We start from the raw sequence: 72,089 nt of genomic DNA, 5'->3' as shown, positions 1-72,089 counted from the left end.
GTAGTTTGGTCATTCTTCAGTCTGGTTTGATGCACATCCACAGGTGGATGGAAAGAAAATTGTTAAATTCCCCCATCAACACACACACCACTTTTGTGTTCTGCTGGCAGGGAGCACAGGGAGCCTACCCTGCTGGCAAAAAACAATGATTCATTTTGCAGCCTTTTAGCCTGCAGCACTAATCGTTCAGGAAAAACCCAACAGGTTGGTTGTACCCAAGTTGATTGATGGATCAACTCATGTACAGCCAGGGTGTCCATACATGGATTGAAATTCAGCCAGTCCTTGCTGAGCTGGCTGAATTTTGATCCATGTATGGTCAGCTTAAACAAGAGAATGGTTCACTATTCTTCTTACGGATATTTTGGAAATTAAACAGTACAGGCTAAACCTTATAAACCTTAAAGTTTTATGAATCTAATCACATGTCATTAGAGAAAACTTTTTCTAGTCAAGTTTCAAGAGGCGAAAAACAAATTCTTTTCATAAAACTGTTTTTTTTATTGCTCACCGCAGAAAGCATTACCTTTTTCTAATGATTCTCTAATGAAAGCTGTAAAAACTCTTTATAGCTTTCAACTAATAAAACTTAATCAATTTGCAGATCAGCGGAGAATACATTTTCTCACCTCTTTCTTCTCTCCTACTCACGAGCTTCACATTAAGGCTACTTAGACAGCTGCAATATTGTAGACAAAGGTTTGCTATAAATAATACATTTGCAATTCTTCAATTAAAGAATATCACATGTACCCACAAATTTTCACACTTTTACCCAATAATGTACCTGATATTACATGAAAAATTCCAAAAGATAATACCATTATAAATTTCGTAGCAATGATACCCTTCAAAATCTCTTGGACACTCTTAGCCTGTATAGGTTTAAGTAGTTCCATAGGTGCCCATAGCAGTGGCGATCCGTCAATAGGGGGGGGGCGCACGGAAGCCGCCCCCCCAAGCTAGTCTTAAAAAAAAAATAAAAAATAAAAAAATGGTCACTTTAAGAGTGTCCAGGTGCTGGACACACAGCTGCCTATGGGAAGCTTTCCCAGCTTGCAATCAGCTGATTGCAACTGAGAAGCTGATTCGTCTGTGTTTAGGGAGTGTTCAGGGCGCAAGCGGTATGCCCTGAACACTCCCACCCTACAATGATTTGTCTCTTTAGCCTCCTGTGCTGTTTTGATTGGTGAGAATCAGAGGGCGGCAGGCGGTGCTTTTTTCAGCACCCCTTCCGGTTTCCGGGCCTCCGCTCATTGTGCTGTGGACTATGCGATGCGTGGTTAATTACGGAAGGCTTGAGCGGCGCGGAGGCGCCTCTGTGATTCCGGGTGGCTAACAGTAAGGCATACTTAAGTGCTGGCGCTGCGGACTCAGTCTGCACTCAGTCTCACTCTCTTAGACACTGACAGCTGCCCCTCTGCTCCGCACATACTTCCTTGCGCTTCTCTGCTCAGTCTCAGTCATTCTCTCCACTCTACCTGTCCTGACCGATCTGTACTGCACTGACAGCTCCTCACCCCAGGGGCACTTACTGCATGCAGCACTGCCTCTACCTGGAGCCCCACCATGTCCTGCCACCAGATTAACCAGCAGCATTACCTCCTCCAAGGACACCCCCCCAAGCCAGCACTGTCCTAGCCGCAGGGCACCCGATGACCCCAGAAGCAGCATAGCTAGAGGACTGTTAATGTGGATGGCACCCTGCTAGCCGCACCCACCGCTATTTTCAGCTGCTGTTTACTATGAGTTGGCACTGACAGCAGATCAGAAGGATGGCATCACATGGGAAACCAAGGAGAGAGAGAACTGCAGACTATGAGAGTCAAATTAAAGGTAAATGGGAGGTCTGGGAAAGGCTGTTTATACTCTGTACAGGGGGGCAGAGGAGGTGTTGTTCATTGAAGCATTGTGATTTGTGATCCTCTGTCACTATGCAGTACTAAGTCAGTTGATATCCATCACAGGACTGGAATGCGTTGTACTAGTATATAGGGCTGTCCTGACACTGCAGGGCTCTGTGCATAGTACTCTGCCTGCACTGTCATTTGTTGCATCTCCATGGCAGACTTCACATCACTGGGCTCTACTGCTTCATACAAACAGTCCAATGGCAAGGAGACAATGGGGAGGTTTTTACGAAAGGCAAATCCACTTTGCACTACAAGTGCACTGCAAGTGCACTTGGAAGTGCAGTCACTGTAAAAACGAGGGAGACATGCAAGGACAATAAAAAATAGCATTTTAGCTTGCACATGATTGGATGATAAAATCAGCAGAGCTTCCACTCATTTCAGATCTACCCCTCAGATTTACAGTGACTGCACATTTATAATGGTATTATCTTGCAGTGCACTTGTAGTGCAAAATGGATTTGCCTTTTGTAAATAACCCCCGTAGTGTTTCATTTATATCATGCATCTCTTTGTAATACCTTCAGCTTTTACACAGCAGACTGTCCTTGAGTATAATACTCACCAGCAATAGACTGGATCACATAGAGCTGTTTAGTTATTAGTGCAGAAAGCCAATATATTGCACCCTAATGGCTCTATACAAACAACAATGTCCAAATTACTATTTTTGCTTACATGGAGTAAATAACTCACTATTTGTGCATTGTAACACATATAGCAATTAAGCTATTAACAATACATTGCACCCTAATAGCTAATTAGGTAACTGCATTATAATGACACGCTCCAAATTACTTTCTTTATATAAAGTATATTACTCACTGCTTGTGCATTGTATGACATATAGCAACTTAGTTGTTAGTGCAGACAGCCAGGGTTAAATAGTGGAGATCTATCTATCTATCTATCTATCTATCTATCTATCTATCTATCTATCTATCTATCTATCTATCTATCTATCTATCTAGATATATATAGAGATATATATAGATATATATCTCTATATATACGATCTTCAAATTATCATTATTACATATGTAGCACCCTCTACCTAAAGGTAGGTGCTAGAGTAGGATTTTTCTAAGCACAGGGCTCAGATGCAGGTAAATTTAACCAGGCCTGTGCCTTAAGCTGGGCCTGGTTCTTGTGATTTGAGACTGGGAGTGTGGGGGGGTGGCCACCTGTACTCTGGCTCAGAGATTCCTCCTCTGCTTTCAGATGGATGGTTCTGGAAAAAAGATTGGACTTGAGACCTGAGTGGCAAGCAGCTCATGTGAGGAGCCCTGACCAATTATCTTTCGGTATTGGTAGGGGGCAGGCCTCCCATATAAGCTGGGGTCACATGCTTCCAAGGGGGAGTTCAGAAAAGTAGGAACAGACAATGGAGTACTGAGTTGCTGTTCCGGGCATCCCCATGTGGGGATGCGCCGAGCGTGGAGGAGGAATGGAGGAACAGCTAGGAGGGAGCTAAAGATAAAGATCTTCATCCTTAAAGAAGTATCAAGCTGCTGTGACCGGGTACAACCAATTACCTTCAGAAGTCACATAATTAGTGAAATGATGTCCACCTGTGTGCAATCTAAGTGTCACATGATCTGTCATTACATATACACACCTTTTTGAAAGGCCCCAGAGGCTGCAAGAGGCACCACTAACCAAACACTGCCATAAGGACCAAGGGACTCTCCAAACAAGTAAGGGACAATGTTGTTGAGAAGTACAAGTCAGGGTTAGGTTATAAATATCCAAAATCTTTGATGATCCCTAGGAGCACCATCAAATCTATCATAATCAAATGGAAAGAACATGGCACAACAGCAAACCTGCCAAGAGACGGCCACACACCAAAACTCACGGACCGGGCAAGGAGGGCATTAATCAGAGAGGCAGCACTGAGACCTAAGGTAACCCTGGAGGAGTTGCAGAGTTCCACAGCAGAGACTGTAGTATCTGTACACAGGATGACATTAAGCCGTACGCTCCATAGAGTTGGGCTTTAGGGCAGAGTGGCCAGAAGAAAGCTATTACTTTCAGCAAAAAACAAAATGGCACGTTTTGAGTTTGCAAAAAGGCATGTGGGAAACTCCCAAAATGTATGGAGGAAAGTGCTCTTGTCTGATGAGACTAAAATTGAACTTTTTGGCCATCAAAGAAAACGCTATGTCTGGCGCAAACCAAACACATCACATCACCCAAAGAACACCATCCCCACAGTGAAACATGGTGGTGGCAGCATCATGCTGTAGGGATGTTTTTCAGCAGTCAGGAATGGGCAACTGGTCAGAGTTGAGGGAAAGATGGATGGTGCTAAGTACAGGGATTTTCTTGAGCAAAACCTGTACCACTCTGTGTGTGATTTGAGACTAGGATGGAGGTTCACCTTCCAGCAGGACCATGACCCCAAACACACTGCTAAAGCAACACTTGAGTGGTTTAAGGGGAAACATGTAAATGTGTTGGAATGTCCTAGTCAAAGCCCAGACCTCAATACAATAGAAAATCTGTGGTCAGACTTAAAGATTGCTGTTCACAAGCGCAAACCATCCAACTTGAAGCAGCTGGAGCAGTTTTGCAAGGAGGAATGGGTAAAAATCCCAGTGGTAACATGTGGCAAGCTCATAGAGACTTATCCAAAGTGACTTGGAGCTGTGATAGCCGCAAAAGGTGGCTCTACAAAGTATTGACCTTAGGGGGGTGAATAGTTATGCACATTGATTTTTTTCTGTTATTTTGTCCTATTTGTTGTTTCCTTCACAATAAAAATAAAAAAAATCTTCAAAGTTGTGGGCATTTTCTGCATTTTCTGTAAAATTAAATGATGCAAATCCTCAAACATGTTAATTCCAGGTTGTGAGGCAACAAAACACGAAAAATGCCAAGGGGGGTGAATACTTATGCAAGGTACTGTACCAAGTCATCTCCAGTTTGGTTAGCACAATGGTAGTGCCTTCCAAAGACTGTGTGGCTGTATGATTCTCTGGGCCATCAGGGAGAAGCAGTGTGCGCTTCTGGCTCTTTGATTCGCATGGACAATCCCATCATGGTCAACGAGGAGGAATTATTCAGAGTGATTCTTCTTTGTTCAAACAGAAGTGAAGAAATAGAATGTTTTGCAGTAAGGATCTGTACAAGGAAAATAGAAGTAATAGTCTGCAGAAGAGTTGTTCAAATGGAAGAGACTGAAGTGCAAGCAGTGTATTTAGTTTTTTTGAAAGACCATGGCCACTGAATAACTACATATAATGTGCAATGTGTTAAGTGCTATGGGCATCTCATGTCACCCCTTTTCCAAGTTCAAGTAATATCCCACAATAAATATGACAAAACCATGAAATTGACTGTTCTTTGAGTTAATTGATCGTGAGGAGGATGGCAGCAGGGTGATTGGCGGATTGCTAAGTAACCAAATCAGCAGCGCTTACGAGGGTACCACGACACATACAATATATTACTTTGTACTTGTGCATTGTATCACATACAGCAGTTAAGTTATTAGCAAAGAAAAACGAATATTATACACCATAATGGCTAAATAGCACCTGCAATAAAAATGCAGTTTCCAAATTTCTTCCCTCTGGTACATACAGTACAATAGTCATATTTCAGTTATAAGTAAAAAGAGTTAGTATATTGTATTCTTAGGGCTTGTGCACACGGGTGTAATAAAATACTGTAATCTATTCAGTATCTTTCTTTCAAAACGATCCTGCATAAAAAAACACATGTAAGGCTTGCGCGTATTGTGAATGCGTGTAAAATCGTGTGCTTTCCCGATATGCGGAAAAATGCGTTGACCTTTGTAAGACACCTGGTAGTACCATAAATTGTTAATGGCACCCCATGCATCTGCTAACCTGCGTGTTTTTGCGCATGCCAAACCTCATGGTTCCACAGCATCCTGTGATTTGGTGCAATGTGTTTTTGGAGAAGGGTTGAGGACTTCTTTTTCATGTTTCTTGAACAAAGGTCAGCCAATTAAAATGAATAGGCTGCCCTAAACACAACGTGTGGGAGCACACAGGAATTGTGCACACATATCCATAGAGGGAGCACGGACGCCACCCAGTAAGTGCCAGACCGCCCCGGGGGGGGGGAGCCCAGGTGCAAGAGAGTTTCACAAGGTCACACCCAAATATTTACACTCACAACCTGCACCACTGACAATAAACCTACTAGTGGTTGGCAAGGGGGATCATAAATATTCCTAACCTAGCATCATTGCATACTTGTACTCTAATACTTAATGATCTAATGCTAATGTGCTAATGCTCCAGTTCCAGCAACAGGCAAAGGCAAACACTGGGTTTAGGGATAATGAAATAAACACAGAACTGGGCTGCACAGTGGCTTAGTGGTTAGCACTTCTGCCTGGCAGCACTAAGGCCATCAATTTAAATTCCAACTATGACACTACCTGCATGGATTTTTCATGTTCTCTTGGTTCCCTGCCATGCTCTAAAGGCATGTTCATAGGTTGATATGCCCTAGTATGTGTATATGTGAATCTGAGATCAAGCACTTAAATTGCAAGCCCCCCTGAAATCAAGGCATAGGTGTGCACAGCCTATTGCCTTAGGATGTGCACCCCAAAGCTCAAACGCACACGTGTGTGTGTATATATATGGCCCTGGCACAAGGATCCCCCTGCCGTCACAGTGAAGGTAAAGTGCCTAAGCACTTCTCTGATGGCAGAGCTGGTAAAAGGGTAAAAGGGGGATCTTTCCCATCTCCCCGCTGCTACACAGAGCGATAATGCTATTGTGCACTAGGTGATTAGGGTGTGTCCAGGCACACCCGGCACACCCTGTGCGCACGCCTATGAATCAAGGACTTATATATATACGGTATATAATATATATACAGTGGATATAAAAAGTCTACACACCACTGTTAAAATATCAGGTTTCTGTGATGTAAAAGAATTAGACAAAGATAAATCATTTCAGAAATACTGAAATTCTGAAATCCTTTAGTTGGAGGGAAGTAAAAATAAAAAACTAAAATAATATGGTTGTATAAGTGTGCACACCCTTAAAAGAATAGTTTGTTGAAGCACCTTTTTATTTTTTTACAGCACTCAGTCTTTTTGGGTATGAGTCTATCAGCATGGTATACCTTTATTTGGCAATATTTGCCAACTCTTCTTTGCAAAAACACTCCAAATTTGTCAGATTGCGAGGGCATCTCCTGTGCACAGCCCTCTTCAGATCACCCCACAGATTTTTAATCGGATTCAGGTCTGGGCTCTGGCTGGGCCATTCCAAAACTTTAAACTTCTTCTGGTGAAGCCATTCCTTTGTTGATTTGGATGTATGCTTTGGGTCATCGTCATGCTGAAAGATGAAGTTCCTCTTCATGCTCAGCTTTCTAGCAGAAGCCTAAAGGTTTTGTGCCAATATTGACTTGTATATGGAACTGTTCATAATTCCCTCTACCTTGACTAAGGCCACTGTTCCAGCTGAAGAAAAACAGCTCCAAAGCATGATGCTATCACCACCATGCTTTACTGTGGGTATGGTGTTCTTTTGGTGATGTGTAGTGTTGTTTTTGCCCCAAACATATCTTTTGGAATTATGGTCACAGAGTTCAACCTTGGTTTCATCAGACCATAACACATTTTGCCACATGCTTTTGGGAGACTTCAGATGTGTTTTTGAATGTTTTTCTTCGTAAGCAAAGGCTTCCGTCTTGCCACTTGCCACATAGCCCAGACATATGAAGAATTTGGGAGATTGTTGTCCCACACAGCCGGTACTTGCCAGATATTCCTGCAGCTCCTTTAATGTTGCTATAGGCCTCGTGGCAGCCTCTCTGACCAGTTTTCTTCTCGTCTTTTCATCAATTTTGGAGGGACATCCAGTTCTTAGTAATGTCACTATAGTATCATATTTTCTCCACTTGACTGTCTTCACTGTGTTCCATGGTATATCTAATGCCATGGAAATTCTTTTGTACCCTTCTCCTGACTGATACCTTTTAGCAATGAGATCCCTCTGTTGCTTTGGAAGCTCTCTGCAGACCATGGCTTTTGCTGTAGGATGCGACTAAGAAAATGACAGGAAAGACCTATTAGAACAGCTGCACTTTATTTGGGCTTAATCAGAGGCACTTTAAATGCTGGCAGGTGTGTACTGACTCCTATTTAACATGAGTTTGAATGTGATTGCTTAATTCTGAACACAGCTACATCCCCAGTTATAAGAGGGTGTGCACACTTATGCAACCACATAATTTTAGTTTATTTTTACCCCCCCCCCAAAAAAAAAAGATTTCAGTTTGTTTTTCAATTGAGTTGTACAGTTTATAGGTCACATTAAAGGTGGGAAAACTTCTGAAATGATTTATCTTTGCCTCATTTTTTTTACATCACAGAAACCTGACATTTTAACAGGAGTGTGTAGACTTTTTTTTCTCTACTGTGTATATATATATATATATTACTGTTTTAGGCAGGTGTGAATTTAATTTTTTATCGCTTAACAAAATGAAAAGTAAATTACCAGAAGAGAAATCCAAATTAAATCAATATTTGGTGTGACCACCCTTTGTCTTCAAAACAGCATCAATTCTTCAATTCTCCTAGGTACACTTGCACACAGTTTTTGAAGGAACTCAGCAGGTAGGTTGTTTTCAAACTTGTATTTGCAGTTGAGTCGCTTAGCCTTGTTTTCATGTTCTATGCATGAAAATATAGGAACTGGGGTACAGAAAAATGGCAGCAGGTGCTCTGGACAAATGAGTTATTTGAATTATTTGGATGTAGCAGGAAGCAGTTTGTTCACGAAGGGCTGAGGAGCGGTACAATAGTGAGTGTCTGCAGGCAACAGTGAAGCATGGCGGAGGTTCTGTGCAAGTCTGGGGCTGCATTTCTGCAAATGGAGTTGGAGATTTGGAAAAATGCAATGGTGTCCTCAATGCTGAGAAATACACGCAGATACTTATCCATGAAGCCATACCACCAGGGAGGCGTGTAATGGGCCCCAAATTTATTCTGCAGCAGGACACCATCCCTAAACATACAGCCAATGTCATTAAGAACTATCTTCAGTGTAAAGGAGAACAAGGAGTCCTAAAAGTGAAGGTTTTGCCCCCAGAGAGCCCTGATCGCAACATCATTGATTCTGTCTGGGATAACATGATGAGACAGAAGGATTTGAGACAGCCTACATCCACAGAAGATCTGTGGTTACTTCTCCAAGATTTTTGGAACAACCTACCTGCCGAGTTCCTTCAAAAACTGTGTGCAAGTGTTGCAAGAATTGTTTTGAAGGCAAAGGGTGGTCACACCAAATATTGATTCAATTTGGATTTTTTTTCTGTTCATTTACGTCCCATTTTGTTAATTCATAAATATAAACTATTAACACTTCTGTTTATGAAAGCATTATTAATTTACAGCATTTTTATCATATGCCTAAAACTTTTGCACAGTATTGTATACAGTATAAATCTGGCACCAAGCCATCAGTAGCAGATCGCTGCCTCTGCCAGCTTGCCTACTTCCCATAATGCATACATCTCTTCCTCTGGTAAGTGACACCCATGCAACCAGCCAACCACATGATGTAAAAGTAAATGTGATTCATCAGACCAGGTCACCATCTTCCATTGCTCTGTGGTCCAGTTCTGATGCTCACGTACCCATAGTAGTAACTTCTGCCTGTGGTCAAAGGCTCAGCATGGGCACTCTGACTGGACTACGCAACCCCATACACAACAAACTGTGATGCACTGTGTTTTCTGCCACCTTTTTTAACTTAACTTAACTTTTTTAGCATTTTGAGCTACAGTAGCTTTTTTTATTGGATCAGACTACATGGGCCAGCCTTTACTTCCCATGTGCATCAATAAGCCTTAGCCACCCACGACCCTATTGCTAGTTCACCAGTTTTCCTTCCTTGGACCCATTGTGGTAGATGTTGACGACTGCAGGCCAAGAACATCCCACAAGAGCTGCAGTTTTGGAACTGCTCTGACCCAGTCATCTAGCCATTACAATTTGACCCTCGTCAAAGTTGCTCAAGTCCTTATTTTTCTGCTTTCAACACATTAACGTCACAGACAGCATGTTCACTTGCTGCCTAATATATCCTACCCACTTTCAGATGCCATTGTAATGAGATAATACATTTTATTCACTTTACCGGGCAATTGTCATAATGTCATGGCTGATTGGTTTATGTATGTAAAGCGCTGTGTAAATTGTTGCCACTATATAGGGTAGTCTAAGCTTAGGCTGATTACAGTCAAGCAACTCTGGCTGGCAAACTGGCTGTTTATACATTGACAAGTGATCATATAACTTTCTTTTAGCAGTAATTTACTGTATAAAGTTGCATATACATAGCCTAGAATTCACTTTGGCTGTGGGAGACTTGATCTGCTGTAGGTTTGTCATCTTTAGTGATTGATATATTCGACAGATATGGGTGGCTCAGGTGAGTGTCAACAGCCCAAAATGTTTACAGCCCAATGAAAGCAACTGTACGAGAATAAAATATTGGTGCTTACCAATGTGTCTAATTACTCACTATATACTAACAATCAAATGTGTCTGAGTTTTAATCCTGCATGAAGTCCAAACAACCCAAATGTAAAATGTATCCCCATTAAAAGCTATGGTGGGGCTATTACTAAAACATACATTCTGGACATTTTCAAGGCTAATAGGCAAGGTATTGGGTAGGTAAAAATAAATAGAAAAAGGTTTTTTGCCTAAGTTCTCAGATGTGGTGGCTGCATTAGCTTTCTTTTTTCAGACCTTAATCCCTTTATTTTCACCTGGTAAACCTGCAAATAAAACACCTCCTTCCCTTGGTGGCTACACTCATTCCTTTATGTCACCTGGTCTGGGCATCAACCATGTCTCCCTTTGTTCATCTCCATTACATTGAGGGTAGGGGTAATGGGAATAGTAATTTACACAAGAAAGATAACATTGTTTTTGCTTCTGTTTCAGTTCCCAGGGAGTCACAAGAACACTGCATTTCTGGCAAGTTCAACAGGTATTTTCCGCACGTGTTAAAATACTTTTCGACTGAAAAAATAAAATGAATGCCAACACATACAGTATAATTACCACTAAGCTGCAATCTAAATTTAGTTTGTTCTTGAGTTTAGTTATCCTTTAATATGAAAATATTTGTGAATTTTCAGAACTCTAAAACGTTCCTAGGACATTGGGCATGTTACAGCCAAAACTGATTCCAAAACAATCCTATAAATACAAAATCAATACAATGGACTTATAATATACACCATGCTATTGTTATAACATTTACTAATAAAACATTTGAAATTCTACTGCAGAACATTTTCAAAGTTCTTTAGTACATCAAGTCAAATATGTATTATTAACAAGAGTGGGGGCTACTGTTTTGGAATAAGTGTTCTTGCTCAGATTGTTTTCATTTTGTTCACCTCAAATGAAATTAGCATAGAAAGGAACATAATGATCTTAAAAGCTTTTACAAATGTCACAGTCCATTAAAATTATCCCCAGGATATTTGTAACACCATGGAAGTGTACTTTCACTTGTCTACTTTATTATCTTTTCATACCAGTCTATTCAACATTAAACTTTAGTTTTCTGCACTGTTAAAAAACACAATAAACTATTTCCAAAGTTCAAAAGATAATTCAATTTCCTCACATTTCAAGTGCACTGTTCACCAGCTCTGGTTTTGTTTTTGCATTCAAGAAGGTAAAAAGAAACATCCCCAAACAGAGCTTCTTGCATAAGTGAATACTTATCGTTCTGTTGCCTGCGCCACCAGAACAGTGCTCTGTTCAAGAGAATTACACTGAAGTTCACTTGAAAACCAACACTTCCAGGTGTGTCAATCTCCTTGGTCCCGTGAAACCTTCAGTGGTTCCTCTTGCCAGATTCCATATTACTACTGTGTTGGACTGAGCAAAGAAATGGCAACGTACCTGCTCTATGTGTGGTGAGTCGCATTGCCATTCATTGTGAATAGCACCACAATGCATTGTACAGTAGAGCCCAGACACAACAGCATACCACAATGAATCTACTGTGCATTGTTGTGCGCTCAGTTTTTTAAAAAAAGGTCATGTACTTTTTCATCTGTTGTGGTGGCTTGGCAGCCCATTCTGAGTTAAAACATGTCCATTATTGCATCTCAATGGAACACTTAAGTGCCCTTGAGCCCTGCAAGATAATTTTCCACAACTTGATTATCCTAGCTTGAAGTTGAAATCATTTAAAGAAAGTGAACATATTTCAGTGTGGTTGTTTTGCGCATACGTATGGTTTTAAATGTGTGAACTGACCACAACAAAATGCACATTTGTTGTGGCTGGCTTCCCTGCCCCACTCCTTAACAGCCAGCGTTTACTATGCCCTGATCGGGCAAAACTTTGCCCAATCAGGACGCAGAATGCACTGTGCAGCGCCCAGTGCATTGCAGGGTGTTCAGCTGGGCGAACACCCGCCAAACACCCTGCAAATTTAGGTGCTCCCCGAACAGGGAGAACAGTCAATATTCAGCCCGAAGTCAGGCTGAACTGTTCGCCCAACACTACTGGCTGGGCAGAATGATTTTTTTTTGGGCAAAACCCACCTCACAATCAGTTTCCCACCTGAAAATCTTTGCATGCTGAGTTGCTGACCCATGGCTGATCTGTATTTACATTCAAAAAATATGTCGGGCACACATGCGCAGGTAAGTGCAGGTGCAAAGAAACATCAGCGTTTACAATAGTATGGTTGCATGCAGCTATTCACTTGTGTGGCATGCTGTACATAGCATGTGCTGCTACGGATGGATGCAGAAAAACACCAGGAAATTTACACTAGGCATGTAAAATGCCTACATATATCCATATGAATAAACTTTTAGACAGTGGTAGAGTATTAGTCTGCCAAACTATAAATTTATATATAATATGCAGTTATAAATATATGGTACAGCCAGTCAGTAAAAATATAAAGTAATAAAACATTACTGAACAATACTTCAGAGTTTTAAGCTTACTTCTTAAAATCTTGATTATTGGGAGGTACAGATATGAATATTCACTATAAGGCACTACAGAACATGGCAGCTCTATACAAATAAATATAACCTTTTCCTCCCACAGTTCTGTTATTATTACATTTTCTGGATGAATTCAGTAGCAAACAACTAGGCAAGACCCTCTGATACTGCCATACTTAAATTCAAAATTCTAACCACAACATACAAAGCCATTCACAACTCTGCCCCAAGCTACATCACTAATCTTGTCTCCAAATATCACCCAAATCGACCTCTCCGCTCTTCTCAAGACCTCCTGCTTTCAAGCTCTCTCATCTCTTCCTCCCATGCTCGTCTCCAGGATTTCTCCAGAGCCTCTCCCATCCTCTGGAACTTGCTACCTCCATCTATCCGGCTATCCCCTACTCTTGCTACCTTCAGGCAATCCCTGAAAACTCATCTCTTCAGGAAAGCCTATCATGTCTCCAACTAATCTCCTACCACTTCCACCAGCTCATTCCCCACAGTTACAACCTTTTGTACCACTTGCCCCACCCTATTAGATTGTAAGCTCTTCTGAGGGCCCTCTTAATCCTATTGTATTGTATTGTATTATAACTGTATTGTCTCCCTTTTATATTGTAAAGCGCTGCGTAAACTGTTGGCGCTATATAAATCCTGAATAATAATAAAAAAAAAATAATAATACTGCTACATTGAGCTTGAAATAATTCACAGACAATAGAGTAGTTCTCCCATAACCAAGTGAAGAGGAGGCCCATGCCCTTAAAAGAAAACTTATCCAGAGAAAAATACATAGACTACAATTGTTGAACTTCTTGTTTTTTTCTCTTAATTCTCTGAGCTACTGAACTTGAACAACCCTACAATAGATGAAGTCAATGCTTCCTATTTGCAAACTTATTCTGATTTCATAACTCAGAAAGTATTGAAGCCAGAGGTTTAGTATGACAGCCAGACAGCTGTAATTTTAGAAAAAGATTAGAGTTGGCAGCCAATCTCATGACAAGTTTCCATGGAAAAATATGGTTGTCTGAAGAAATCACTACAACTCCTGCATGTCTTCTAAATATAGAAAAAACAAGAAATGCTGCTCTAAAAACGAACTTCTAAAACCCTTTGCAATGTTTGCTTTGTCTTAGAAACCATGCTTTCCATATGCTGCACTCATGATGGGAAAATAACCTGATACAGCTGTATGCAGTTTGGAAAAAATGGCTCTACCAAAAAGCTATATTTACACTTTACACCAGTGGTGCTGGGTGTCCATCTGGCCAGAGGAACTGAAAACAATGAGTTACATGACTCCACTCACTGTGTCAAAATATGTGATGGAACAAGACATGTGAATACCTTCTGTTTTAGGAAGGCGTTACTGTACTACACACTATCTTAGAAGTATGCTGAACATTGCTGAGCAGGCAGTAAATAGGTAGTAAATCCACCTAAATTTCACATTAACTGGAGCAGCCTTCGATAGTCTCGTGCAAAAGTAATTGAGAAGAACACAGTTACCTGCAATATTTACTTTGAATAGGATTTCTTTCCCCCACTTCATAAATTTTATATACATTGATTTATGTATGTAAACGTATACAAAAATCATCAATATCCTATGTTCTTTTCTTGTTTATTTTAGACAGATAATTTTGGACAGAGTGGGGGAGATTAAGAACCCATGTTGGGATTCGGTGCTATCTGGGGCACTGCCAGAAAGATTCTCCCACACTTCCCTTCCTGCTCACAATGTTTTACCAAATGGGAATAATGGGAACAACAACCCAGATAGAAATAAAAAATAGCACCAGACCATCTACGTGGTCTGAGATTTTTTATTGCTGTCTGTGTGTCTGCTGCATATTTGTCCTCACTTTCTGTCTGGTTAAACCATAGCAGGCAGAACAAAAAATGAGAGGAGTTCTAATACTTCCCCACTTTATCCAAAACTACAAAAAGTTTTTGGATTCACATACACTCTAAATGGATAAGAAGCAGTATATGTGTGTGATGAACACATCCCTATACAGTATCTCACAAAAGTGAGTACACCCCACACATTTTTGTAAATATTTTATTCTATCTTTTCATGTGACAACACTGAAGAAATTACACTTTGCTACAATGTAAAGTAGTGAGTGTACAGCTTGTATAACAGTGTAAATTTGCTGCCCCCTCAAAATAACTCAACACACAGCCATTAAGGTCTAAACCACTTGCAACAAAAGAGAGTAAACCTCTAAGTGAAAATGTCCAAATTGGACCCAAAGTGTCAGTATTTTGTGTGGCCACCATTATTTTCCAGCACTGCCTTAACCTACTTGAGCATTCCCCAGAGCTTCACAGGTTGCCACTGGAGTCCTCCTTCACTCCTCCATGACAACATCTTGGAGCTGGTGGATGTTAGAGACCTTGCGCTCCTCCTCCTTTCCCTTTGAGGATGTCCCATAGATGCTCAATAGGGTTTAGGTCTGGAGACATGCTTGGTCAGTCCAACACCTTTATCCTCAGCTTCTTTAGCAAAGCAGTGGTCATCTTGGAGGTGTGTTTGGGGTTGTTATCATGCTGGAATACTACCCTGCGGCCCAGTCTCTGAAGGGAGGGGATCATGCTCTGCTTCAGTATGTCACAGTACATGTTGGTATTCATGGTTCCGTCAATGAACTGTAGCTCCCCAGTTCCAGCAGCACTCATGCAGCCCCAGACCATGACGCTCCCCACACTCCCAAGGCAAGACACACTTGTCTTTGTACTCTTAACCTGGTTGCTGCCACACACGCTTGACACCATCTATTTATCACAAACTCCCTGAACCTACTTGCAATTACTGAGACCTGGCTTCAAGAATCTGACTTTCCTCCTCCTACTGCCCTCTCCTATGGTGGCCTCCTGTGGACTCACTCTCCCAGGCCTAGTGGATGTAAATGAGGTGGTGTTGGAATCCTCCTATCCCCTCAAAGCACTTTTCAGGTTCTTCATCCACCCCCTCTCTATCCCTCTCCTCATTTGAAGCTCACTGTATTTGTCTATTTTCTCCAGTTTCATTGAGAATTGCTGATGTAGCGCCCCTGGGTTTTAGTTAGGGAGCTCCTCACCAAATTCCTTGTCAGGAGTAGCTACTGTAGTTAATTACTAGGGATCCATTGACTTCTCCCTAAGTTTGGCCTGGTTGTATTTTCCTCTAGGCTGGAGATTGGGTATATCCTGGGGGCATCAGGCTGCCAGGCTATGTGAGGGCCTATCCAGACGTAAGAGGGCAGTGCAGGGTTGGGACTGCGGCTTGCAGTCCAACCAAAACTGTCAGCCGGAGAACCAGTCATGGTCGGAGGTAGAAGGGAAGCTGTCACCACTAAGGTACCAATTGCCCTTACCAGGGACCACAGTGGGTAACTTAAGCAAGTACCGGAGCAGTATTCTCACCGAACGGGCACGGTGGAGAATTGGGAAACTTTAGGCAGTGATCAAGTCAGGGACCCAACCAGCGGAGGTGACGCTTGCAAAGCAGCCTTTTGTGCCAAGCTAGGGACCGAGCCGGTCAGCAGGGGTGAAGCTTGAAGGTATCCGAAGTGCCAAGTTAGGGACCCAGCAAGGAAGCCTGGTTGATGCTTGAGGGAGATACCACCGAAAAAGCCTTGAGGAGCTCAAGGGATTCAGTGAATCAGAGGGTCCAGTGAGAGACCAGGAGCTCAAGGGGCTGAAGAACTACAAGGAGAAGTTGTAGTACAGCTGAGAGAACCGTTACTTTGAGTTAGGAACTGTTTAAGTACTGTTGCCATAGGAGACAGCAATCCTGCACATGCAGAAGTGGCAACTTGCTGGGGCACTCCCGTTAAAGTGGCAACGGCTGTCCTCCCGTTGAAGTCTCGGAGTCTGCCATTTGAAATTGCAAAAACTTAAGGGTGTCCTGGCACTAACCCTCTTTCCCGTGCAAAATATAAAAAGGACTGTCAAAGAAATAAAACCTCTTTTACATCCAAGAAGTTTCTGGCGCCCAATGACTTTTACCACCTTTGCACCCACTATGCCTCACAACCCACCACATATTGAAGGATGCCATATATATATAACTTTGCCATCTTAACCCTTGTCCTGCCCCAACCTGGCCACTTCTGTCTACAACAGTTCACTGTTATCCACCCAGGATACCTTGGCCCCCCTCACTACACACAGAATCAGGCCCCGACCGCTACAACCCTGGCAGACAGACAATACCAGAAGCCTCAAAAAATGTAGCCAGGCTCTTGAGCGTCTGTGGCGTAAGACTAAGTCACAGCAAGATTTTAGCCAATATAAATCTGCCTTCCAAAAATACCACCCCTGCCTCCACACTGCCAAACAGTCCTACTTTATCACTCTCATTACCACCCTCTCACTCAGTCCCTGTCAACTCTTTTCTACCTTTACTGCTTTACTTCATACTCCATTACCTCCACCCACTAACTTACTCACTGCCCAGAAGATTGCTAATCACTTCAAAAATAAGATTGAGACAATTCGTCTAGAGATCTCCACTCTACAGATATCTCCCTCACTTTACACTCCTTATCCTCCTGCACAATCTATACTTCCCTCTTTTAACCCAGCTACTATAGAGAAAGTCAATAAACTTTTTTCTAACGCCCACCTAACCTCCTGCCCCCTGGACCCTGTTCCTTCTCAAATACTACGGTCACCCTCTGGCTCTATCCTACACTGTTTAACTCATATCTTCAACCTCTCCCTCTCTACTGGCATCTTCCCCAACCCTCTAAAACATGCGTTAGTCACTCTTATACCAAAAAAGGCCTCACTGGACCCCACAAATATTAACAACCAAAGACCACTCTCAAAGCCATCCACAACCTGGCCCCCAGCTACATCACTAACCTAGTCTCAAAATAGCAACCTAATCCTTCTCTTCGCTCCTCCCAAGACCTCCTGCTCTCAAACTCCCTTGTCACCTCATGCCATGCTCACCTTCAGGACTTATCCGGAGTCTCTCCCATCCTCTGGAATGCTCTACCCCAATCTGTCCAATTTTCTCCTACTTTATCCACTTTCAGACGATCCCTGAAAACTCATCTCTTCAGAGAAGCCTATCTGGCCCTCACCTAACAACTATATTCTCAATCAGCACATCACCCACAGTTATTACCTCTTGTATTTCTTGACCTTCCCTCTTAGATTGTGAGCTCTAAGGAGCAGGGCCTTCTGATTCCTACTGTATTAAAGTGTATTGTATTTGTACTCTCTACCCCAAGTTGTAAATCGCTACGTAAACTGTTGGCACTATATAAATCCTGTATAATAATAATAATATAATAATTACTCCCCTTTGCCTTCAAACTCCTTGAATGTTTATCAAAGAATTTGGAATTTAACATGTATTCTCACAGGGTGACACTGTGGATACACTAGTAATAATATGCCAACCTCTCGGTATTAATGGAAAGAGATATTTGGAAATTGCAAAAATGGACTTTATAGGCACACGCATAGAATAAAAAATATTTGAAATTTTAATTGGATAAGGTTAAAATCGTGGTTTACAAACAAATAAAAGAAAACAACATTATAATATAATATGACCCCAGCGACTCAAATAACACCTTCAAATTATATATTTGAATCCAAATCGGTCAAATAGAAATAGCCAGTAGCAGCACCCAAAAGGAGTAAGGTGCATGGAGTGGTTGAGTCACAATATGAGGTCACAAAGAGAGTTCGCTCTACATGTTACGCTCACATTTGCACTTCTTCAGGTGCTTGCAGATCTAATAAACATGTAAAAGAACATCCAATGAATATATCACAGTATCCAATACATAAAAACAAAAGCAGTATAAACAATGAGATGGTCATTTAAATAAAGTCTAGCAGAAAAAAGGCCCAAGTCCAGTGACAACTAGGGGGCAGGAGACACAACCTTCCCATGGGGGCACAACCATATATACAAAAAAGTGGGGTCTAATATAAAGAAATTGAGCTAGAGAATGGGCAAATAACAAATCAGATGTCATATACTGTATTCCACAGAAATAAATACTTACATGGTCAGAAGATTTCAAGGTATCATATCATAGGGACCTTGTATGAATGTGAATCAGACAAAAAGTCCCCGATATTAAAATGGTAAAAGTCTGTAAATGAAGAAGAGGGGGAAAGAAATATAGTACCAGGAACTGTATATATATATATATATATATATATATATATATATATATATATATATATGCCAAATAAGGCCGGAATAACAATATGTATAAACCGAACGCGGTCGGGCATAACATAACAACAAAGTCCATAGTTAGCCATGAACCATGAACATACACAGAAGCTAATATATAAAAATTATAACAAGAAAGAAGAAGGGCTTACCAATGGCTAAAACAGGCCTATATCCGACACTAGTTTGTAACCGTGGTATCCAGGAAATATGCTATAGAGCACGCACTTTTGGTAGAAGGTAGTCTATCACAGCAATCTAAACCGACAATTGTCACTGTGAGTAAAGCCAGTGGGCAAAACTGTCCAGTAGTTGAGAAAGGATCTATGGCTCAGAAGGCCAATGCCTAATAATAAAACAAAAAGAGGGGGAAGAGAAGCAGGAAAGCAATTGATTATGGCTAAAAGAATGGATATCAACAAAGTTGAAAAGATACTGAGTAGCCATTGATAATCTGCAAGTCTTACCTTAAATGAACACTATAAATAAAAAAAAATGAAGAGGCAGAGCCATGCGTGCTGTCCTGGATGGAGAGTGTGGCCTAACTAAGCAGCCTGAAGGTAGCCCTATATGACTGTGTCCCAGCCGGAAATACATCACCTCAGACCGGAAGTGACGATGACCGGACTGGCCACGGGCTGCCGCGCATGCACCACAACACACCACAATTATGGCGGTAAGTGGCCAATGAAGCAGCAGCAAGGGCAAAGCGGGAGGGAAGCGAAGGCCCTCCCATGGCCCTGGACCGGAACCACGTCACTCCAACGGTTTGGGTTCGGGTCACTCCCAAACCACTGCACATGTGCCAGAAGATACCGATGACGTGGCAGCAAGTGGCCAATAATGCAGCGACAAGGGCGGGCCAGGAGGATGGCCAACAACCAACCAACAGCCCCACCAATCGCCGCACACCCGGTCAACGAAAAACGACAGGGTGAGCGGCGCTGTGTGGCCACATAGGAGAAGGCAAGGAGTCTCAAAAGTTCCCCCCAGGGTCACGAGGACGGGCACAAACCAGCCAGACAAAAGAAGAATGACCATGACATACAGAACATAATAAAAAAGTTGCTAAAGATGTAACAAGGACATCTCACATAAACATGTATAGATGAAAAAAATAGCATAAATCCATAATCCTAAACAGCAATTTAAAGCTTAGCGAACTTCACCTGCTATGGATATCACATCACACTCAAATACACCTAACCTGAAAGCTACACCCAATTTTTCTCCTGCAACACAGCTACAAATGTTTAAAAAGCAGAGTACCCTTGACCCTCACATTAATCAAACCAATACACAAATCCTAAATTTTCCTGCACTTGGGACTCACCTGTCCCAAATGTAGAATTAGATGTACTTAACCTCACCCCCTACTAATTCACAAGGCAAGAACTAGATGTGCTTAAATATGGTTTAAGCTTTTGCCCCTCTCAAAAGATAGACAGATATGAAGTAATCAAAGATGTCCACATGTTCATTAGAAATCTTACATATAAGTTTATGTTCGATAATGACCGTACACGGTCCAAATCAGAATGAGAGTATTCAAAGAGTATCAAACATTTTAAGATGGAAGACTTTAGAGCACTCCGAGACCTTATATTATTATTGGATGAAAACGAGGATACTGATATTTCCAACACGTCTGTAGGTGTGGATGTCTCCAACATTTCAGCAGGGGTTACACCATCACTACCCTCAATAAGTTTAAACCAAAATCAAAAAACTTTCCAGATCTTACTACTAATCCCCAAGCTTAGGCATTCCTACGTAATGTGGTTAGTGACATCAAACCTTTTGATGCCACTCCTAGAGAGAGCAATCTAACACAGACAAAGCAACAGACTATTTTAAAATTATCAAATCATCCTGATTTAGTAGTAAAGGCTGCGGATAAAGTTCCAAGATGAAGAAATATTTTTTTCCTTTGTCAAGCTTGAATACGTACCTGTTTTGTACAAGCTTCTCAGATGGAGACACCCCTATAGTATACACTGGAGCACCAGTGTGGGTCCCCTAATAAAAAGGGTGTTCTGGTGTCCCACACTAGTGCTCCAGTGTCCAGATGTGTAAACAGCTGCTGAGTGTCCTCTCCTTACATAGAATCGAGTTTGCATTACATTCTAGTTACAAACCCATCTAGACTCCAAAATTATTTTAAGAGAAGTAGGCCCGAAAAAAAATTCAAATGCATATGGCCAAAACAATGGGGTTTTCTATGCCGAACGAACAATGTTTCATACGAACGAACAATGTGCCCATGAACATGAAAGTTGCCATTTTAAACTGTACAACAGTAAAGAAAAGCACATGGAGCAGCACGAACGTAATAAAAATAAAGAATAGGAACACAGGACAACTACTTACTTTTTTGCAGCACTCTCCTGATCCTTCTGTACTGCTTGTGCTCCCTTAATTTGAGGTCCGACGACTGCTTCCTGAGCTGATCCTTGGATCGTCGTACCCCGAAATTCTTCTGCAGACTTTTGACTACTTTTGCCATGATCTTGGCCTTTCTGACATTGGGGTTGGGGTAAGGTCCATACTTTCCGTCATAGTCGGCACTCTTCAAGATGTCGACCATCTCCAACATCTCCCCAAAGGACATATTTGAAGCCTTAAATCGTCTCTTCCGGGATCGGGACGTTTCTGGCTCCGGGCTTTCCTCCTCCTCCTTGCTGCAATTAGCACGCACCTGCTGTGTCTCTTCCTGTGTCTGTGTCACCTGCTGTGCTCTTCCCCCCCTGCGCCGAACGAGAAGGGGTGGGGAATAGACTAGAAAGAACGTCAGGGGCGGGCGGAGTTTCACGCATGCGCAGTGTATATAAAGCGTAACACGTGTGCGTAGTACGTACGATCTGTGAGCGGAGGAAGGAGTATCAGAGGCGCCAATCATGATAACAAAGGTAAGATCTAAACTTGGGCCTATACTGCTTCTAGATTGAGGCCTATATTATAACAAGATTAGGAGAGTTTCACCTGACATTAGGGTTTGTCTTGTGTTGTGTCTTGCAGATAAAATGGATGGCTTCAATGACCACAACTTCCTCCCCCTGTTCATGTGGCAGGTCAAACACCTCCAATACAATAATAAACAAAAGAGGCAGGCAGCGCTGGAGAAACTGCTGGAGTTGGTGAAGCCGGTTGTCCCCATAGCAACCATCCCCTATTTAAAAGCCAAAATTGGTGGCCTGAGGAGCACTTATCTTAGTGAGTGCAAGAGGGTCACGGATTCCCAGAGATCTGGAGCTGCAGCAGATGACGTTTATGTCCCCAGGCTGTGGTACTATGAGAGACTGTGGTGTCTGTCAGACCAGACTGGAATCAGGGAATCCCTCTCAACCCTTCCTTCCACTCTTCCTCCCACCCTATCTTCCACCCCAGCTGAGGCTTCCGATGTCCAACCTGGGACTTCCAGCCAGGAAGAAGTGGAGGAGCCCAGCTGGAGCCAGGTATAGCATTGTTCTACAGATTTCTGGTCAATAAATAAATGATGTTTACTAGATGTTATTATTGATCACTAATTGCTGATCTAATAAAGTGTTTTACATATCAATAGACAGTAGTGGGCAAAAATAATTGGGACAAAAATGAAAAATGCTGGGCTCAGAATGCTATATTTGTTAACATTCAATTTGCAACAGTCATGAGATGAAAATTGTGTGTGATTGATGAATAAAAAACTAAAACTATGTCCCTTTTTCATACACAGGAAGACCTCAGCCAGGAGGAGGCTGTGGAATGTTGCACACAGGAGGAGGCTGTGGAATGTGGCAGCCAGGAGGAGGCGGGGGTTAGTGGCAGCCAGGAGGAGGCGGGTTAAGTGGCAGCCAGGAAAAGGCCGATCCCAGTAGGAGCCTGACAGAATCGCAGGTTCCTCCCCTCCGCCTCCCAACCAAAAGACCCAGGAAGGAGAGTAACGTGCAGGATTTAGCACTCAGGCTGATTCAGGAGGCTTCTGAGTCCCTCAGAGCCTTCCCCACTCCTGCAGAGGCCTTTGCCTGCATGGCTGCCACAAAACTGCATGGCATGCAGGAGGGTCAACGCCTTATGTGTGAGGATCTTCTTTACAAAACACTAGCTAAGGGGGTGAGGGGCGAAAACACAAACAAAACCCACCTGTGTGAGTTGGACCATCCTCCTCCTCCTCCTGCCAAAACTCCACCACCAGAGCCACAGCGTGGAAGGAAGCATGGAAGGAAGACCAGAGAGTGATGACCTGGGTTCAGTCTGGTCTGACAAAAGATGCAGCCTCTTGTATGACCACAGCCTGGGGACATGCATGTCATCTGCTGCTGTTCAGGATCTCTTGGACTTCTGGACCAGACTGCATTCCCTTAGATATGGACTCCTCAGGCCACCAATTTTGCAGTAAAATAATTGATGTGTGCTCTGGGGGCCAAAGGCTTCCCCAATTTCTGCTGTTTCTCCAGCGTTGCCTCCCTCTTTGTTTGGTTCTGATCCCTTAATTAAGGATTTTGTGTTTCAATTATAATTGCCTATGTGTGTTTTCCATCAAAAAGGACAGTTTGTGAGGAGGCAGGTACATTTCAAAAATACAATGTGAAATTAACAAGAGACACCAACACCAAGCAACCTCCTTGAGATTAAAAAAATACAAGATAATAATGGTGTGGTGGTAACTTGACACACAAAACACACCCAAAAATATTCAGGATGTAAAATCAAAACTAAAAAATTAAAAACATGATCAGGCTTGAAAACAATACAAACCAAAATACAAACAATACAAACCAAAACAAAACAAACATATATCTTTTTTGTCAGATGTGACAAATCAAAATATATTGATGAAATCACGATAAATAATAAAGAAAGAAGTTTGTGAGAAGTCTGTGTGAATATCAGCAGCAAAACTACTTAATTCTTCTAGCATTATAAAGAAGAAGAGAGTGCGCTGTATTAAACAAGTTTAAACATTGCAGCCTGACGAAAGTGCTATATCCATTCCAAACGCTACTTTTACCAGACCGAGCTGTTCCGTCTCGGAATTGCTTCTGAGCGTGCGTGGCACTTTGTGCGTCGGAATTGTCCACACACGGTCAGAATTGACGCAATCAGATTTTGTTGTCGGAAAATTTTATAGCCTGCTCTCAAACTTTGTGTGTTGGAAAATCCAATGGAAAATGTCCGATGAAGCTCACACATGGTCGGAATTTCCGACAACACGCTCCAATCGCACATTTTCCGTTGGAAAATCCGACCATGTGTACAGGGCATTAGAGTCTGTCTTTTCATAAATTTGTGATTGATGCCAGGAAGAAAAAATGGTTTTGAAATTGGCCAGATTGGGAATATGGATAAAGTCCCGCTAATGTTTGATGTGCCATCTAATAGGACTGTTGATCTGAAAGGTGCCAAAACCATAACTGTGAAAACCGCAGGACATGAGAAAACACATTACAGGTTGTGTTCTCCTGCTGTGCAGATGGCACCAAATCGCCGCCCATGCTAATTTTCAAAAGGAAAACATTTCCAAAAGAAGTGATTCCACGAGGAGTTGTTGTGCATGTTCATGACAAAGGATGGATGGACGAAAATGGAATGAGAGTATGGGTTGAAAAAGTGTGATCCAAAGTGAAGTGGACTCAAACGGTATTTCTATATACCTGACAAGACCAGCTAGGTATAATCATGGCAATTACCACACTCACAAGACCCTCTCAGTACTGAGGAGATAGCTTCTTGATTAACCCCAAAGAGATGACTGCAAAGTCTAAATGTTAAAAGCTATCTGATTTCATTCTGGGCGGGATACAACTTATATACGTTATTATTAGCCAATCATTATATGGAACAAAGGGGGTGGTCAATACAGGAGTGTACATTTCATAGCATTACATATCATTAATAATCAAATGCCCAACTCCTTAAACATTGCTGACATAGCAACTATAGTAACCATGCCATCTGCTTCCATGACTCATAGTCATGCCTTTGGTGTTCCCCTTTACACAGGAAAATGTCCCAGACAGCTCTTCAACCACATAAGCTTTATGTAGAAAGGTACAGAACAAAGATGCTGCTGTAAGCTATATTTTCTTATATGTGTGCTTTATAGAAACCGTTACAGTCTGTCACAGTCTGAAAATACAGTGTTAATGGTCCTTAATGCCATTGTTGACTGCTGTTCACTTTACATGGTTGAAATACTATTCTGTCATATTTTATTAAATATTTTAGTACACCATTTGGTTCAGAATATTTTTTCTCTCGTTTTCTTCCTCTAAAACCTTGGTGCGTCTTATGGTCAGGTGCGTCTTATGGTCCGAAAAATACGGTATGTACGATTACCTCAATTTTTAGGTCTCCCAGGGTGGCAACATTTTATGCGCTACCCAAAGTGCATAAGAATCCCTTGTCGCCCCCTGGTAGACTGATAATTTCAGGTATCAGATCCCTTACAGAGAATGCTAGCAAATTAGTGGATTCAGTGCTTATACCACATGTTATATTGTTACCATCTGATACAAAAGATACATTGGATCTTCTCACACAAATTGAAGGAATGGTCATTCCTCCCGATGCCCTGCTCGTGACTTTGGATGTGGAGGCATTGTACTCCAGCATCCCGCAAGAGCAGGGTGTCAGGACAATCTGTACCTTCCTTTTTGAAGAGGATCACCACCGTTGGAAATGTAATTTATTTTGAAACTTCTTTGGTTTATACTCACTGACAATTGGTTCAGCTTCAAGGACTCCCAATACCTCCAGATACAGGGCGTGGCTATGGGCACTTGTTGTGCACTGGCCTATGCCAACCTGTATCTGGGGGGGTGGGAGCGTAATCTCTTTGTCAGCGATTCTTTATCTAACTTTACCAACCATATCCTATGCTGGATGCCTTATATTGACGATGTGTTCATCATCTGGACCAGCACTAGGGACTTATTGGATGACTTCATTAGATTGCTGAACCAAAACCAATTCAACTTGAAATTCACGTATAGCTGTGACAGACAGAAAACTACCTTCCTGAACCTCACTATTTTCAAAGATAAGGACAATTATCTAGCAACTGATCTATTTCACAAAACAACTGCAGGAAATATATGCTTTCACATGCAGCAAGTGCACAGCCACCAGCGTTGATACGAAGTATACCATACGCCCAATATATCAGACTGCGGCAAAATTGTACACATCTAGCAGATTTTCAAAAACAGGCCAAACTTTTACAGGTACGCTTACTATCTAGAGGATATAGCAAATCCCTACTACGACAGGCCTACAATAAGGCAGTACGGCAAGCACGTAGTAAATTGCTTTTTAAAACAAAAATTCCCATTTCAAATCCCACAGTTATATTCATTATGAGATTTTCATCTCACCATGTTGAAATCAGAAACATTATGGCTATGGTTCGGGAATGACCCAACCATCGTCATTTCGTGTTGGAGTGGGGCCATGGGAGGGCCTTCACTTACCTCCTGCTCTGCCCTTGCTGCCGCTTCAATGGCCGCTTACCGCCGCAACTTCGGCGTGTTGTGGCACATGCGCGCAGCCCATGGCCAGTCCGGTCATCGTCACTTCCGGTCTGAGGTGACATATTTCCGGCTGGGACACAGTCATATAGGGCTACCTTCAGGCTGCTTAGTTAGGCCACTCTCTCCATCCAGGACAGCATGCACGGCTCTGCCTCTTCATTTCTTTTTATTTTTACTGTTCATTTAAGGTAAGACTTGCAGATTATCAATGGCTACTCACTGGTATCTATTCAACTTTGTTGATATCCATTCTTTCAGCCATAATCTATTGCTTTCCTGCTTCTCTTCCCCCTCTTTTTGTTTTATTATTAGGCATTGGCCTTCTGAGCCATAGATCCTTTCACAACTACTGGACAGTTTTGCTCACTGGCTTTACTCACAGTGACAATTGTCGGTTTAGATTGCTGTGATAGACTACCTTCTATCAAAAGTGCGTGCTCTATAGCATATTTCCTGGATACCACAGTTACCAACTAGTGTCGGATATAGGCCTGTTTTAGCCATTGGTAAGCCCTTCTTCTTTCTTGTTATAATTTTTATATATTAGCTTCTGTGTATGTTCATGGTTCATGGCTAACTATGGACTTTATGTTATGCCTGACCGCGTTCGGTTTATACATATTGTTATTCCGGCCTTATTTGGCATATATATATACATATATATATATATATATATATACCGTATTTATCGGCGTATAACACGCACCCCAATTTAGGAGGGAATTTTAAGGAAAAAAAACTTTTAGGAGGGAAGTTGAAGGGAAAAAAACTTACATTTAAATGCCCATCATTTCAGCCTTGTCAGTGCAGCCTTGTCAGTGCAGCCTTCCCCAGTGCAGCCTTGTCAGTGCAGTCATGTCAGTGCAGCCTTGTCAGTGCAGCCATGCAGCCTCGTCAGTGCAGCCATGTCAGTGCAGCCTTCCCCAGTGCAGCCTCCCCCAGTGCAGCCTCCCCCAGTGCAGCCTCCCCCAGTGCAGCCTTCGATCCCCTGTCTTCAAAATCGCCGACCGCGATTTGAAAATGGCGCCGCCGGCGCCGAAATACACAGAGCCGGTCCTCGGCTCTTTCCGGCGGCTCTCTTTCACTTTCGGCTCCACTCGTAGTCCCGAGCGGAGCTATCCGAACCTAGCCGAGTAGGTTCGGATAGCTCCGCTCGGGATTACGAGTGGAGCCGAAAATGAACGAGAGCCGCCGGAAAGAGCCGAGGACCGGCTCTGTGTATTTCGGCACCGGTGGCGCCATTTTCAAATCGCGGTCGGCGATTTTTGAGTTGTGCAGTTCGGGATCAGCATATAACACGCACCTGCGACTTTCCCCTGATTTTAAGGGGAAAAAGTGTGTGTTATACGCCGATAAATACGGTATATATATATATATATATATATATATATATATACAAAGTTCCTGGTACTATATTTCTTTCCCCCTCTTCTTCATTTACAGACTTTTACCATTTCAATATCGGGAACTTTTTGTCTGATTCACATTCATACAAGTTCCCTATGATATGTTACCTTGAAATCTTCTTACCATGTAAGTATTTTTTTTCTGTGGAATACAGTATATGACATCTGATTTGTTATTTGCCCATTCTCTAGCTCAATTTCTTTATATTAGACCCCACTTTTTTGTATATATGGTTGTGCCCCCATGGGAAGGTTGTGTCTCCTGCCCCCTAGTGGTCACTGGACTTGGGCCTCTTTTCTGCTAGACTTTATTAAAATGATCATCTCATTGTTTATACTGCTTTTGTTTTATGTATTTGATACTGTGATATATTCATTGGATGTTCTTTTACATGTTTATTAGATCTGCAAGCTACTGAAGAAGCGCAAATGTGCGCGTAACATGCAGAGAGAACTCTTTGTGACCTCATATTGTGACTCAACCACTCCACGCACCTTACTCCTTTTGGATGCTGCTACTGGTTATTTGTAATTGCACTGATTTGGATTAGAATATTTAATTTGGAGGTGTTATTTGGGTCCCTGGGGTCATATTATATTATAATGTTGTTTTCTTTTATATGTTTGTAAACCACAATTTTAACCTTATCCAATTAAAATTTCAAATATTTTTAACTCTATGACTGTGCCTATAAAGTCCATTTTTGCAATTTTCAAAAATCTCTTTCCTTGAATGTTTAGTCTACAACCGACTGAGCGACCACCTCATTGAGAATAACCTTCTTGATCCCCTTCAGTCTGGATTTTGCCCACAGCACTACACAGAAACTTCCCTCCTAAAACTCACAAACGACTTACTAACAGCCAAAACCAACGGTCATTATCCCTCACTCTTATGCCCTGTACACACGGTCGGACATTGATCGGAAATTCCGACAACAAAATCCATTAATTTTTTCCGATGGATGTTGGCTCAAACTTGTCTTGCCTACACACGGCCACACAAAGTTGTCGGAAAATCCGATCGTTCTGAGCACGGTGACGTAAAACACGTACGTCGGGACTATAAACAGGGCAGTAGCCAATAGCTTTCGTCTCTTAATTTATTCTGAGCATGCGTGGCACTTTGTGCGTCGGTTTTGTGTACACACGATCGGAATTTCCGACAACGGATTTTGTTGTCGGAAAATTTTATAGCAAGCTCTCAAACATTGTGTGTCGGAAATTCTGATGGAAAATGTGGAAAATCCGACCATGTGTACAGGGCATTACTCTTGGATCTTTCTGCTGCCTTTAATACACACCACTTCCTCAAACTGAATCTATCTAAAACCGAGCTCTTAATATTTCCTCCCCCACGTGCCCCTTCCCCTGACTTCTCTGTCAAGATCAATGGCACATCTATCAGTCCACCCCGTATGCCAGGGTGCTACGGGTAACCTTAGACTCTGAACTGTCCTTTCAGGCCCACATCCAATCCCTGTCCAAATCATGCCGCCTTAGCTGCCGCAACATTTCCAGAATACACCCCTTTTTAACTAATGACACCACCAAGCTTCTAATTTACTCCCTGGTTATCTCTTGCCTCGACTACTGCAACTCCCTCCTCATTACCTTTACATAAACTATACCCCCTTCAGTCCATAATAAATGCCGCTGCAAGACTAATCCTCCTTACCAACCATTCAGTGTCCCCCACCCATCTCTGCCAATTCCTCCACTAATTTACAAAGCCATCCATAACTCTGCCCCAGCTACATCACTAATATATTCTCAAAATACCAACCAAGGCGCTCTCTTCGGCTCTCCTAAGACCTCCTGCTCTCTAGCTCCCTTGTCACCTCCTCCCCTGTTCGCCTGCAGGATTTCTCCAGAGATTCTCCCATCTTTTGGAATTCGCTACCCCAATCTGTCCAACTGTGCCCTAATCTATCCATCTTTAGACGATCCCTGAAAACCCTTCTCTTTAAAGAAGCCTATCCTGCTTCTAACTAATGCACTGTTTTACTTTGTCCATCAGCTCATCCCCCACAGCTATTACCTTTTGTATCAATTGACCCTCCCTTTTAGATTGTAAGCTCTAATGAGCAGGACCCTACCAAATTGTAATGTAACTGTAATGTCTGCCTTCATTTTGTTAAGCACTGCACAAACTGTTGGCGCTATATAAATCCTGAATAATATTAATAATAATCTTGGTCTCATCAGACTACAGGACATGGTTCCAGTAATCCATGTCCTTAGTCTGCTTGTCTTCAGAAAACTCTTTACGGGCTTTCTTGTGCATCATCTTTAGAAGAGGCTTCCTTCTGGGACGAGAGCCATGCAATGCTGGCAGCACTCATACGTCTATTTCCCAAAGACAAATACAAGCTGTACACTTACTACTTTACATTGTAGCAAAGTGTCATTTCTTCAGTGTTGTCACATGAAAAGATATAATAAAATATTTACAAAAATGTGCGTGGTGTACTCACTTTTGTGAGATACTGTATATAACCGTATGTATGCTCATTCATTGTTTTTGCTTATGTTATTTTTATTTACAGAGTGAAAGGGAGTTGTGTCCTTGACCTTTGTTGGACTTACTGCACTGTTTCCCCTCATTTATTTGCTGGCTTCTCCACTCCTGTTGTCCTCCCACGGGTCGGGCAGGGGAACCTGGTGAGAGCCCAATCTGAATCCCAACCGGGGAGTTCTATGTGCATATGGGTTTGGTTTTGTCATTCTTGTTAGGTGGGTGTCATGTTGTTGCGTGGTGTCCCCCCCCCTCTTGCTCCCCCTTTGTTTAGTTGAGTTTGGGCAGCATTATCATGTATAAATGTTTATTTGTTTAATTCATAATAAATTGTTTTTCAGACTAAAAATATTCATGTATTGGACAGTCAAACAGCCCCAATCAATGTCCAAGCAAGAAATCTGTGAAATGCGTAGATAGTGGTTGGCATTGTCTAGTCATTTTTTATCACCTCCTTTTGATGATGGCTACTTTTCTATATTGGATTTTATATGGTTTATAAATAAAATTGTAAAATGTTTACCTTGGAAAGATACCAACCAGTGCCATTTACTGCTAATGAGCCCGGAACAGTGGATCCTTTATGCTGCTAAAATGGAAGTAAGGGAGAGGGAGTGCTGCAGCCTTGTCTGGGTGATTCAGCAGAATCAGAAGAACCTGTCAACTCTCCCTATACCAGGGACAACCACATGCAGTATTTAAACAATACAAAGAAAAGTTTATAACATACAGAAAACAGAGACATATGTCACATTACTCTGTAGGCACCTGCCTACACTCTCCCAGCTAATCACAGGAACCCCGCTAGGGCTCTTGCATCTACTTGCAGGCAGGGGGCATTCGCAGGTATGAATGCACCCTTAAGGAGCAGTAGTAAAGTGATTACATCATCTCTTCACATAGTCTGCACTTTACTCCTTTCAGCATGTTCCTTGCCAGTACATTAACATGCAGCTCACCTGATTGGCTCCAAGCCCTGGCCCTCCCTCTCCCAGTCTGACTTCTGCTTTATAGAAGTGAAATGTATGTATTTAAATTGTTTGCATTTCAAAAATAAATTGTATGATTTCTTGATGAATACAATGATGCATTAACTTGTGTCTTTTATATCTGCCTGGAGTTTAGCTTTCAGGAGCAAAAAAGTAAATCAATCATAGCACACAAAATGAGCTTTGTCAGCCTGTAAAAATAATTTTGTAAATCAGGCATTAGAGTCACAAGGGAAAAATAGCATGCTTTACAAAACTCATTAAACTTTTCCAATCGAAACTTTAGGCACTGAAACTTTTTCTATTTTGATGTATCAATCATTACTATTACATGTTTGAAAAAGTCCCTCTAAGGGGGTTGCAATGCTTAATTTTTTGTTTTCTAAACAAAAAAAAGCATGTTATACTTACCTGCTGTGTGCAAAGGTTTTGCATAGAGTGGTCCAAACCTCCTGTTCTGGGCTCCTCCGCTGGTGCTCTTTGACTCCTCCCCTTCTACATGTGCCCCCATAGCAAGCCACTTGCCATGGGAGCACATGTGCAGGCTTGATCCTGAGCTGGGCTGTGCACATCTATAGATATACACAGCACTGCTTGGCCCCAAGCCCAGGTCGTGACTCACCTGTGAGAAGAGAGAGAGTGGAGAAGAGTTGCTGCAGACAAGCTCAGGCTGTTAAAGGGGGACTGGGGAGAGCATCTATTGAAAGTTTTTTTCTCTTAATGCAGAGAATGCATTCAGGGGAAAAAAAAAAATTTCCTTTAAAACCACTTTAAGCCTTTGGTATGTGAAATTGCAGCGTCATGTATCAGGCCCTTCTCTTACACACACTAGTCCTTCCTTTGCCTTTTGTTGTTGTTAATCATTACTCTTACTCTGTGACCCTTTGGTCATTAGTGCTAGCCGTATTTAGCACTATCAACTATCTACTTCTCGACCTCTATCTTGCTCCTTTCAAAAAGCTCCTTTACCTGTCCTCCATTCTACTACATGGTATATGTGGCAACTTCTGCTAGTTTTCTGCAATAAAATCAATAACTTGTTCTACTGACTTCGTCTTTTCTGTTTCCATTTCATCAAGCTGAAGAGGTCAACAGCGGGGAAATTGAAAAGAAAGATTGATCTGAGACTTAGGCTGCCTCAATTCGGCTGATCAATTAAGGAGCACAGAGGTTAAAGCTCCTAACATTGTGTCTGACAGAATTCACTAACTGCAAAGGTGAGGATCAGTAAGAATGACAAGATTAATCTACAGGTCTGATGACCAACAAAGTGAGTGCAAGAGGACAACTGTGCTATGTTTAGGGTATATACTACATAACTTATGTCACTATCAGTGGCAACTGTTCTCAAAAAACATTGATGGACTGAATTTAACAAACACAGACTGTGATCTCCTATAGGGCCAGGCGTCATACCTTTTCTATCGTTATTAGAGTAAACTCTGCCTTGTGAGTTCATTAATTTGGAGGGTTTCCCCAGCACTGCAATGTATAGAGACTCATTATACATAAGGTTCAATAATAAACTCTGCTATGTAGACTCTTCTTCTAAGGAAACTACCCAATTATAAGATGCTATTGGTACTTTTGTATGTGCACAACCTCACAATACAGCTTTCTACTAATTGTTGATGACTTTATTGACCCTATTCAACCAAGGTTTTAAAAGTCGTATTGCTTTTTTAATTAGTTTCCATATAAAAAAAAAAAAATTGGAGTAATTTAATAAAGTCATTTTGTGTCTTTCTTCTGTTTAAAGCTGCAGTTTATTCTGCATGTGTTTTGCCTTCCCAGATTCCTCCTTTTCTCACTTATCAACATGCCAATGACAATTTTAGATAAAGGCTTTCAGTTTTGATTACATTACCTTATTTTTGTCCCAGTGGTGTCATCACTGAGTCTCTGTGCTTCTCTATGCAATGCAGGCAGATCATGCCTGATGGCAGGGGGCAGCTGGGTGGATGTTAGTCTGGAAGAGTGAACTTCCTTAAGCAGGCTTCATTTTCTTGTAGAACATCCTTCATAATGTCCAGATATGATGTTGAGGCGCCATTTCCAGATATGATGCTGAGCTCCATGACTGAAAGAACTAAAATCCAATAAATGAAATGAGCGAGTCTTGAGCAGTAAAACTGGAGAGGAAAGTGATGTAGGAAGCTGGATGTCCTCCAGCCAGCAAATAAGGTGCCCAGCAAGTCTATTTGACTTGCTGCAACTGTACAATTGTACTAGACTGAAGTTAAAATGGCTGTAAACCTCAGACATGAAATATGAACAAAGCATATACTTCTATAGTGTGTGCTTGTCTTAATCCAGAGCACTAAGTGCCATTTCTCTCTGCTGCTTCGTTTCTCTGCAATAAGCACTTCTAACCAGTTTTCCTGACACCAAGAGAAAAATGGTGACAGGGAAGGGTCCAGTCTGTGATTGACAGCCTCAGCTCTGTTCCTATGTGCTCTGTGAAGGGGGTGTGTCCCTTTCCTCCAATCAGCTCTCAGAGCTCTACTCACTGATGTAACTTCAGCTCCCCACCCCTGCTTTTCATTCTGCACTTTGTACAGATATAAAGAAGAGAGGGCTGCAGATAAACAGGTACAATTTGTTTCATTCATTTACATTTGTTTCATCTCTGCGTGATTTCTGAGGCCAGTCACTTCACTGGGTATATGTAAGGGTTTACAACCACTTTAAGGCTGGAGTTCAGCTTTAAGAAATCATTTTCAAAACATAAAAAGTATATATTACAAATGGTTGTCTTTAATGTTTCCAATATATTATCATTTAGCAACTATAGCCTGTAGGGATTAAAAGGAAATTATTTTGTATTTTTGAGTGAGTACATATATTGAGTTTGTATTGCATTGTTTACCTTAAAATCATTTTTCATATAACTATAGGCAGGGTAAAGTAGCGACAATGATTAATAGAAAAAACGACTATTCACTGTTGTCATGTGCCAACATCCCAGATTGGACTGAACCTGAACAGGAAAAACTGTGGTGGGGACATTTAAGGCACACAAGAGTGAATAACTCTTAAACAACACATATAAACGTTCACAAAGTTTATTAAACAACTTATTGCTGAGTGGCGGCGGAGGGGTGAGAGACTCCCATTGCACCTATCAGACATAGACAGCTCCAGTGTCAGTGTGAGAGGCTGGAAGGGAGCTGATAGCAGAGAGCTGAGGGCCAGAAAAATCAACTCCTAAAGGAGCCGTGGAAACAAGGACATCGGTGATTGATCTGCAGAGAGGAGGTGAGGACAGACCAGGGGGATTAAAGGACTGCTTCTTGGGCGCTCTGATAAATACTCCTGCAACAGATACCCTGGGCATTTTTTGTTATTTTTGACACTCTATTTAATTAGCTGGACATTAACATCAGCAACATTAAATATGACAAGGAAAAAGGAGAGGAGGCTCTGCAGCAGGAGGGTGCAACCCTACAGATACAGTGCTCAGTAAAGGATAAAGGAAGACCAGGCAGCAGCTAAATTGGAAAAGTTTGCACATACACCAGCAAAAAGCGGTCAAACCGCCTCACAGGTTAAAAACCAGGCGGAGGTCTTAACAGCAAGGAAAAGTCAGAGACAACAGGGGATTGGCACAGGAGCAGAAGTCATAGTGGAAATGAAAAATCCAATGTTGTCCTTGGAGGCAGGTGCTGTGGTAGGGGAAGAACCCTCTTTAAAGGAAGTATCGCAAGCAGTGAACTCCTGTAAATCCTCTCTATTTTAATTGACTGAGCAACTTAGAGGAGAGAGGAGATTGATTTTTTGAGACATGACTTACAGAAAGTGCGGGAATGGACCATGGCCCTAGAGGGGAGGATGAGCTTGGTGGAGGATGATTTGAATCCATTAAAGTAGGAGTTGATATATATATTATATACACTGTGTGTATATATTAATACACTGCCTGCACAATATAAATAGTCTACATTACACTGACTACACTATATATATATATATATATATATATATATATATATATATATATATATATATATATTAAACTGCCTGCATGCCACCAACTAACCTGCCTCTAGCTAACCTTCTCTCAACCTCCGCATTATTATAACACTAAATACGGCCTCTGTTTGAGCAGCCTTATATAGTGTGGGGCATGGACCCTGCCTTTGGCCAATTATAGCTCTCACGGCAGAGCGTGCTGTGATTGGCCAAAGCATGCTGGTCAGATGCATGCTTTGGCCAATCATCAGACGTCTATGCACTGTGATCTCGCAGTGCATTATGGGGCGTTCCACGGCACACACATTTTCTGCGATCGCCCCATAATGTTCGCTATTCGGCAAGAACGGGCAAACACCCGATGTTCGAGTCGAACTTATGTTTGACTCAATTGCTCCAATCAGGGATGATTGGGTGTCTCCCAAAAATAATAACACATCATCAGCATATAGTGCTATTTTGTCCACCCCGATGCCCTCTGAAATCCTTGGCTATTAGCTGATGACCTGATGGCTATAGCTAATGGCTCCATCACTAAAGCGAAGAACAGGGGCGATAAAGGACACCCCTGCCTTGTCCCACGGGTCAAAGGAAACATCTCACAACATACATTTTTTTATCTTCACTTTTGCTCTAGGCATTTCATATAAAAACCTTACCCAGATAACAAAATTTGGGCCGATCTGAAAAGCATCACAGGCCTGCCACAGATAATGCTATTCAAGCCTGTCGAAGGCCTTGGCTGAGTCCAGAGATAATATTGCTCTTGATCCCTCATTCATCATCGGAACTTGTAGGTTTAGGTATGTAGTACATGCTTTGGTAATATACAAATAGATCGCTACCTATGTACATACAATAGAAACACAGTTTTTGAAAAGACACATATGGATAGAATTATTTGTGCCAATCTGAATATTTTTTACATTTAATATTTTTTAGTAAAAGGTGAACTTGTCTTTTTAATTTGGAAGCACTGATTAGTAATGGGCTAGGATTTACCTATATAAAAAAAAAAGACAATAGTAAGAGGTGCATCCACAAGTAACAGCCTCTGCACTTGCTGATAGGCAGCCTCGGGGCCCCGTTATATGGTAAGTTGGCTGCTACTTAAGGAGTTGTTAAGTCTTATGACCTGTACACAGGATCGGATTTTCCGACGGAAAAAGTGCGATCAGATTGTGTAGTCGGAAATTCCGATCCTGTGTTGTCTCCATCGGACTTTTTCCGACGGAATTTCAGACATACAAAGTTTGAGAGCAGGATATAAAATTTTCTGACAACAAAATCCGTTCGTTTAAATTCCGATCGTGTGTACACAAATCTGATGTACAAAGTGCCACGCATGCTCAGAATAAATTAAGAGATGAAAGCTATTGGCTACTGCCCCATTTATAGTCCCGACGTACGTGTTTTATGTCACCACGTTCAGAACGATCGGATTTTCCGACAACTCGTGTGACCGTGTGTATGCAAGACTACTTTGAGCCAACATCCATCAGAAAAAATCCAATGGATTTTGTTGTCGGAATGTCCGATCAATGTCCGATCGTGTGTACAGGGCATTATGGTTTTTCACCTTAATGCATTCTATGCATTAAGGTCAAAAACCTTCTGTGTTGCAGTTGCCCCCCAGAGCCCCCCTTTTTCTTATCTGAACCTGATCATTCCAGCAATGAGCACGAGCCCAGTAAATCCAGCCACCGTCTAGGGTCCTTATTGTATAGTCTGATTGCAGCAGGAGCATTTGCTCCCACTGCTGTCAATACAATCCAGTGACACAGGAGCCAGGGGAGGGGCCGAATCCTGCTGTCTGTGTCAATGAATGCAGCAGCAGGACTCAGGAGCGCGCCTGCACAGGTGTTTCCATGGAAAGCAACTATCCATTGGGGCGCTCGATGAAGAGGAGGAGCAAGGAGTGCCGCCGAGGGACCCCAGAAAAGGAGGATCAGGGCCACGCTGTCCAAAACCCTTGCACAGGGCAGGTAAGTATGACATGTTTGTTATTTAAAGAAAAAAAGTCTTTACAATCACTTTCAGCTGAAGGTATGTACTTATGGCTTCTGTTCTTACCTACCTGCTGCTACCGTTGGTTTTCCTATTTAATTTTACGCACAGGTTTGCTTTAAACAGTTGCCAGATTTATCAACGTCTATCAACAGAATGCACCATCTCAAGAAGGAGTCACAAGACATTATCCCTATCAGCTATATGATATAATCTTCATCAAAACCTCAAATCTAAAAAAATAACATTATTACCTATGACTGGCCTTAAAAGCTTCAAATGCTTCTACAGCCCTTTTTTTTGTCAGACTGGGGAAAGTTTATTTGCCTGTATATTAGAAAGTGGTTGGGACTATATATCCCGTGGGACTTTAAATGAAACCATGACCTGATGTGGTCATGCGTTTCCATCCCTATACTAGTCTAAGAGAAAAGGGTGGGACTTTAAATGAATTGCGTGAATGCTCAGAAACAAAATCGATGAACAACTAGGAAAATTTTATTCAATTCATAAAAATATAACATGCATAAAATATATTAAATCAATCATAAATAGAAAGAAATATTGGCAATAATAGCAGCAATTATACATGATTATATGAATACAAAAATTCTCCATGGTACACCAATTGGAATATTATAACACAACCATATATTAAAGAGTATACACCCAAAGCCTCCAAAGGTTCCAAATAAAAATTAGAAATGCATGACGCTGGTAAAAAACACGACAATGGTAGCTATACGCGTTTTGTGGCTGTTGTGCCACTCGTCAGGAGCAAGCGCGTATCTTATCTAGGATAGAAAATATAAAAAATTGGTCTGGTAAGTATATACATGAAACAAAGGTGGGGTGATGAAAAAGCCCCACACAAAGTACATGCTTACGCATTCTGGTTTGCAGGGTGGTGGCAGAGAGCCGTACACCGTCCGACCAGCAGAGACACCACCCCCCGGGAGCTGAGGTGGATGGATCGACGGGGGCAGCCCACAGGACGCCATCCAGGGCAGGCATGGTCCCCCGAGGCAAAACCTGGAGTGAAAAGTGGAGGTTAAATAAGAAATTGCAAAACTGTCAAGAAATAGAGAGCAGTGTGAAAGTGAGAATGCAAAAGTGATACAGCCCACAAAAAAAAAAAAAAAAAAAAGAGGAATTTGTGCCCGTGAGGGGGTTAAAAGGAAATCTACATTGAAACACCTGAAAAAATGCTGAGATTAGAAAAGGGGAAAAAAACCAAGTACCCTGAGGTGAAGATGTAGAGAAAGGAAGAATGGACAAAGCATGAAAGGACATGAGGATACCTGGCGTGCAGAGTGGACCAGTGTGAGGGGAAGAAGACAGTAACCCCCAAACGAACGTGACATCCAGTGAAGTGAAAGCCTCGAGAGCCAGCACCGCCGAGGCTACGCCCATATAGGCGCTACCACGGGGACCGCCCACCAACATCACGCCGCAAAGCCAAGAATGGGGCGGGCGGTAACGTCGATCGGGTACTGACCGCCCGACCCGCCGACGTCACCTCCCCTTCCCCGTGACATGCGGGAGGAACACCATCCAATCAGGCGTGTGAGCGTCCTGGAGGACGCGCACGTCCGATGGGGAGTGCGTGACGCTGACGTGCAGTGGCGGCAGATCCACCCCCCCAGAGGGGGAGGGGGGAGGAGCCGACAGGCACGTCACAGCTCCCGGAAGGGGGAAATCCAGAACAGCCGGCGGTGCATTGGGCCAAAGGAGCCACCACCAAACAGACAAACCATAGACATATCTGGTATTTAAATTAAATTGCAAATAAATATAATTTTATGAATTGAATAAAATTTTCCTAGTTGTTCATCGATTTTGTTTCTGAGCATTCACGCAATTCATTTAAAGTCCCACCCTTTTCTCTTAGTTTATTTGCCTGTAAGCCTTCCACAATGTCCCCTAACAAAGTCTGCTTGGGGAGAAATTTGGGAGTTGGGATGAATTTCCCATCAGATTTTCCCCTAGGCAGCTGATGCTTAAAATGCTTCCCCTCTCCATAGGCATTGGTGTTCACCAGATTCAAACTTGCATCTTTGTATAATGAGCGTTACTGAACATGTTTATTTGATATTAATAATGATTTGTAGGCTTTTTCAAGTCCAACTCCAGTCAAACATTTTTATTTTTATTTTTTAATTTTAGGCCGAGTAGAGAAGCCATACAATTTTAAGTTTTTATGGTGATCTGCATTCCTGTCGAGGAGATTTCCTCTAACTTCCTGTAAGAACAAGACAACGTTGCCTATAGATGTTGGAGACCAGTCAGAAACATAAGCAAGATGTGATTGCCCTAGGGCAGACAATCTCCGCAGCACTGTAGAGCATTTTATATTCTTGCATGGACAGCTCTGCAGACTTATCAAAGTTTATGTCAATGGAGGAAACAAAAGGGAGGAATACTGGGGGCTGACCACTTGCTGCATTAATATCACACATAATATAGATGTCCTATAGCAGTGCTTTCTGGCCCTCAAGGACCAATATGAGGTCATGCTTCTGAACTTCCAGGCATTTACATGGCTGCATTCATTAGTTACAGTTTAAAAGACACATTTTTAATTTCACTTGTGAATCCGTGAGGGAAGCTGGAAAGAAGAACCAGTTAGTTGTCCCCAATGACTAGTTTGGCAAACTGTTATATATTATGGAATATAAAAAAAGTAAGTGTACACATAATGACCAGCCAGCATTTTGTTCTATAACCATAAAAAGCGACTACAACTTCAAATTAATTTGTACTCAGGTAATACACTGATTTTTGCAAATTAGATAAAACGTCAGCTGTTTATGCAGAATAAGTAGCCTTTTTTTAACAAAGGTGGGCTAACAGTGTGGATGCAATCTGTGCAAAAAACCTCAATAGAAAGGGTACCTGCTGGTATCAGAACTGAGGGTATCAGACACCACAGCCTGCAGATTTCTGGGGGAGTATTTTAACCACTTCAGCCCCGGAAGATCTTACCCCCTTCCTGACCAGAGCACTTTTTGCGATTCGGCACTGTGTCACTTTAACTGTACCCAAACAAAATTGACGTCCTTTTTTTCCCACAAATAGAGCTTTCTTTTGGTGATATTTGATCACCTCTGCGGTTTTTATTTTTTGCGCTAAAAACAAAAAAAAGCGACAATTTTGAAAAAAACACAATATTTTGCACTTTTTGCTATAATAAATATCCCCATTTTTTTTAAAAAAAGCAAATTTTTTCTCAGTTTAGGCCAATATGTATTCTTCTGCATATTTTTGGTAATAAAAATCACAATAAGCGTATATTGATTGGTTTGCGCAAAAGTTATAGCGTCTACAAAATAGGGGATAGATTTATAGCACTTTTATTTATTTATTTTTTTTTTTTTACTAGTAATGGCAGCAATCTGCGATTTTTGTCGTGAATGCTAAATTATGGGGTACACATCGGACAATTATGACACATTTTTGGGACCATTGGCATTAATACAGAGATCAGTGCTATAAAAATGCATTGATTACTGTAAAAATGTCACTGGCAGTGAAGGGGTTAACACTAGGGGGCGATCAAGGGGTTAACTGTGCTTCCTCAAGGGTGTTCTAACTGAAGGGGGGATGGGACTGACTAGGGGGATAACAGATCGCTGTTTATACGTAACATAACTTTGATTCGCCTGCCTGTGCCATTCTGCCGCAGTAAAACTGTGGCGGTTGGTCGGGAACAGGTTAAATATGCATGCCCAGTGAATGTGGACATGCAAAAGGATTTAAAACTGAATTGATTTAAAAAAGAAAATACAGCATTTGGCTACTAGATGGTGCTAAATATTCTAGTCCTATACTTAACGCCATCTAGTGGCCAAATATGGCATTGCCAATTTAAACTCAATGAAAAATATTCATCCACCATGGGAAATAATCTTATAATATTCATTTTTTTGCCCTATTGGCACAGAATGAATGTATATACATTTCTCTGGATGGAACACTATGCAATTTTTTTTTTTTTTTTTTTATATAAATACACCCCTTGGTGTTGTGTTTACAAGCTCATGCTATTGGTTGGCACAAGGCTATAATAATAAGGCACAAACAAAACATATAACCCAATTCTGCTCTTTGTTGGAAATGACCCAAACATATATAAAGTTTTAAACTCCAATCATTGCCCTATTCCCAAGTGCCTTTAAAGTAGTTCTAAAGGTCTTTTTAGATTTTTTTTACCTTAATTTATTTTATGCATTAAGTTTAAAAAAAAAAAAAAAAAAAAAAAAAAAAATCTTCCATTATCAGTTGTCCCCAGCCCCCCTAAATACTTACCTGGTTTCTTTTTTGATACAGTGCTAAGCTCAAGAACAGCATCACTGCTTTCTCTCTCTCCTCACAGGACACAAAGGCAGCAGCAGGAGCCATTGGCTTCTGCTGCTGTAAATCAAATCCTGTGAGGAAGGAGCGAGGGGTGGAATTAAGCCATACTGTTTGTGTCTATGGATACATACAGGCTGACTCAGAAGTCAGCCTGCACATCTGCCACCATAGCAAGCACTGCTATGAGGGCAGACACAGAAGAGAAGGAGGCCGCAGTGCTAGTAGGGGACCCCAGAAGAGGAGGTTTGGGGTCGCTCTGTGCAAAACCATTGCACAGAGCAGATGAGCATACAATGTTATTTTAATAAACAAAAAGCTAAGCATTTACAATCACTTTAGGAAACACCACTACTATTACAAAATAATTATTAAAAATACATTAAAAAGTTAAAATGGAAACCATGTATGCGTTATGAACAAATTTAAACATATGCAAATCTGCTATTGATCATAGTCAATAAAGTGTTCCATAAAAAAAGACAAGGAATAGGGGCGCCTCTGAGAAATTATCATAAACACTTTATTTTAAATAAAATATCCACTCACATGAAAGTAGGAGAAGGCATGTACAGGAGCGTGGTGAAGGCTGGAGGGCTGAAAAACACAGGGCTGTAGGTAGAAGCTGTATCAGTGTAGCTGGAGCACAATCCAATCCAGGCAAGCAGGGGTGCAGATGACTGAGCACATAAACACATAGGTGTAATGCAATGTCCCTGGAGGATGGTATCAGTAGTCCAGTGGAAAAATGTATATAAAGAGCGCAGCGCTGGATTTAAATATACAGTGAAAAATATTTAAACAGTGAAAAATATTTTGTTATGTGCAAATAAAACTGTGCACATTAATCACCAAAATAATGTCCATAAATTAAACACAACCAAAATATGATTAAACGTCCATGAAACACGTGGAACACCACTCTGGATATCTGACTTCCACCGCTGTGAGACCCGTCACCAGAAAGATTAAAGGCTTACCGGACCGCCTTTTAAAAAAGGCATGAATCAATCACCGCTATGGATGCTATCCCTCTCATGGATGGATCCTGCTGTGAAGCACTAGATGGTTGATCTCAAATCAGTCAGCCATGGAGGAACGCCGATCCCAGTGGTATAGATATCCAAAAAGAAAGGAAGAAATGCTCCGATGGTGTAGTAAATTATTGGTTCCTTTATTAAAATGCCATGATGGCGTTCAACAATACAAAAATCCTTGAAAGGAATGATAAACACAATTCCGGTAGAAAATGAAAGTCCGCGCATGCGCAGTCCGTGCATGCGTGTCTACCCTACGGCCGTTTCGTCAGAAATGACATCATCAGGTGCCCCTGATGATGTCATTTCTGACGAAACGGCCGTAGGGTAGACACGCACGCACGGACTGCGCATGCGCGGACTTTCATTTTCTACCGGAATTGTGTTTATCATTCCTTTCAAGGATTTTTGTATTGTTGAACGCCATCATGGCATTTTAATAAAGGAACCAATAATTTACTACACCATCGGAGCATTTCTTCCTTTCTTTTTGGATATCTATACCACTGGGATCGGCGTTCCTCCATGGCTGACTGATTTGAGATCAACCATCTAGTGCTTCACAGCAGGATCCATCCATGAGAGGGATAGCATCCATAGCGGTGATTGATTCATGCCTTTTTTAAAAGGCGGTCCGGTAAGCCTTTAATCTTTCTGGTGACGGGTCTCACAGCGGTGGAAGTCAGATATCCAGAGTGGTGTTTCACGTGTTTCATGGACGTTTAATCATATTTTGGTTGTGTTTAATTTATGGACATTATTTTGGTGATTAATGTGCACAGTTTTATTTGCACATAACAAAATATTTTTCACTGTTTAAATATTTTTCACTGTATATCTTTCACTGTATATTTAAATCCAGCGCTGCGCTCTTTATATACATTTTTAGTGGTGCCCCCTATCAGGGTTATAGCGTATAGCTGCAGGATATTTCTTCATAGATTTATTTTTTGTACACTTGAGCACAATATATATATATTTTTTCATAGATTTATATTTCTTTACAACAATTTACACCTAGCGCAAATTTTTCCTTTTAGAATAATCATTAGTCCAGTGGAAAAGGAAGGAATCAGCATGAATATCTGTGGAAAGGAGGAGAGAGACGTCTGGCTGGATGGCAGGGCTGCGCTGTATCTCCAGCGATCGTACTGTCCCTGTGTGGTGAGGGAAGAGACACGGCCGTGTATGTGAGATGGAAACGAGGCTTGGAAAGCAGACACAGGCCGGCGCCGAGCCGTGACGTCATCAACATGCGACGCGTTTCTGAAATTGCTAGCTATAGATGGATGGAATAGCCGCATTCCTTTTTCAAGCATGGATACACAATACATGGAGGGGTTTAATATAGGTGGACCGAGGGGCGGAACCAAAAACATGAATGGAGACACAGGCTAATGAAGAGGGGAAGGGGAGGAACTAAGGAAGACAGGAAATGGGGCAGAAAACTGTGAAAACGGGAAATGGGGCAATATATAAAACAGGTGGGAAGATAAAACCTGTGATAAAATGACAGAAATATATATACCTATAAATATAGACATAGAACATACCCAAAATACAGTATCAGAGTAATCAGTAAAGGAAATGTAAATGTGTACTCTGATACTGTATTTTGGATATGTTCTATGTCTATATTTATAGGTATATATATTTCTGTCATTTTATCACAGGTTTTATATATTTTATTGGGGGTGGCGGGTTCGTTCCAGTAAGTATTGGTAACCCAGGAGGTGAAGTGATGCCTCTTGTGTATGGGTGTTTATGTGCATACTTGTGTATATGCGTGTGTGTATGTGTATATACAAGTATATGCTTGCCTCCCTTCAAACCCCCCCCTTCAAAAACCCCCCCTCCCTCCCCCCTTTTTCTTCTTTTCCTTTTGCCCCCCCCTTTCCCTTCCTCTTCCCCCCCCCTTTCCCTTCCTCTTCTTCCCCCCCTTTTTTCCCTCTCGCTATCAATCGTATATATATGTGCACATATACTCCGTCTCTTTTTCTCCAATATGGCATCCAGCTTATATCCTTAATTTCATATATTATATAACTCTTCCGTTACATGATTTTTTATAATTTTTTGTTTTTTCCACATTCTCCAATCATACATTCATTTATATCTATCTATTATATTTACATCCATTTATTATATTTATACATGTATATTTATTTCTATAGTTTTTTATTTTCTAGCATACCCCTTTTTTTTTTTTTGTTTTGTTTTTTTTGTTTTTTTTTTTTTTTCCCCATATTTATTATATATCTCTCTTGTCACATAGTGTCTGTTATTGAATTAATTAATTTTCTATTTTTATTCCCTGACCATATATATATATTTTTTTTTATTATTATTATTTACATATTTATTCATATTATTTACAATATTCATATATTTATATCTACTTTTAGCTTGTCATTCTTTCATCATCATTTTTTATTTATTTATTTTTCAAAAAATATTTTCTCCATTATTCAAAAAATATTTTCTCTATTATTCTTTACCATTTTTAAATTGTATTTCTTATACACACAGTTTTCTGTCCCATTTCCTGTTTTCTGCCCCATTTCCTGTTTTCACAGTTTTCTGTCCCATTTTCTGCCCCATTTCCTGTTTTCTGCCCCACTTCCGGTTTTCTGCCCCATTTCCTGTTTTCACAGTTTTCTGCCCCATTTCCTGTCTTCCTTAGTTCCTCCCCTTCCCCTCTTCATTAGCCTGTGTCTCCATTCATGTTTTTGGTTCCGCCCCTCGGTCCGCCTATATTAAACCCCTCCATGTATTGTGTATCCATGCTTGAAAAAGGAATGCGGCTATTCCATCCATCTATAGCTAGCAATTTCAGAAATGCGTCGCATATTGATGACGTCACGGCTCGGCGCCGGCCTGTGTCTGCTTTCCAAGCCTCGTTTCCATCTCACATACACGGCCGTGTCTCTTCCCTCACCACACAGGGACAGTACGATCGCTGGAGATACAGCGCAGCCCTGCCATCCAGCCAGACGTCTCTCTCCTCCTTTCCACAGATATTCATGCTATTATTGGACTGATTCCTTCCTTTTCCACTGGACTACTGATACCATCCTCCAGGGACATTGCATTACACCTATGTGTTTATGTGCTCAGTCATCTGCACCCCTGCTTGCCTGGATTGGATTGTGCTCCAGCTACACTAATACAGCTTCTACCTGCAGCCCTGTGTTTTTCAGCCCTCCAGCCTTCACCACGCTCCTGTACATGCCTTCTCCTACTTTCATGTGAGTGGATATTTTATTTAAAATAAAGTGTTTATGATAATTTCTCAGAGGCGCCCCTAGTCCTTGTCTTTTTTTAGCTATTGGAACTCGCTTTTGGTTTCTTGGTGGCTGCCCTGACTGAGACTGTGGTTTTATATTACCAGTGTACACATCTGTACACCCACATTCCTGGGCTATTAGGTACTATATTGCAAGGTATCTGCATATTGCGCCTTGTTACTTGTTTAATAAAGTGTTCCATACACAACAGATCTGTGCTAGTGCAATCCAAGACTCCAAAAATGAATCCATGATCACACATCACCACTGTAATAAGATTCAAACCTTACCAAGAAATATTGAACTCCATATTATAAGGGGTCATACTGTGCATAAAGATATGAGTGATCACCCTCTGGAAGTAGTGTGATATTCTCCAGCTCCTTCTTGTATGCAGAAGTACACTTAAGCTACTCATATGTTATGTGGTTCTTGCAAAATAGATCCTCACAAGCATTACTTTTCAGTGGAAGAAAATTATAAATAAGAACTTTGACAAAACCAGCAACAGATTTATTTGACCTCTGATTACAGGAAGGTCATACAGGGCTGGCTTCCTGGATCCTGGAAGTGCAAAACAAGTCCAGCTGAATGTGAAGAAGTACAAACTATACCATAACTTGGTTAAATGAAAACCTTCACATACAAAAGAAGGCTAGTATTTACATTTTGTTATTTATTTCACTGACATAGCTACAGGGGCCACAGGGGTTGCAATTGCTACCTGGCCCCTGCTCCAGGGGGCCCGTGGGGTCTCCCGGTCATATCAGGTTAAAGCTGCCTTTATCAACCAAGGTGCATGAGTTCTCAGGGGTTCCGTGGCTTTCTGGGCTAGTTACTTACAGAAACATGTATTGTCAGACAAATCAACTTCTATTCTTTAGAAGAAAGTTTCCCTGTGTATTTACAACATTCTTTTATCTTTCTGCTTTGCTGAAAGGGTTAACATCCACCCTTCAGTCATCGGGTCAAGAAGCCTCCTCCAATTAAATCTGTTATCTCCCCTCAGCCCAGTCTCCTCGTCACACATCCTGTGATGTCACATCTAGAACAGGATGCAAGTTGAAGACCGGACTCGATGGAGAGCAGCTGTTCAGAAGAGGCTGAGACTGTCTCCCTGTGTCAGTGGCTTAGTGTAGGGAAGACAAGGAATCGCCCTCTATTATTTAAATGTGTACTGGAGATATCCTTTAGTGTACAGTAAGCTAAACTTTTTTTTTTTCTTCATATTGACAAAAGAGACAGATGAAGATATACAAATCAGACAAGAGAGAGAAACAAAAAGAGAAAAAGAGAAAGATGGGGAAGAGAAGGGAAGAGATAATGAGATATAAGTAGTTTGAGAATTTAAGAGACAGAGGCAGCAGTATAGAAGGAAGTAGAGGGCAATAAGGAAAGCAAGAGAGAAAGAAACAAAAAGAGGGGAGAAGAAAGAGTTTAATGATGTCACGGGAGGGTGGGGTTGGGGGGGGGAGTTGCGATTAACTAAAGGTTATAATATTTCCATGCATCCATTTTTACATTTTACACTGGGGTACCTCAGGATTTTGCATACTTTTAAAGTGTGCCATGACTGAAAAAAACTGGACATCACCCAGAATCCATGGCTTGTTTAAAAATAGAAGCTGTAGATCTGCTATTTTGTAGTGGTAGCATGGCAGGCAAACATTGTCAGTAGAAGGGTCATTCTGGCAGAAAGGAAACATCATGGGGCAGCAGTGAAATGTCGCTGGGTGGTGAGTTGTCATGGCTGACAAGGGTTTACATGGCTAGATGATGTGACATTAGATTTACATCAACAAACCTGATTTCTTTTTATAAGGAAGCAAGCAAACACTTAGACAAAGGAGTAGCTATGGATATATTAAACTGGTTGGATGGATGGTTTTGCAAAATCGTTTGACACCGTTCCCCACACATGGCTAATGTATAAGTTAAAGTCTAGGGGCTTATAAAATTCAGTTTGTAAATGGATAGAAAACATAAGACATCATCTGTCTTATGAGACGAAACACGTCAGGACAGGCTCTGCTGACGCCACTGCGTTATATCATATTTTGATATGATATATTTTATAACAAGCGCTTTTTTTTCTTCACAAATGTGAGTGTTCCTTTTACACAATAAATACTCTTTCTTTTTAAAATGGAATTATGCTATGTGCCCCTTTTCTATCTTTCTTCATAACCATACCATACAGGAGAAATTATTCATCTGGCTCCCCCTTTATAAAAAAAACTCCATTGTAGGCTACCCATTTGGAGTGTCATTGAGAGGGATCACTGGAGTTTATCCCCAAACCAGAGGTCGTGTTTGCCGAGGCTGTTATCCCCTGGTGTATCACGCCACAAGTTTGATTGACTCATTAGGCGTATGGCTGTTTGAGTTCAATCATTTTGGTAAGCCTTTTACTTATTGGTGGTGGATCATCTATCAACAATTTCTTTGCACAACCTGCACTTCAAGTCACAATTTTTGTTTATTTCTTGATGGACTTTGAATCAATTTTGGACATTTACTTCACCGTTATACTGTTCACTTGTTTTATTGGTTTCATTTGATCGTCTCACTCATTAGAGTTATATTGTAATCAATGTGTTTGTAATAACATTTGTTCATTTTGGGTTTTCTCTCCACCCAAGTGGTTCACATACAGTGTAAACTTGGCACAAATTTTTAGCCTCAGTTCATGCTGAGACAATTTATTAGTGCTGCACTTATTTTTACAGGATGTTTAGTAGCTAACAAGGTGTGGATCCATTTTGTTTCACGATGTAGTAGTTTTTCCACATCACCCCCTCTTTCATGTGCCGGTATATGTTCCATGGCAAAAAACTTCATTTTGGACAATGCAAAGCTAGGATAGAGTCCCATGTGTCAGCTAATCGGGGTCTCCATTTTTTTCTCTTATGCCACGTACACACGAGCGGACTTTTTGACCGGAGTGGTCCGACGGTCTATCCAACGGACTTTTGGCAGACTTCCGACGGACTTTCCTAACGAACGGACTTGCCTACACACAATCACACCAAAGTGCGATGGATTTGTACGTGATGACGTATGACCAGACTAAAATAAGGAAGTTGATAGCCAGTAGCCAATAGCTGCCCTAGCGTCGGTTTTAGTCCGTCGGACTAGCATACAGACGAGCTGATTTTTCGACCGGACTCGAATCCATCGGAAAGATTTGAAACATGCTTTATTTCTAGGTCCGTCTGACTTTTGGGGAAAAAAAGTCAGCTGGAGCCCACACATGATCGAATTGTCCGACGGAGTCCGGTCCGCCGGACCAAGTCTGCCAGAAAGTCTGCTCGCGTGTACGTGGCATTAGAGAACAGGGACACATGGTCCCTGACCCTATGAAAAAATGGGCTTTTAGTTTTGCCCACGTAGAAGGCCCTGCATTCACATTCCATGAGATATACTACACCAATAGCCTGGCAATCGGCATAGAAATTGGGTCTATACTGCTCTCCATTAGGTAACAATATCTGAGAAGCACTCATCAGGTATCTACAGAAATTGCAATTCCTGCAGGGCCTCACTTTTGGGTGTAGTTATTAAATGATCTCTTGTAAGTGATTTGAGGATATGGACTCACATATTTTGAGACAACATTGTCAGCCACCAGTAGATGCCAATACATCTCTATGAATACATATATTGACAGAAGAAAGGGAATGGGATTTTTTTTGGCATTCACGCCTCCTTTGGCACCATTGGATGCCGAGGAGGTGGCGGGGACATAAAAGGATCTCCCTTTCTGCAGATATGGCAGCGGTGAAGTCGTGGGTCAAGTGGTATGTGATGCTTCAAGTTTTTGAAGGTAAAGATATTCAGATTGCAGTGGGGATTTTTATTTTGGAAGCTAGCAAGTTGGTCTGAATGTCTTTTCTCCCGTTTGATGGGTATTGATTAGGATATGTGACTACTTGAAAGTTCTTTGCAGGAAAGTCTGCCTTCAAATTTTTTAACCATCTGGGAGCAGCATTTGCTAAGATATTATCCACCACTGACTGAACAGTCCAGAATCTGTATTCTGAGGTTAGAATATGTTTATTCTCCCTTGGTCATTTTTTTTTTAGTTTTTAGCTTGAGCTTACAATGTTTCCCTTTTTAGACAGAACTTTACTTCTTGGGGCCTGTATGTCCTTCTTTGTGATACTCCAGATTTCTCTGCATCTTTCAATGTCCTTCAGACATCAGGGTCGTGACCTCCATTGATAGGACATGTTTTACAGTTCAGGTGGTGATACATGGGGGCATTCTTGGGTCCAACGCATTTGCGAAAAAATTACATTTTGTTTTGCTATGTTTAAATTTGTTTTGATTAGTGAACATTGATTTTCTAATATTATGTCTTTCACCTATGACCATATTATGCAGTGCTTATTGGAAGTCTCCTGAGGAAGCCATTGCATGGCGAAACATGTAGAGCAAGAAGCTACTGCTGGTTACTCATATTATGGTTATTGTATGATGATACTGTGATATTTTTAGATATTTTGTATTAATAAATTTGTTATATTTTTATATATTTGACTATTATATTTTCTTGGGCACCCTAAAAATCCCATTCCCAATATATGTATTCATAGGGATGTGGTGCCCCTTTGACTATCCAACCTCCAGCAATTTACAACATTTTATAACTAAAAAGACATGGGAATTCGTATGTACCGAGTTCCCTCAAATCCGCACGTTGTATTCACTCCCCAAGGTATACAAGAATACCCTTAACCCTTCAGGTCAAACCCATTGTCTCCTCCTAGACAATCTTTATGTACCCACACAGGCGCTACTGGTTACCATTGATGTAGAAGCACATGCTGGGCCCCATCGTACGCCAACCTGTACCTGGGGGAGTGGGAATGCCTGCTCATGTTGGACAAGCAGTTATCAGTGTACATGAACCACATAATTATGTGGCACAGATACTGTGACGGAACGTCCCACACTCCGCTTGAGTGCTTCTGTCAGTATACCACTTCCTCCCAGTCTGACTCTAGATATCAGATATTCCAACCGCGCACAAAGCACAAAACAAGGCGAGACTTGCTTAGCTGCTAACATGGACTGTTTTATTATCACACATGGACACAACAGATAAAATAACTCAGAGACTCTTCCTCCCCACCCTGAGGGTGGGTTAAACTGTCCAAAGACAATGGACACACAGGTCAGGTGTGTTCAAACTTCTCCTCAGTAAACAGTCTTATCAGCAGGGGGCTGCTGGAGGAATCCCCCCCTCCATAGAGATACACATCCCAAATGATCACAGCAAAAAGTCCTCAACAGAATGAGACAACATACAATATATACATATATATAAGATTGAGTCTGATTAGTACAGATCAGACTGGATTTCTCATTCACCTTGCAAAGAGTATTGTTCCCTAGAAAATCGAGGGCCCATAATCAAAAGGCAAGCGGCTTGCATTCAGTCCTCTCCAAAAGGTCTGTCACAGATACATCGACAATATGTTTATGATATGGGATTGCCCGGAGGAATTGTTACTCAAATTCTTAGAAAAACTCAAGACCGAGTTTAATCTTATGTTCACCATGTCATATCATCTCAGTGAAGTGACCTTCCTTGATGTGATGGTCACACATGGCGAAAATTACACACTCATGAGTTGTCTATATCGAAAGCCAATGGCAGGCAAATCTGTGTTTCATGCCTCAAGCTTTCACCCTAAACCCCTACTAACTTCAATTCCTTATAGCCAATATTTAAGAACAAGGAGGAATTGTTCTAGTGAGACATTGTTTCAACAAGAAGCCAAAATACTTCAAAAAAGGCTCTTAGAGAGAGGCTATACAAAAACATGCCTCAAAAAAGAATACACTAGAGCAGTTGAAAATACAAGAAATGAGCTATTGTATGCTACTAAAAAGGACAAAAGTATGGATGATACTACCAGAATAATTATCAAATTTTCAAACCAACACACTAAGATTAAAAATGTCATACAAAAATATTGGCACTTGTGGTCCATGGACCCCAGAATTGGGAGATTTATATCAAAAACCCCATGTATAACATTCAGACGAGCCATCTCTATTAAAGATCGCATTATCCAAAGTGAGTTTAAAGGGGAAAGGAGCTGAGATGCATGTAAACTTAAAGAGACATTCACATGTGGTGGGTGTAGCTATTGTAGATATATCTATACAGGTTCCTCTCATACTTTACCAAAGGGACAAATGTTCAAGGTGTGACACTATGCTAACTGCGAAACCTGTGGTGTAGTCTACCTAATGCTTTGTGATTGTATTCTATGTGGGCAAGACAAAGGTTGAATTCTGGAGAAGGATTTATAGACATGGCCGGAGTATGCAGACATGCATTCCAGACTTGCCCCTAGGAAGAAATGTGACAATGTTACATGGTGGGCAATTCCCCAAGATCAAATTTTTGGTCCTTGATAGGATGTATGCCAATCCCAAAGGGGGAACTGGAATAAGCTCCTCCTTTAAATGGAATTAAAATGGATATACCTCCTCAATGCCACTAATGTTTTAGGCCTAAATGAGGCAGTAAATTATAAATCCTTTTTAGACTGTTTTGTTTCAGGGGGATGGAAAAATGAACTTCTCCTTGAGATTTCAACCACTGTCCTGACTACATTTTTAGATTTAGATTCTCTGTTTTGTGTAATTTATGATCAATATTTTATGCCTGTCCATCAGTGTCTAATGCTACCCACCAGGTAGACAATTGCGGTGTCCTCACTTTTTGGCCCAGCAGGTCATTCCCCCTCTCTCCTTTTTTGATTATGGTTTGTTTTTGTTTTGTGTTTGTGTTTGTTTTGGTTTTGTTTTTGTTTTTTGTTTTTGTGGTTTTTTTTTTTGCTTTTTTTTCTATTTTTTTATTGTTTTGTTTTTTTTATTTTAATTTTTTCTATCTTATTATTTTGCCTTTCGTGCTGTCTCCGGGTACTAGATCGGGTGAGCTTTGAATTATGTGCGCCTGGCATGCGTGGCCTGTCAGGCTCATAGTCCTGGGATTAATGGAGCCCTTCCGCCATCCTTTGGACAGATGGCCGTGTCAGCCCTATGTTTATGCCGGCCCCCCTGGTGGGGGGGTTGACTGAGTTCCACCTTTGGACAGTCCAACTTCCCTTTCCGGATGTTGCCTCACAATAAGTGGACCGGCGCTTGTGTTTCGATGGGCCCTCGACGAGTGACATCATCCCGCCAGTGTCAGCACATCACCCACATGAGCCGATGGCCTGGGGGGTACATTGGAGCCCCACCACATGTGGCTTTCTCTCCACCTACCTGAGGGGAGGATTGGTCTGAGCAGTATCACTGTATATAAGGGCAATAGGGAAATGCTCATTTTGAGTGAGCTTTCCTTTCCTGGCGTCAGGATGCAAGTCTGAACAGCAGATGTAATTAAATATGTGCATGGCTGTAGTTTGGTGGATACATGACCGCATGTATCACACGGTCAGTCATGCCTTAATGTGATGGACAAATGACCGCGAGTTTTATGAGGTCAGCAATGCTTAAATGAGGGGGACTGCTTGTCAATTAATTTCTTTATATGTTTTATATAGACCTATGCGACTTGTGGGCCCTTCTGGCTGCTGAATGGAGAGTTACTCAACCCATTTTAAACATGTCTCTACCACTAGACCTTGAACCTAGTGATTATAGGTATGTAATCCTTTGTAATGAGGTGCTTGCTATAATAAAGACATTGATAAGCTAATATATACTCAAACTGGGGTTTTGACATACTGACGTCCATCTCGTGTTTGATCTTTTCATTAGGACCTATAGTACAAGTCCTCTAAGGGCCATTTCAAAGACCCTCTGTATTTGCCATTTACTCTCCACACCTGTATGTCCTTTCTGGAAGCATATTACTCACTATCTGACTTTAGGTATGTAGTGTGATAGGCCTATTGACCATGATATCACTTTTTTACCCATGCTATATCTATAAAATATTATACATACATTTTGCTGACCCTTCACCACTCTGACACCATATGATCCCAGTGTGCATTCACATCTTTTCCATTACCTGGCTCTGGGCATGGGATGCATGTCAACGTAGATGGCACTAGTCTTTTTACTGTTTTGTTTTATGGAGCATGACCACTGTTGGGTTATGAATTTGAGGACACTGTAAGTACCAGTCTGAAAAATCCCTCTGATTGTCATAGAAGCTACCAATACACTAAGTTTGATGAATGTCTATAATGTGACTTTTTATTTTGTAGACTGTATCCACACTAATTGCCAGAGATGGTCCCTGAGGAAGGAGCTAAGTTACTCCGAAATGCATCGGAAATGTTGATGCAAATCTTTCTATATTACAAAATCTTGGATATGATTATGTAAAATATTGTTGTATTATGTGCCTCTTTTTATTGTATACTGTACGCTTTTTGATAAATTATATGTTTGTCTACTTTTTGTAAATCATTTTGTGTAAAATTAAACTTTGATTTTTAATACATATATTGTCACACTCCTATGCCTTAAAAGTCCAATTTCAGAGGGGGGAACTATGTCTTTCCATTTATCCTAGGGATGTGGCTACTTCTAGCAGATAATTGAACCGCCGTTTTTTGTTTATTATGCGTGAGGGATGAAGCTTTAAAAGGACCACCACCAAGGATTATCTTAATGCATCTGAGAGACCTGGAACCAGGCTAGGATTGATAGAACATCGTACCAAGCATTGTAATCAAAAGGCTTATTTGATTACCTTTTAGGGTGAGAGTTCTGGGAGCACAGAGGTGTCGCAAGAAGGTGACAGCACACCATTTAGTTTATATATATTCACACAAGATGCACTTTATTTGTAAGTAAGTGATTATAGCTGTCAGGTCACCGCTGGAGAATGAACTGTTATACACTTTAAAATACTGATGCACCTTTGCAACGGATTGAACTTTGTTATGCACTTTATATGTGTATTATGATATATATGCACTTCATATGATTCTAACATTTTGCTTTTGCCATACTACACGCTCATCAAAACATTAATTTGGTAACTCTTAACAGAATACAGTGAACAGCCTAATTTATGTTGTAATTTTCGTTCGGTCTTATTTTATTAAGGTTTGTAAATGCAAAGGGATACAAACAGATATCCAGAGTGCAAGTGGCTCAACATTCCTCAAATAGCCACACTAAGAGACAACATGTATAGTAATATAGAGAGGAAGAGTTATGTAAGACCTCTTTCCAAGAATAAAAGGTTGTAATTATGATACAGAGAGCCTGCTAGTAACTGTTACTGATAGCTTACACATAATTTTCACTTGCACTTTTGCAGGATATGTGATATTTGTGAGAGAGATGGAAAGCAGGGAAATCTTTCAGTGGTGGAGACTTGTAATATCTGTGGCCTGTCTTACAATGTCAAGCTGACATTTAGCTAGAAATATCCCAATCTCCCCAACAATACAGCTAAGAAAACTTTCCAGCCTCATTCACTTACCTCTCTGCTTGTTCATGTGCATCACATAAAAAAATCAAAGCAAACGTATAAAAGCAGATGAATGGCCTTACAGAATCACATTTGTATTTCAGACCATGGTTGTACATATTAAAATAACCTTTAATATTACCTTAAACTAAGGCAATACTGAAATCTAAGCAGATGGATTCCATTGGAAGAAGTTTTAGAGATAATCACGTCTGCGGTATTCACTGTTACATTTCGTGAAATAACCTGATGAATCGTAAACTTGCAGATGGACCCATTATGTGAATGAAGTGGAAAATGCAGATTACTCATTTTCATTTAAAACCATCCTTTTGTGTACTTAGAATTTAAATTAAGCAGCTATAGTACACAATGTTTTGCCTCATTTGCAGTCGCTTAGGAAAAAAAAATATTTTTCATGTCACACATTTAATGTGTATTTTGCAGTGCCCCTTTCACAAAGAGTGCATATGAATAATTCATTTGCTTAAAATGCAATATAAAAGGATTAGCCTGGATGTTCTTTCTTGCTGTATAATTGTAACAAATTAGTGAGGTTAAAGCTGATGAGGCTGTTCTCAGGTATCTGTTATATTTTAGATTGTAAAGTTCAATATAACACATAAAGTCCAGACAAAAGGTTATGCATTTTCAGAGAACTTTTAAGCTCGGTTATTACAAAGAAAAAAGAGCACATTGTGCAAATAAGAATATTGCTGCTGTTTGTAGTTTTATGAAAAGTTCAACGAGTACACTATTAAACAATAAGAAATGGCTGCATTTACAAAATGGTGTTCAATTTAAATCTGCCTTGTCTAAGATACTGTAAATATGTACATTCAGCATATTTTAAATTATACTTGACTTCCCATTAGACAACCTGTAAACCCTGTGCTTGGGGTGCACAAAATCGTATGGTCTAAAGTATAAAAACATAAAATGACTGTAAGACAGACACTTAATGCAACTAAAATCTAAACATTACATAAAACATTATTGCAAAAAGTCTTGGCAATGTAAGACTCTTTCTTTGGCTTTCCTTTTCAGATAAATCTTTAATATTGTCCTCAAAGACCGTATTAAGAATGGTGTTGCTCTCAGTGGACAAAAGAGGATAAGTGATCTTGGCTCATAGTTGAGCTTTCATAGTTCCTAATATTTGCTTAGGTTCTGAAAGTTCACTTTCTTCATTTGATCATATTTGAATAAATCCTCAATACAGTATTGACATTTTGTAATAAGCAAGTGTAGTTCTGCTACCGACTGTTTGTATTTGTACAGAAAATAACATCATACCTACATTATATCAACAAAGCTCAAACCTCAGTCCTTCTTTGAGTTATTTTTTAAAACCTAATTTCCTTTTTCATTCTTTTACAACTTTCTGCATTCCCTTTATCCATAAAGAGAAATATACTGTACTCTAGAGGCGTACATAGTTTGAATTATTATTTCAGTGTTTTCCTAAAGTAATTGTGCAAGCCACTTTCAAAATATACCATGCTTTCTCCATTTTTATGTTGTATGAAAACTGAAGTCTGGGCACATACTGTAAGATCGCTTACGTGATTTTGGCTGCAAGCTCTGTATTAGCCATTCATTTATTTAAAGCATGTTCCACTCTCCTCCATACTGATTTCAAAGCTTACCTTCTCACAGCTTGCAGGCACCTACTTTCTCCTGTGGAGACCAGCCAACTCAACTTATATTCTAGATGGCAGATCACCTTACCACCTCATGTGGCTCTAAGCAATTTTCCTAATGTAGGCAGTGAAGACGTGGTTAAAAATAGGGATCTTTTCATCTAAAATTTGTGTCACCAGCGTATCAGCTTTAGCTATAAGCTTTTGGGGATTAGCCTCAAGAGGGAATCATTAAGTCACTTAAATCAACTTGCTACAATTAGTAGTAGTAGTCACATTTAACTGGACTTGTTCTGTAATGTTGAAGATGTTTTGTAGCTTATCCAAATTACTTCTTCAGTTCTAATAAGCATCTGAACGATACCCCAGCATTTCAACCTACACCTAAGACATCCAAATCCAATTACAATGGACTGTGTAGATGTTGATTGTCCAACTACTAGATAGGAAGCTTTAGGCTGGGTTCACACCACTGCACGGAGCATCTCACAGCAGGTGTCCGGTGCGTCCCCATTCCCCATTTCAGGTCCGATTTCAGCGCAAATTTTTGGCTGAATTCAAATCTGAAATGGACCAGAGGACGCACAGGACTCCTGTGCAATTTGCACCGAAGCTGCTCCGGAGATGTGTGAACTGGCTCCATAGAGAGCCGGTCACAATCTCCTGACATGCGAACTGGATGTGGACAAATACGCATCCAATTCGCAATAGTGTGAACACGGCCTGAAAGTAATAAAGCTGCCCTGTTCTAGTTACTAAATCTCTTTATTGTGTCAGAAAGCCTGATGTCAATTTAGTGAGGAATGTAAAGACCTGTACTCTAGGGAAACAAAACAATTTCTCACCAAACAAATGGCCCAACATAGGAGGACCAATTCTACAGACCAACATCAAGATTCAAACCATACGGGCAGGTTAAATGTCCATTGATCAACTTAGGTACAACCAGCCTGTTGAATTTTAAATGCAATTATTGCTAGCAGCTACTATAGCTGCTAGTAGTAATCACTTCCTCTGCCAGGGATGGAAAACCCCCACCGGTAGAAACAATGGCTCCACAAAAGGGATTCCCCCATAGATGTGCGCAGCCGATGCTATTAGGGTGTTCAACCCAAAGCTCAAACACTACCGACTACTCACGATGTTCATTCAGAAAGGGAAGGGGCCGGTAAATTACATATTTACTGGCCCCATCCCTCACTCATCCTAAATCTTTCCACAGCAACAGCCGGTGGGGGAGAAGAGAAGCCGGCAGTGCTGCGGGGGGAAGGAGGGGGAGTCAAGTCAGTAGGGGGAATTTGTTCTGCACAGGGTGATTAGGGTGTTCCTGGGCATGCCTGGAACACCCTGTGTGCACGCCCATGGATTCCCCCATTAACAATGACTGTTTTGATTGGGGAATCAAGTGATTCTATGGCTGGCTTATGAAATAATGACATTCTTTCAAAGACAATGAAATGTAAATTTTGGACAGAGACACCAATTGTTTTGCAAGAGCCCTGAGAGAGGTCATCTACAGTATGTCAAAATGGAACAACTATTTCTGAACAGGGTTGGGGGTTCTCAATCCCAGTCTTCAACATATAATGGCATTTTATCTCTATTCAGGTGAACTGACAACAATTCACACAGTTGGCCATGTCAGTCTAGGACCTAACACCTATACAGGCTTCCTGACACCAAAAGGTTGGTTCCATAACCACCCGTTCTATTCTTGGACAATCGACATCTCCACACATAATGTTGATTGGGTTAAGGTGTCTGAAAGTGTTGCTTTAAAAGCTAGAACATCTTCCTGACACTCATTGGAACAGAAGAAGTTGCTTGAATAAGCTATAAAACATCTTCAGCATTACAGAACAAGTTCAGGTCAGGTGACTACGATCACTATTAGCTGTACCACGACCAAGATAAATGAGAACTTTCACAGATTTTAATCAACTTGCCTTTCTTAATGACTGTTAAAATTTCTGCTACATAGAGAGGGCATGGTTTTCAGTTAGTTGGCAAAATCATGGTGGTTGATTTACTAGAAGAATAGAGATTGCTCACCTTAGTACCTAAGATTAAGTTGTGTTAACGTCAAACACACAAAATGTACAGATGAAAATATATCAATTCTTTTTATTAATGATTGGTTATTTAAAGCATTTACAACTTAGCATTATTTACTTAGGTATGTGAACTATTTTAAGACAGCTTCTCACAGTTTTCATCAAAAGTTGCAGAAAATCAGACATAGCTGGCCTCCTGGCTGGATGATTTCCAGCATCATCTAGTCCTTTCCTCACCACCCATTTTATTCATTAGATTTCAGTTTTCTCAATTTTGTATGCTCTGCATCACATGTGGGTATAAACGTGCGTGGTCTGTATGCAAATACTAAGAAATGCCCAGTCCTCCATTTTTACATGCTTCCATGAAGGCATTATGATACTTGCATAACCTTTCCCAAAAGCCAACCCATTGCTTGCATTATGGCTGAGGGCTGTTGAAAGGAGTACTGAAGCATGGTGCTGATGTTTTCAGGATGCTATGGACAGTACGATCGTAGCCAGTCCTTCCCAACACTGATGAAATGCCTGTATCACTGGATGTAAAGTAAGGTATGTCATGACAACATACAGGTTTTATTGAAAAATATAATATATTACCATGTTGGGGGACAGAGGGCTTGGGACCAGGGAAATTGCAAGCATATTAAAATGCTGCCTTCTTTAAACAAGACTGAGATCTTTAATATAACAGGTTAATGTCATTGCACTAATATATAATATACTGTAAAAGTGTGTAACTGCTCTCAATGTCAGGCAACAGCAACAAAGACTTGTAGCATATTATCATGCATAGGAAGGAATATGAATATACAAGAAGACAACATAATTTTGCCACTACATTAATCTTTGGTAACACTTCACCTTGAATGTGGATTATAATTTTGGCAGTGGTCCATAAAAAGATCTAACATGGGACTAGGAAGAGTTCAGAGAACAGTAACAACAAAGTTAATAAAGGTAATGCCACATTTATAGATAAGACTTGCCAAAGTAAATCTGTTTACATTAGAAAAAAAAAATTGTATGCACATTATATACAAATACAGTTAGGCTTGATTCACACTAATCCGCTTTTTGATGCATTTTGCATTTTGCAGAAATGCAGGGAAATTTTTTAACATGGGTTCCTATGGAACATGTTCACATCAATGCATTTTTGTGCCTCTGCGTTTTTGGAAAGGGTTGGGGACTTTTTTCCCACAAAATGCAGCATTTTGCATGTAATAGAATTCAATGGACCTGCATCCAAAACGCAAGTACTGCGTCTTTACCGCAATTTTGCCGCAATTTGCATTTTTTTTTCACTGTATATAGCTGGTTGCTAAGGAGCGGCGCCGTTGCGTCCTTAACAACTGATGAGTCATCAGCTATCAGCTGGCTTCCCGCTCAATGTAAAAAATAAAATGGCGGCTAAAAAAAAAAAATTGTAAAAAAAACAGCGTGGGGTCCCCCCCCAGATCCATACCAGGCCCTTGGGTCTAGTATTGATTTGGAGGGGACCCCCACACACCAAAATTTAAAAACAAAATGGAGTGGGGGTCCCCGCAAAATCCATACCAGACCCTTATCCAAGCATGCAGCCCGGCAGGTCAGGAAACGGAGGGGATGAGGGAGCACCCCCCCTCCTGAACCATACCAGGCCGCATGCACTCAACATGAGTGCTTTGGGGCGGGGGGCTCTGTGCCCCCCCCACCCCAAAGCACCTTGCCCCCATGTTGATGGGGACAAGAGCCTCTTCCTGACAACCCTTGCCCTGTGGATGTCGGGGTTTGCGGGCGGGGGGCTTATCGGAATCTGGAACCCCTCTTTAACAAGGGGGCCCCCAGATCCCGCCCCCCCATGTGAATGAGTATGGGGTATATTGTACCCCTACCCATTCACTGAAAAAAAAGTAGTGTAGTGTTAAAAAATATAGTAGACAGTTTCTGACAAGTCTTTTATTAAAAATCTTCTTCTTCTCCGCTTCTTCCTCTGGACTTCCTCCATCTTCTCCCACATCTTCATCCTCCCGTCTTCTCCTTCTTCCCCTGCTTCTTATTCCACTCTTCTTTGTCCGGTGTTCTTCTTCCTCTGCTGCCGCTCCAGCCGACCACCCTCCTCCATCCTGCTGATCTGTCGGCGCCGATGTCCTGCATTTCTTAAATAACGATGGGGGTGTAACATTTTACACGATGGGGGTGTAAAATTTTGGCATGGGGGTCCCCTCCAAATCCATACTAGACCCAAGGGCCTGGTATGTCCCTGCTTTTTCTCTCAATTCTTTTTTTTAGCTGGCAATTCTTTTTTTTTTTACATTCAGCAGGAAGCCTGCTGACAACTAATGACTCATCGGTTGTTAAGGACGTGGTGGCTGGCTTCCCGGCCCCCTCCTTAGCAACCAGCTATATACAGTGTAAAAAAAACCCGCAAAATGCAAATGGGCTGAAAAATCGCGGTAAAATTGTGTGTCAAAAAACGCGGCAAGCACCGCAAAAAGCACTGCAGAAACGCTCAAAAGCAACATGCATAGATGTGAATTGAGCCTTAGACCAATATATATATATATATATATATATACAGTATCTCACAAAAGTAAGTACACCCCTCACATTTTTGTAAACATTTTATTCTATCTTTTCATGTGACAACACTGAAGAAATGACACTTTGCTACAATGTAAAGTAGTGAGTGTACAGCTTGTATAACAGTGTAAATTTGCTGTCCCCTCAAAATAACTCAACACACAGCCATTAATGTCTAAACCGCTGGCAACAAAAGTGAGTACACCCCTAAGTGAAAATGTCCAGATTGGGTCCAAAGTGTCAATATTTTGTGTGGCCACCATTATTTTCCAGCATTGCCTTAACCCTCTTGGGCATGGAGTTCACCAGAGCTTCATAGGTTGCCACTGGAGTCCTCTCCCACTCCTCCATGACGACATCACGGAGCTGGTGGAAGTTAGAGACCTTGCGCTCCTCCACCTTCTGTTTGAGGATGCCCCACAGATGCTCAATAGGGTTTAGGTCTGGAGACATGCTTGGCCACTGTCACTAGGAGATACCTAGTGACAGTGTCACTGATCTCTGCTCCCTGTGATCGGGAGCAGAGATCAATGATGTGTCACACGTAGCCATGCCCCCCTCCCCCACAGTTAGTAACACTCCCTAGGACATACTTAACCCCTCCCTAGCCCCCTAGTGGTTAACCCCTTCACTGCCAGTGTCATTTACACAGGAATCAGTGCATTTGTATAGCACTGATTGCTGTATAAATGACAATGGGCCCAAAAATGTGTCAAAAATGTGTCAAAAATGTCGGATGTGTCCACCATAATGTCGCAGTCACCATAAAAATCTCTGATCGCCGCCATTACTAGTAAAAAAAATTAATAATAAAAATGCCATAAAACTATCCCCTATTTTGTAAACGCTATAACTTTTGCACAAACCAATCAATAAACGCTTATTGCGATTTTTTTTTTACCAAAAATATGTAGAAGAATACGCATCAGCCTAAACTGAGGAAAAAAAATGTTTTTTTTAATATTTTTTGGGGATATTTATTATAGCAAAAAGTAAAAAATTATGCGTTTTTTCAAAATTGTCGCTATTTTTTTGTTTATAGCACAAAAAATAAAACCCGCAGAGGCGATCAAATACCACCAAAAGAAAGCTCTATTTGTGGGGAAAAAAGGACGTAAATTTTTTTTGGGAGCCATGTCGCACGACCGCGCAATTGTCAGTTAAAACGACGCAGTGCCGAATCGCAAAAAGTGCTCTGGTCAGGAAGGGGGTACATTCTTCCGGGGCTGAAGTGGATAGGGAAGGGCTAGAACTATTGTAAGCTTTCTTTATTGTTTTCTAAAGCCGCGTACACACGATCGGATTTTCCGACGGGAAATGTGTGATGACAGACTGTTGGCGGAAAATCCAACCCTTTGTACGCTCCATAGACAATTGTTGTCGGATTTTCCACGGACAAATGTTGGATGACAGGCTTTAAAATTTTCCGCGGACAAATGTCTGTTGTCAGATTTTCCGAGTGTGTGTACGCGTCGGACAAAAGTCCAAAGTACAAACACGCATGCTCGGAAGCAAGGACGAGCCAGAAGCGGTCAGTCTTGTAAATTAGCATTCGGAGAATTAACATTCGTGACGTGGCAAATTATCAAATCTCGAAATGCAGCGCACAATTCTCTTCTTTTTTAATGGGATAATAATGAAGCTGCTTTGCTGGTGATACTGATGGAATTATTGCAAACAAATTTTAAAAGGCTTTTTTTTTCTAGTGTTATCAAGAATAATATTATTATGCTTTGTTTGTTTTTTTGGGCAAGTTACCACAACACCATTATCCTGTAGTTTTTAAGATCAAAGATACAACTATGTTGGTGTCCCTTGCCAAGTATTATTTTCCACAATTTTTTTTTAATTGCATTAAAAAAAGAAAACAAATAAAATTAGACATGCTATCTGTTCAAGGGGCTATCCCACAGAGCCTAGAACACTTGGCACAAGTGCAGAGTGGCATTAGGGTGTTAGATGCTACTGACCAGCAACAAAAGGGGGCTTTAATCTTACTGCAACTGACCACAAATGCTGGGGTTTATTTTTGCTTCCACTGGCACCAGTGTTGGTAGTTACTACTACTGCCACTGACACCAGAGATGGACCTTATTTTAAAACAAGCCACATGCATGAAGTGACACCCATTTTTTGGCAATGCCCACTAGCAGGAGACTGCAGAGCCCTTTTCTCCTTGTTCCCTTCAAGATGTCCCTCCTAATTACTTTCAAATGTTTGCAACTATGCTTCCAACAGAACATCAGACAAGTGTTTTGTTTCACAATATAGTGAAGAAAGTAACAGGATTACTTTATTGTATGGGTTATATATACTTTTACGTGTGGAGGAACATGTGACTCCTCTTAAATGTCTACAGTTCTTTGCTGTAGTGAACCATCCACCATTCTTTTCAACACATTGCAGGAAGCAAGTAATGTCTTTCGCAATCTATCGCCATCACTCCTTAGAGAACTTAAAAAGTAAGTTTATACTATCACATCTTGTATTGTACATCATTGTTTCTGCAATGTATGCTGTATTGTATGCAATATTATACTTATTGAAGTCTATTTCTGTTATTTGTAGTTTCACCTGGCTTGTTCTAATAAAACTGAGATCAAAGAAATATGGTATCTACAGTTATTGGGATAAGAAGGTTTAGCTAGCTGTCCCAGAGACAGAACACCAGTAGCCAATAGACAGCCCACTATTGGCTATAGAATTTGCCCATCAGGTTCCCCATCAGGTCTACTCTCCTTGTGATTGACAGCAGGCAGTGGGCAGACCAATTGCCAATAGACATCCCACTATTGGCTGTAGAATTTGCCCACTGCTTGCTGTCAATCACAAGGAGAGCAGGACTGATTGGGAACTAATGTGTCAGCTTTCCCATCAGGCTCCTCGGAGAAGGTGAAGGGTCTACGTACCAGTTAGAAATGGGTACATGGATTTTGGGCAAGCACCATGTGTGGAGACACACTGAGGCGGAAGTGTCTGTCCTCACTGTCAGCTGACCTCCCTGCGGCTGCCAGATAGACAGCACAGCAGCCAAGGAATTTTAAGATAGGTGGGCGGAGCTTGATGGGGATTTAGAAAAATCAGTTCCCCATCAGGTCCACTCTCCGTGTTATTGACAGCAGGCAGTGGGCAGACCAATAGCCAATAGACATCCCACTATTGGCTGTAGAATTTGCCCACTGCTTGCTGTCAATCGCAAAGGGAGCAGGCCTGATTGGGAACTAATGTCTCAGCTTTCCCATCAGGCTCCAGGTGCCTGTCGACTGTGAAGTATCAATGACAACCAGTTAAAAGTGGGAAGGGGGTAGCAGAGGTAAACATTCAGCACTGCTACGGCATACAGAGGCAGGCACTCTACAGATAGGCTTAAAGAAGAAGTACAGCCAAAGCTTGTTTGGCTGTACTTTGCCTGTGGATCACAGAAGTGCAGTTCGTTTTGCACTCCTGTGACCTGTTTTCAGCAAACAGCAGGCTGAAGCCCACTGTTGGCTGATGTCACAGAGCCAGTTAAGGCTCAGGAAAGATCACGACTATATGGTCGGGATCCAGCAACATGTCTGGACCTGCACGTGGCCCAGCCTCTCAGCAAGCCGCTGAGAGCCTGAGCCAGCAGCTCCCACCTCCTCCACAGCCCAGAGCGTCAGTGAGCGTGGGGGGGACAGAGCAGACAGCAGTGAGCTCTCTGATCAGGGATCTCTGAGAACTGAGTGATCGGTGGTGTTTGATAACTCGGTTCTCAGTCTTAGAGCTGGCGGGGGAACAGATGCAACATTGGACTGATGCTGCATCCACCTAGGTAAGTATAATTCTAACATTTTTTGAAAATTACATACTTCTCTTTTAATTTTGTTTCATTTGGCTAGTTTTATTTTCTATGAACTGGATGTAATTCTTTTTTAAATTTGGCACTATTAAGAACTTTGTAAAAGTGGCTCTAATACGAATTACCCAAATCTACTGGCGTAGTTGATACAACTACCAAAGCTAACAGCAGGGCTTTTTTTAATCTGGCGCAGGACTATTTAAAAGGCCATAACACCAGAAAAGTGGTGCGAATGCTTTACTGAATATCCTGACAGTGTTTTAGAACTATGCAGCTAGGTATTCATTGATACATTATTATCATTGTTGTAAATATAGTGTACATATATTGTGTATAGGTCCGGGAGGGTAAGCGATTATACTACGATCTTGTATTGTTTTTTAAAGTCAATTTCAGGTAAAAGTGATCCGAGTGGCTCCAATCACTTTTTCAGAGCTCTGAAGGGACCCTTGTGTGCTTGAGTCCAGAGCACTAAGTCTTATTTCTGTCTGCTGCTCTGTTCCTCTGCTATAGCATGAGTCGCTTCTGGCAATTTTTACTGACACCAAGAAGTAAAAATGTGACAGGGGAGGGAGCTCCAGCACACAGCCTGTGAATGAAACCTCAGCCCTATTCCTGTGTGCTGTGTAAAGGAGGGTGTAACGTTTCTCTCCAATCAGCTATCGGCTCTCCTCTTTGACTGTAACTTCAGTTCCCCATCCCTGCTTTCTGAAGGCTCAAACAAGCTGTATAAATTCTGGACTTTGAACAGCTGTAGAGAAGAAGAGACTGTAGTTAAACAGGTACAATTTATGCAGGAGGATTTGTTTCATCTCTGTGTCTCACCTGAGGTTAGTCACTTCACTGGGTATACACTATGTAAGGCTAGATCACACCTATGCATTTTTTGTGGTGTGTTTTGCGGTTTGCAGAAACACACCACAGTCCGTTTAACACGGATTCCTTTGGTTCACATTCACACCTATGCTTTTTTCAACTGCTGCATTTTGGAAAGGGTCAGTGACTTTTTTCCTGCAGCAGATTGCATTGTGCATGTATTAGACTTCAATGGCATTTTTTTATGCATTTTTACATGTTCTTTGGGTTTTGCTTTTAAGAGAAAAAAAATGCAAAAGGCATGAAAACTGCATGAAAAGACTCATAAAAATTGCGTGTTCTAAAACGCACCAGAAAACCACATCAACCGCAACTGCACATTTAATACACTGAAAGCACACCTGTCCCCCTGTGCTCATACACAAATGCAAACGCACGAGTAGGTCCAGCATAAACAGTGATTGCACCACACGTTAGGTATCGCCACAGAACATCAGAGTGAGATTGAGAGCACAAGTAGTTTTGATTCAGGAAACACACTTTAAGACGGGACATGTCCCGAAATTTATTAATAAATATTTTCCAGTAGTGTTCCATGCCACATCTGCCGAAGCAAAAAACGAAGGGAGTCACAATCCTATTATCCCAAAATGCTAATTTTCATCTTCAGGACACCAAAGTGGACCCCGAGAGTCGGTACTTGTTTATAAAGGGTCAATTTGGTTCGCGCCCCCTCATAATAGCCAACATTTACAGCCCGAATAGTGGCCAAGTGACTTTCTTTCGGCAACTTGCTCCGAAACTTTCGGATTTCACCTCGGGAATCCCGATCCTTGGAGGAGACCTGAATGTGCCTCTTAACCCTCTCTTGGCTACATCTAGAGCACCTCCTCCATCCCTTATAAGGCATTACACCAAATCAACCTACAGCTTCAAAATCTTCAACTACAGACGCTTGGAGGGTACTCAACATGAAAGAAAAGGGCTATACTTTCTACTCCTCCATACATAAAAAGTTCTCCAGAATAGATTATTTTTTTCTTTCTCAAACTGACCTCTCCTACTTGTCCTCAGCAACAATTGAGTTTATGGTCTTGTCTGACCATCACCCCATTACTCTAACACTGTCCTTCCCAGCAAAGGTCACTAGGTATAAGATTTGGAGATTGAATTTGTCCCCTCTTAAGGATGCAAACGTGGTGTCCTGGTTTGCAACCAAGTTAAAGGACTTCTTTGTAATTAATGACACCCCCGATGTAGACCCTTTAACACAATGGGAAGCTCATAAGTGTACCATTAGAGAGGAATTGCTATCTTTATCTGCGGCTCTGAAAAAGTCCCATCAGGCACTGGTGAACTCCCTGTATTCCCGTATTAATATGTTAGAAAAAGCACACAAGCAATCTCTCGTGACATCTACCATGCGAAAGTTGAGGAACACTAGATCACAGTTTCTTGAAATGCTTGGCAAAAAGACCCATCAACAATTAATGCTCCGGCAAAAGTCTTTTATGAGCAGGGGAATAAAAGTGGTTGCCTTCTTGCTAGGCCAGTTCAGGCCCAAAAGAATTCAACGACAATTCATTCCATTAGAGATTCTCAAGGCCTTAAACAGTGTTAGAATGAAGTCATTACTAAATAATTTGAAGAGTATTACAAATCCCTTTATAATCTCAGAGACCCCATTGAACTTTCCTCTGTTACGAATAGTAGGAAACAATTTATCACTGATTTCTTGGCTGGTTTCGGGTTTTACCCAATTCCTGATTCGGAAGCTTTGGAACTTGAGGTGCCTATTTCCGGTGATGAGCTGGATAGAGCCATGAAGGAAATGAAACCAGGGAAAAGCCCCAGCTTGGATGGTCTTACACTCCAGTATTATCGTATGTTTTTGCATATACTGAAGCCACGATTTCTATCGGCTTTTTGCTCACTTGCTTCCTCTTCCCCTCGCTATTCCTTTCTTTTGAAAACACATATTACTGTGATTCGGAAGGAGGGGAAAGACATCTCTCAGGTGACCAGTTACTGCCCCGTATATCTCCTCAATGTTGACGTGAAGTTGTATGCCAAAATTCTGGCCAACCATCTGCTCCCCCCTTCTGCCATCCCTTGTATCTTTGGATCAAGTAGGTTTCATTCCAGGGTGAGAGGCATGTGATAATACCGTTAAGGCTCTGAATATTCACTATTGGCTCACCTCGCAGAATAAAAGGGGCTTTTTTTTGTCATTGGAGGTGGAGAAGGAGTTCAATAGAGTGGCCTGGGACTACCTAGAAGCAACTCTCAAGGCCATTGGGTTGTTGCCAAGGATGTGTGGCAGCATACAGGCTTTAAATTCCATCCCTCAAGTCAGGGTTCAGGTTAATGGCCACCTATCGAACGCCTTTTGTCCAATGGGGCGAGGCAGGGATGCCCCTGCTTTTCGTTCTCTCACTCTCTTCCTAAATAAACTGCTATCAAACCCCCGATATTCATGGGATATCAGTTCATGGTTCATCCTATAAAATAGCGGCCTTTGCGGATGACCTATTGCCGTTTCTATCTCAGCCGAACATTTCCCTCCCAAATTTACTTAAGAATTGGAATCTTTTAAGAACTTGTCCAACTTAAAGATCAACTACTCCAAATCTCAAGCATTAAATATTTCCCTCTCTAAAGATGAAGTCGCCATAAATTCTCAATTGGATTTAGGTCTGGACTTTGACTGGGCCAATTCTAACACATGAATATGCTTTGATCTAAACCATTCCATTGTAGCTCTGGCTGTATGTTTAGGGTTGTTGTCCTGCTGGAAGGTGAACCCCACCCCAGTCCAGTCTCAGGTCTTTTGCAGACTCTAACAGGTTTTCTTCTAAGATTGCCCTGTATTTGGCTCCATCCATATTCCCATCAACTTTGACCAGCTTCCCTATCCCTGCTGAAGAAAAGCATCCCCACAACATGCTGCCACCACCATGTTTCACTGTGGGGATAGTGTTTCAGGGTGATGTGCAGTGTTAGTTTTTTGCCACACATAGGGTTTTGCTTTTAGGCCTAAAAGTCTCATCTGACCAAAGTACCTTCTTCCACATGTTTGCTGTGTCCCCCACATGGCTTCCCGCAAATTGCAAACAAGACTTCTTATAGCTTCCTTTCAACAATGGCTTTCTTCTTGTTACTCTTCCATAAAGGCCATATTTTTGGATTGCACAACTAATAGTTGTCCTGTGGACAGATTCTCCCACCTGAGCTGTGGATTTTTGCAGCTCCTCCAGGGTTACCATGGATCTATTGGCTGCTTCTCTGCTTAATGCTCTCCTTGCCTGTCAGTTTAGGTAGATGGCCATGTCTTGGTAGGTTTGCAGTTGTGCCATACTTTTTCCATTTTCGGATGATGGATTGAACAGTGCTCCGTGAGATTTTCAAAGATTGGGGTAACTGACCTAACTCTGCTTTAAACTTCTCCACAACTTTATCCCTGACCTGTCTGGTGTGTTCCTTGGCCTTCATGATGCTGTTTGTTCACTAAGGTTCTCTAAAAAACCTCTGAGGGCTTCACAGAATAGCTGTATTTATAATTTTACACAGGTGGACTCTATTTACTAATTAGGTGATTTCTGAAGGCAATAGGTTCCACTATATATATTTATTTGTAAAAAAATATGAAAACCATTTATTATTTTCCTTCCACTTCACAATTATGTGCCACTTTGTGTTGGTCTCTCATATAAAATCCCAATAAAATTTACATTTTTGGTTGTAACATGACAAAATGTGGAAAATTTCAAGGGGTATGAATACTTTTTTAAGGCACTGTAGACTACCTCAAGAGCTGGTTCTGTCCAGCTCAGTAGATTCATTTTTTTCTTTCCTTTTATTGGTTGAACTGGATGGGCTTGTGTCTTTTTTCAAACAGACTATGTACTGTATTTATTTGTGTATAACACGCACTTTTTCACCCTGAAAATCGGGTGCAAATAGTGTGTGATTGTTATACGCCGATACTGCAATTTGGGCTGCCTAGGAGGAAACGGGGAGAGGGGCGGGACGAGCGCTGTCAGATTACATAAAGCGAGAATCTCCTGTTTACTCAGCAGCCTCTTGAATAGGAAGTTCCGTCTCCTGGGCCGGAATTGGACCATTGTTCTGTCTATCATAGAAGCCTGTCCAAGAGGCATGATTTTGTATTAAAGAGGTCACAGAGTAAACAAATTCTCGCTGTATGTAATCTGATGGCGCTCGTCCCACCCCCCTCCCTGTCTCCTTTGGGGTAGCAGTAATCTGAGGTGAGGCTGCAGATGGGCATTGATCAGGCTGCATTCATGGCAATGGTGAGGCTGCATATGGGCATTGATCAGGCTGCAGATGGGCATTGATCAAGCTGCATTGATGGGCAATTGTGAGGCTGTAGATTGGCATTGATCAAGCTGCATTGATGGGCATATGTGAGGCTGCAGATGGACATTGATCAAGCTGCATTGATGGGCAATTGTGAGGCTGCAGATGGACAATATTGAGGCTGCATTGATGGGCACTGACCCTTATTTTGCTTTAAAGTCCTAAAATTTGAGTTTTTTTCCTGAAACTTCCCTATGTAAAAAGGGGCACAAATATAGAAAATTTCAGTTGAATAGTGAAGACTGAATGGGAAGCATAATAGCTAATAGTCAGCACTCTTAAAGTGATTATAAAGATTCATTTTTATTTTTTATTTTTTTAAATAACAAACATGTCATACTTACCTCCACTGTGCAGTTCGTTTTGCACAGAGTGGCCCTGATCCTCGACTGGTAGCTCCTCCCTGCATCGTATAACCCCCTAGGAGAAGCGCTCTCCCGGGGGGTTACCTTGCGGGCACACTCCCGAGTCTAGCATTCAGCGTCCATAGATGCCAAATGTAGGACTCAGCCCCGCCCTCTGGCACCCGCGTCATTGGATTTGATTGATAGCAGCAGGATCCAATGGCTGCACGGCTATCGATCTATCCAATCAACAGCCGAGAACCCCGGGCAGAGAGGAAGAGCATGTCTCCGGCGGGCGAATACAGGACTCTGGTGAGTTAAATGGGGGGGCTGGGGGGCCGGTCAGTGACAGAAGTTTTTTCACCTTAATGCATAGGATGCATTAAGGTGAAAAAACATGAGGGTTTACAACCCGTTTAATTTCTATATTAGATGGCCCTCATTATTAGTGCCCCTTTGGAAGACAGATGGGGAAAATATTAACATAATAAATATGTGAAATAAGTTTTAATGATATTAAATAAAAGTTGTAAATTAGTATCTGGGGTTTAGATGCAGAGGAAATATTTCCATAATTTCCCTTTTTAAATTAACCAACTGCTGATAGAACGTTTACTGTTGCCAACATTCTCTGCATAGTCACATGTTGAAACCTTAAATTCCTCAGTAGCATCCACTGGCATTCACCACCTAACTCCATCATTGGGGAAATTTATCAGGTAAGGCTGGTGAATGAATGCATGCTAATTTAGGTAGGGCAAATATACTTAGATTCACCCGCCATTTATAGCCCAGTTCTTGCTAG

Source organism: Aquarana catesbeiana, linkage group LG05 (assembly GCF_042186555.1).
Source record: "Aquarana catesbeiana isolate 2022-GZ linkage group LG05, ASM4218655v1, whole genome shotgun sequence".
NCBI lineage: Eukaryota > Metazoa > Chordata > Amphibia > Anura > Ranidae > Aquarana > Aquarana catesbeiana.
The sequence above is the reverse complement of the archived record's forward strand: the minus strand, read 5'-3'. Positions refer to the sequence as shown.